At 40.0% G+C, this 72,089-nt stretch overlaps 1 protein-coding gene across 1 annotated transcript; it reads left to right on the forward strand.

Moving 5' to 3' along the window:
* The first annotated feature begins 19,270 nt into the window (after window positions 1-19,270).
* LOC133657529 (B-cadherin-like) lies at window positions 19,271-60,114 on the forward strand. Its single transcript, XM_062058971.1, has 18 exons — window positions 19,271-19,677; window positions 23,619-23,727; window positions 33,705-33,793; window positions 36,800-36,988; window positions 39,995-40,135; window positions 43,385-43,540; window positions 43,658-43,802; window positions 43,970-44,142; window positions 45,886-46,014; window positions 47,994-48,179; window positions 48,723-48,967; window positions 49,082-49,224; window positions 49,518-49,609; window positions 51,428-51,560; window positions 51,677-51,898; window positions 52,013-52,143; window positions 57,302-57,445; window positions 59,425-60,114. Exons 1-18 carry the CDS (start codon window positions 19,627-19,629, stop codon window positions 59,638-59,640), a joined length of 2,694 nt encoding a protein of 897 aa, XP_061914955.1. The 5' UTR covers window positions 19,271-19,626; the 3' UTR covers window positions 59,641-60,114.
* Window positions 60,115-72,089: the final 11,975 nt, after the last annotated feature.

Here is a 72,089-nt window from a genome sequence, read left to right on the forward strand (position 1 = left end):
ATAATATTGAATCAAAATCAATGTTATTATGAGTTATTGACCTATCAAAGGTTCCGATTACTTCACATCAAATATTCCACTTTGAAAAATATTTTTGGTGGAAGATTTTGCATATTTTGTGTGTTTGCCATAAAAAAACAAAGTTTTGTTTGACAAAAAAGGGCAGAAAACAAACAAACAATAAAAACAACATAAAAAAAACTAAAACATTTTGAAATGAGGAATAGATGTGAAGTAGATGTAGACTCCAGAGATGTAAGCGTTAAATATAAAATGTATGTATGCCCTGGCACACCATTATCATCATTTCATGACCCAAGCAAAACACTTTTTACACTTTTATACTGAAATAAATACACCTACAACTTATTCAATAAAAACATAGAAAAAACTACCAGCAGCGGTAAAGTTTAGATCCATGAAGGAAAGAAGAAAGTGAATGAATGTTTATAACTGATACATTTACATATGTATACACATTTGTTTTCTTTTGTATTATCTTTTTTAATGAATTAAGTAACGATTATGACAACCTTTTTCCAAAACACAATATAGAATGTGAGATGTAACAGGATAATGCATACATTTGTCATTTGTTTTCAAAACGCTTACAAAAAAGTGGGACCCCAAAAATTTACTGTGGGACCCCATTTTTATGACTTGATGGGGTCCCTGGGACCCCATTTTGAAATTCCTAGCGCCAACACTGCTGTCAACAGAGGAGAAAAAATGCTTTATTTAAATAAATGTATTATTTATAAAGCAAGTTCGAGTATCATTGGCAAATGTTCACCTAGTCCCGGCCTTGGCGTGCTGCCCGCCTTGGCACGCATATATGTGTCCTCTTTTTGGGATTTTAGAATATGGTCAGCCTACACATATTTATTTATCTTTAATCTCTTTACATATTTTAACTTATTTTCAATGTATTAATAATTATATGTATTCTTATTTCAGTAACTATTGTCATTAACTTAACCTTTTTTTGATGTTTGTTTTTTCTACAAATTTTTTTTTAACCTTCAGTAATGGGGGTTTTAAATCAAATATCACACTATGAGTGGCTGAAACACTTTCTCTTGTTACTTGTTTTCTTTAACTTGTGTATTGATTTTGTTTTTTTTGCAATGGCTATTTCTTACCTTTTCATACTGTTTGCCTTACATTTTGAGGAAAAACATCTCATGTGTTTTCTCCATTAATGACGCACTTTTTGTAGAGTTGGAGCTTGTTGTACATTCCAGCGAGATAAGTACAAGGACGCAGAGTTTGTTTGGGGTGGGAAGAAGAAGAACAGAGAAATTCCAAGAAGGATAAGAAAGTGTGTTGGGACGAGTTGTATTTTAGCTGACACAAGGAGAAGACCATTTAACTGTTCTTCCTGTTTTGACACTTTCACTTATAGTGTTTCATAAAGTAATAATAATCTAATTAATCAAGTTTGTACAATGTCCATGGAAGAAGAATTCTGGGTATCAAACTGTCTAATCTAAACATAATTATTTAACTTCCATTGTTCATAATGTTTGTGCTTTTAGGGGTTTCCCGATTCGATTATGATATCGGATAATGGCTCGATATCATAAAAAAACAACTAGTATGGGATTACATGGGCTGGGATGTAAAATGTGTGGTATAATCTCCGACACAAGCAGTCCTGCAGTGTGTTTACGTGTGCAAAGCTGAACAGCCAGTTAACATCTAAATGTCCTCCAATAAACGCACAAGGTTGGTCTTTTATTGTATTTTAGTCCAGTCATTTACTAAAGGTAAACATGGTAGTCTGTATGCTAACAACAACAGCTAAACACACATTAGCACACCAGCTAGACATTCGTAAGAAGTGTCCTTCATTGAACAATATTGCAGTCTAAAACAGCCCATTGGTCAATATGAACAAATATCATATACCGTATTTTACGGACCATAGAGCGCCCCGGATTATAAGGCGCACTGCCGATGAGCGGGTTTAGTCAGGTCTATTTTCATATAAAAGGAGCACCGGATTATAGGGCGCATTAAAGGGGTCATATTATGATTTTTTTTTTCTAAATCGAAAACTTTTCCTTGTGGTCTTCATAACATGTAATGGTGGTTCTTTGGTCAAAATATTGCATAGATTATGTTTTACAGATCATCTTCAAGCCGCTTTCTGACAGTCGCTTTAGGATGCGCCGTTTTGTGGGCGGTTTTATTTACGCGGCTCACCTTCGGCAGCGTCTTTTCTCTGTCATCTTTCTTTCTCTTACCGGTGTAGCGTGCAAGGACGGGAATAAATGTCAAAAGATGGAGCTAACTGTTTTAATGACATTCAGACTTTACTTAAAATTAATAACGGAGCAGCATCTCCTCATCCGTCGCTCACTCGTGCAACAACAACACCGGAAATGTGTCCTGTGAAAAACCGTCCGACCATAACTCTCTAATAACTAAAGTTCCTTGGGTGAATAATGTAAACTCACTACACCGGTATGTTTTAGCGCTTTCATGGCAAGTTTACTGACAGATATAAGTAAGAACTTGACACTACTTTATATGAGAATTGGCAACAGCGGAGGATGAATGTCCCATAACAAGAAGATAGAGAAAAAGAAGAAGCTTATCGACTACAGCGTCGCCACGGACTACAAAGGCGGACGCGCGCAAATGTTCAGGTCTTATGCAGATCCCAAATACAGATCAGCAGGTACCACAAGGTAAGAAAAGTAGCTTTTGCATAATATTGCTAAACAAAATGCCAGATAATATGTCTTACCTTATACACACACCATAATAATATTCGTATGTTGACAATCCATCAAGGGGTCCGGCTTCATAGCTTACCAAAGTCGTACTAAAACATTTTGATAAATTGTTGAGCACCATGTGTAATGTTTTATATTTTCAATGGAACATATACAATTTTGGTGTTGTTTACTTGAGTCATATTGCAGTCTACAAGTATCTCTTATGTAACCTGACTCTCGCCGGATCTTTGTAGTTTGCTGAGCTCCACACAAGGATCTGGGAGTTCTCAATAGGAGATGTGTTTCAGAAGGCGAGGCCTTGTAAAAAAAATAATTGTATGTGATTGGATAAACCACTTGTCCGTTATCTTGAATGACGTGCTACTTCAACCACTCACCTCGAAATCAACCCGTGACGCTGATGAGAGCGATGCTGGGAAATCCAAACCCGGTCAGAAGAAGAGCCAAAACATCCTTGCCACCAATAAATGCCTTCAAAACCGTTCTCTGTTCATCTTTTAAATGATTAATATTCGATAGATTCGACAAAACAGTTGCAATAGCAGAATCAATGTCAGCACACGACGCAGCGAGGGCTGCGTGCCGCCATTGTTGTTTGAATCAAACAGTCGCTTCGGCGCTACGTCACATCTATGAAATTGTTGTGTTCATTCAAGTTAATCTTAAATACTGTTCTTATACTTGAATGCCTATTGGTAATGTGTTCTACTGTCTTACTCAGGCTATTTACGTTGTGCTTTTTGATACCTTGAAGCCACCGTAGTTGGGCTGGGCCTTTTGAGGAAGTTACTGAAATAAAGGAGAGTGCTGTTGTGAAGTTGAGCGAGGCTGTTGTGTCTGTTATTTGAACATAACATTTGGCGAACGAGGATGGCTGACACACCTATATTCTCCCTGCCACCTCCGGACCCGTTTCTACCCCTCCCGGGCGATCCTGTCATTCCCTGGAATCAGTGGAAATCGTCTTTTGAGACGTATCTTTTGGCCACAGGTTTGGACAATGCCACTAGCGCGAGGAAGCGCGCCATTCTCCTACACCTGCTTGGAGCGGAGGGGAACAGAATTTTCAATTCTCTCAGCGGTACGCTGGACACTTATGATGCAGTCATAACAGCTTTGAGCGGACATTTTGTAAAATCACAGAATATCCTACTCCGCCGGTTGGAGTTCAGACGAAGATGTCAGCGCCCGGGTGAGTCTGCCAGGCAGTATGTAGCAGATTTAAGAGCCCTATCACAGAACTGTAATTTCGGCAACCTCACTGATGAACTCATTCGAGACCAGCTCATTGAGAAAACGTCTAATCCCAGAGTGCAGGAGGAGTTGTTACTCAAGGATGCAACTTTGACACTTGATGACGCACTAATAATCGCAATACAAGTGGAATCGGCTACTGAATGTGCGGCCAAAATTGCGGAAAATAAGCCTCATAGGCCTACCCCTGTTATTGAACAGTCAGTGCAACAGCTATCAACCTCAGACCCTGATGCTGCTATACAGGTAGCGCGTCCCCAGCCAACACGTCAACAGAGACGGTGTGGGAATTGTGGCTCCAACCGCCATGCAACAAGGGCCCAGGACTGCCCTGCTAGGGGCCAAACTTGTCGCCGTTGTCAGAAGCCTAACCACTTTGCCAGGTGGTGCCGGTCCGCTCCGGCCGATTACCCTGATGCACAGTCACATGACCCGGCGGTGCCTGTGCGCACTGTAGGCCCCCACTCAGCGACTTTCTCGAGGTGCCCTGTTTACCTGGATGACTGCTGTGTCCCTCTCCTCCTCGACACTGGGGCCAAAGTGTCACTACTGAATGTCGACACCTGCAACCTGCTCTTCCCGAACAGACAGCTACAGCCCCCGTCCACTGCCCTCTGTGGCTACGGCCGCAGCAAAATCGATGTCGTCGGCCTTCTCTACCTCCCGGTTCGCTACACCTCTACAGCTGTGGACCGTTTCCCGTTCCACATCACGCGCCGCGGCGAGAACATCATGGGCCTCGACCTCTTCACTAGCCTGGGTTTTACCCTGCAGGACAACAGCGGTATGCGGATTCTACACGTAGCGTCTCCGAGGCAACACGACCAGCCGGAGCTGTTTAACGGCCTGGGCTGCCTCAGCTCATTTACACACAAGCCACTCCTGGACCACAGCGTGCCTCCCGTGGTCCAGCCCCTTCGCCGTGTTCCCCTGGCTTTGCGGGACGGCGTTACGCAGGAGCTTCAACGCCTCCAGGCTGGTGGAATCATAGAGCCCATCGACGCTTCCCCATGGGTGTCCAACATTGTCATCGCCAAGAAGAAGTCGGGCGGACTGAGAGTCTGCGTCGACCTCCGCCAAGTGAACAAGGCAGTGGTGCCTGACAAATATCCTCTTCCTACGACGGAGGAACTCACTACACACTTCCACGGCTCCCGAGTTTTCAGTAAATTGGACTTGCGCCAGGGCTATTTACAAGTCCCTTTACATAAGGAGAGTAGGGACTTGACAGCGTTTATCACCCACACTGGCCTGTACCGCTACACGAGGATGCCTTTTGGGCTCAATTCAGCGCCGAGTTGTTTCCAGAAAATCATGTCCACAATCCTCGCTAGCTGCACTGGGACTGTGGCGTATCTGGATGATATTGTGGTGCATGGGCCAGATGCTGCCACACACGATGCCCGCCTGGAACAGGTTTTCACCGCACTCAAGCGCCACCATGCCACGCTGATCACAGAGAAGTGTGTTTTCGCTGCACCCGCCATAGACTTTGTTGGGTTCCGTGTCTCCGCCGACGGCATCTCGCCTCTCCAGTCGAACGTGGATGCCATCATCGACGTCCCCACTCCTGCGACGGCCTCCCAGGTGGCATCATTTTTGGGGATGACAGCCTACTACATGCGGTTCCTGCCTCAGTACTCCTCCATTACGGCCCCGCTCAGGATGCTGCTCAGGCAGGAGACACCATGGTCTTGGACTCCCAAGTGCCAGGTTGGTTTCGACGAGTTGAAGCGGCTCCTCACCACGTCTCCGATCCTGGCGCACTTCCAACTGGACAGCCCCACATTCGTGACCTGTGATGCTTCCGCAGTGGCTCTAGGTGCCGTTCTGTCACAGATCCATGATGGCGTAGAGAGACCGGTAGCGTTTGCCTCTCGGGCGCTCAGCCCCACTGAGCAGAAATATTCAGTGGGCGAACGGGAAGCACTCGCCTGTATATGGGCATGTGAGCGTTGGCATCTCTACTTATAGGTCCTTTACTTTACGGACGGACCACCAGGCCCTGACGACCCTGATGTCTACCTCTGGTGTGGGGCACAGGCCCCTCCGTCTTCACAGATGGTCAGACCGTCTGCAGCAGTATGACTTTCAGCTACAATTCACCCCTGGCAGGAATAACGTGGTGGCAGACTACCTGTCCCGTCCTGCCACCACCCAGGGCCCCGCTGTCTCCCCGGAGGACGAAGAAGACGTGGTCCACTCACCATTGAAGGACACTGTCTCCCTTCGTGATTTGGAGACGGCCTCAGCAGCCGAGCCTGTCTTCACCATGCTGCGTGACTACATCAGACACGGTTGGCCTTCCCGTGTCCCACCTGAGCTAGAGCCGTATTCCCGTGTGAAGAACGAACTGTCATGCTGGGGTGAGGCCTGCATCGCCCGGGGACACTGCGCTGTTATCCCAGTAGCCCTCAGAGGGTGTGTCTTACAGATGGCACACCAGGGTCACCTTGGCATAGTCAAAGCCAAGCAAAGGTGCCGTGACACAGTGTGGTGGCCCGCCATCGATCGAGACCTGGAGGGACTCATCCGCTCCTGTGCAGCGTGCCTCACCAGTGGGAAGACTGGGCCACCCGCTTCGCCTCCACTCCAGCCCCTGGACTGGCCAACTAAACCGTGGGACCATCTCCAGCTTGATATCTGTGGTGAGCTGCATAATGTGCCACACCACCAGAGGTTTCTTGTGGTGGTCTACGACCTGCATTCCAAGTGGCCTGAGGTGGCTCCCATGGGAACGGTCACCTCTGCTGCCGTCGTCGCCTTCCTGGACCGCCTGTTTTCCCGTTGGGGTTTACCCCGAGCCATCACCACGGACAACGGTCCTCAGTTCCTGTCCTCGGAGTTCACCGCCTACCTTGCCAGCAAGGGTGTTACTCACATCAGAACCTCCGTCTACCACCCCCAGGCAAACGGGGGGGTGGAAAGGTACAACCAATCACTGAAGAATGGACTGCGTGCTCACATGTCCGAGGGATACTCGCTGGAGGCTGCACTGAATCAGACCCTCCTCCACTACAGGGCGACTGTCCACTCTACAACAGGGGTCTCTCCTGCCAGCCTCATGGTGGGTCGAGAGTTTGTGCTTCCCCTGTCGAGACTCCGCCCACCGATGGCCGCGAGCCCGCGACCATGCTCAGCAGCAGTCAAGTCTCGCGTCAAGGGACAACAAACTTCCATGAAGCAAAGGTTCGATCAGAAGCACAGGGCTAAATGGCCAGCTGTCAGAGTGTCGGACTGGGTCAGAGCGCGCCGGCCCCACCGCGCCAACAAACTGTCAACATTCTGGTCTGCTCCATACCAGGTCAGCCGCCAGCTGGGCCCAGCTTCATTTCAGTTAACCGATGGATCCCGTTGGCACGCTAGCTGCCTGCGCAAGGTACCTGCCCCTCCTCACCAGCCTCACGTCACAGGGGTGGCACCGAACATTCCCGCATTGGGGCCACGCCCTCCGGTGCCCGATCCAGTGGCAGCACCCCTCGCCCAGGCTGTGCCGGTCGCGCAGTGCCCTGCTCCAGCACCGGCCCCACTGCCGGTCCCCCTTGCTCCTGAGCCTCGGCCTGTTAGGGCCCGTGCACGCCCTGAGCGTTTTCAGGACTTTGTGGCCACCTTCCATACTTGAAGTTTTAAGAGAGGAGGGGAAATGTTGTGTTCATTCAAGTTAATCTTAAATACTGTTCTTATACTTGAATGCCTATTGGTAATGTGTTCTACTGTCTTACTCAGGCTATTTACGTTGTGCTTTTTGATACCTTGAAGCCACCGTAGTTGGGCTGGGCCTTTTGAGGAAGTTACTGAAATAAAGGAGAGTGCTGTTGTGAAGTTGAGCGAGGCTGTTGTGTCTGTTATTTGAACATAACAGAAATCCATCACGGCGATCCTGATTGGTTCATTATTTTTTGCTATCTTGAAGGAGTTTGCAATGCCTTAGGGCCCAGACCCTTGTGTGGAGTTCAGCGAACTACAAGGATCTGGCGAGAGTCAGGTTATCTCTTATGTGTGTCTCTCACCAAATTGCAGTCTACACGTATCTCTTATGTGTGACGGCCTTCTACTGGTCACACTTATGTTTACACCATGTACCAAATAAAATAGCTTTGAGGTCGGTAAGCACAACCAAAATTACTGTATTCTGTACATTAGACGCACCGGGTTATAAGGCGCACTGTCGAGTTTTGAGAAAATGAAAGGATTTTAAGCATGCCTTATAGTCCAAAATATTAAGAACTGCATAATATTTACACACACAAAGTCTCCAAGGCATAAGCGTATTAGAAGGTATCTGTCACGACGGGGTTTTCGCAGCTTGCTGCGGGGTTCGTTCTCCCGGGATGCAGACGGACCACTCCGGACAAGGCGTGCAGGTAGGAACATGATTTATTCCTCAAAATAGCAAAGTAGTACAAAAAAAACGGAACACAAGGCGAAGGCACAACGTGCTGATCGTACTTGGAGCTAATGCTACTTCTTAGCATGGACTAGGGACACGCCATACTCCGGTAACTGTGGCATGAAACAAACAACGACTGGCCGACTGACCGGCAAAGGCAGGATTAAAGGCCTACTGAAATGAATTTTTTTAATTTAAACGGGGATAGCAGATCCATTCTATGTGTCATACTTGATCATTTCGCTATATTGCCATATTTTTGCTGAAAGGATTTAGTATAGAACAACGACGATAAAGATCGCAACTTTTCGTCTCTGATAAAAAAAAGCCTTGCCCCTACCGGAAGTAGCGTGACGACACCGGAGGAAGGACTGCTCATATTTTCCTATTGTTTACACCAGCAGCGAGAGAGATTCGGACAGAGAAAGTGACGATTACCCCATTAATTTGAGCGAGGATGAAAGATTCGTGGATGAGGAACGTTAGAGTGAAGGACTAGAATGCAGTGCAAGACATATCTTTTTTCGCTCTGACCGTAACTTAGGTACAAGCTGGCTCATTGGATTCCACACTCTCTCCTTTTTCTATTGTGGATCATGGATTTGTATTTTAAACCACCTCGGATACTATATCCTCTTGAAAATGAGAGTCGAGAACGCGAAATGGACATTCACAGTGACTTTTATCCCCACGACAATACATAGACGAAGCTCTTTAGCTACTGAGCTAATGTGATAGCATCGGGCTCAAATGCAGATAGAAACAAAATAAATAAACCACTGACTGGAAGGATAGACAGAAGATCAACAATACTATTAAACCGTGGACATGTAAATATACGGTTAATAATTTCCAGCTTGGCGAAGCTTAAAAATGCTGTTGCTAACGACGCCATTGAAGCTAACTTAGCTACGGAGCTAACGTGATAGCATCGGGCTCAAATGCAGATAGAAACAAAATACATAAACCTCTGACTGGAAGGATAGACAGGAAATCAACAATACTATTAAACCATGAACATGTAAATTCACGGTTAATGCTTTCCAGCTTGGCGAAGCTTAAAAATGCTGTTGCTAACGACACCATTGAAGCTAACTTAGCAACGGGACCTCACAGAGCTATGATAAAAAACATTAGTGCTCCACCTATGCCAGCCAGCTCTCATCTGCTCATCAACACCCGTGCTCACCTGCGTTCCAGCGATCGACGGAAGGACGAAGGACTTCACCACGATCATCCGTGCGGTCGGTGGCTAGCGTCGGCTAGCGCGTCTGCTATCCGAGTCAAAGTCTTCCTGGTTGTGTTGCTGTAGTCCGCCGCTAATACACCGATCTCACCTACAACTTTCTTCTTTGCAGTCTTCATTATTCATTAAACAAATTGCAAAAGATTCACCAACATAGATGTCCAGAATACTGTGGAATTATGAGATGAAAACAGAGCTATTTTGTATTGTATTCAATGGGGTACCGATACTTGCGTTTCACTGGTTACGTCACGCGCATACGTCATCATCCAAAGACGTTTTCAACCGGAAGTTTAGCGGGAAATTTAAAATTGCACTTTATAAGTTAACCTGGCCGTATTGGCATGTGTTGCAATGTTAAGATTTCATCATTGATGTATAAACTATCAGACTGCGTGGTTGGTAGTAGTGGGTTTAAGTAGGCCTTTAAATAATGCCTCTGATTAGTGCTCGGGAAGCAGGTGAGCGGGCGAACACTAATCAGACAGGTGGAAATAATAAGTAACCATGGTAACTAAAACAAACAAGGGTGCACAAAAACAGGAACTCATGGAGTCCAAAACTAACAGAATATAACAAAACATGATCCGGACCACGGATCATGACAGTATCCAGTAAGAAACGTAGCCACATCCTTCAACTTACTGAGCCACAAACCTAACTTCATGAATTATTGTGTGCACTAGGTGTTGCTAAAAAAAAACAATTACCACTACACTTTGAGTGATTTCATTTTTATTAACATTCCACACTCTACAATGATACAAGTACAGTGGAACCTCAATTTACGAACCCCTCTATTTGCAAACTTTCCGATTTGCTAACTTTTTGATAGAGCCAAATATGCCCCCGTGTGCGAACCATGTCTCTGCGCAGGAACGCTTCATTCATTTAGTCATTCATGTTGTGTCCCGCCTGCAGGCACAAAGCAAGGCGCGGCAATTTTGGGGAAGCCGAGCCCCCCATGCCACTTGCTGCGCAGTAGACTACTCGTCACCACGCAGCTCTTCAGCATGCCTGCCTTTTCTGTGTTTTTTTTCTTTGTTTTGTCCGTTATGTTAACTCAATATGAGTCCTAAAAAGACAATAGTCCAGGGTGGAAAGAAGGAGGGAATCGCTGTGGAGTAGGGTTGTACAGTATACCGGTATTAGTATAGTACCGCGATACTAATGAATCATATTCGGTACTATACCGCTTCTAAAAAGTACCGGTCCCCGACCCCCTTTTTTTTATACGGGCATGACGTCACATTGTCGTCACGTCATGACATTGCTGGTTTTACGAGCAGAGGAGCATGTTCGGTAGCGCACAATCACGGAGTACTTACAAGCAGACACAGTGTGTAGACAGAAAATTGATAATGGACGCATTTTGGCTTAAAAACTAACGATAAAGGTGAAGCTATAACACTGAAATGCCCTCAGGAAGAAATGCTTTAAGACATGGCTAGCTAGCTAGCGGCTAACGTCCAGCCGCAGTCTGGAGTGTTTTAACTACTTCTAAATCACTAATCCTCGCTTCCATGGCGACAAATAAAGTAAGTTCCTTACAAGTATCATCCCTGCAGGACGAGGAATTCATATAATACATGCTTCACTACACACCGTAGCTCACCGGCGTCAAAATGTAAACAAATGCCATTGGTGGATCTACACGTGACATCTACTGTAATGATACCAAGTACAATAACGTATCTAGTTGATACTACTATGATTATGTCTATATTTAATCTATATATAATCTTTTTTCGTTTTTTCAAATTTTATATTATGTTTATAAACTCAGGAAATATGTCCCTGGACACATGAGGACTTATACATTATGACCATTGTATGATCCTGTAACTACTTGGTATCAGATCGATACCAAATTTTGTGGTATCATCCAAAACTAATGTAAAGTATCCAAACAACAGAAGAATAAGAGGTTATTACATTTTAACAGAAGTGTAGATAGAACACGTTAAAAGGGAAAATAACCAGACGACCTCAGGTGCTTACTACTCTGACTTCATTGGATAAATGTGGAAAAAAGGAGGCAGTACACAAGTGGAACAAAGGTAAATAACATCAACTATTTACTTTATTACATGTTGTAAAAGTCGTCAGTGACACTCCATTTGTGTAGTTATTAGCCTCAACCCGAGTGAACAGAAGGCTAATGCTAACAAGCTAACGCTAAAGCCGATGTGTTTGTGTTGTCGGCGTGAGATAAACACTGACATTTATTATTTATATATCGTTATTTACAGCTGAAATGGACCAAAAGAAATCGCCTGACTCTCATGAATTTATCATTAAATGAGAGGACGACTTTCTGACTGTTGAACATTGAAGACAAAAGCCTGACTTTTTATGAACAATTTGGTACACTTTATTTTCTAAATCATATCGTTTTGTATATTATTGCTTTGTAATTCGATTACTTACTTTTTTAGCAAAAGAACTGTGACCTACAGTAATATTGTCTGTTTATCTACATGGTATCAGTATAGAAGTATAGTAAACCACTCCAACATACGTCATCAGTCTGATAAACTACTCTGAACCGTGAAATGCGGTGGAAACACAAACCACACCCTTCTACAGGAACCTATAAAACCAGGAACCAGAGGTTCCATGAACTATACGTTCCGAAAGCTATGGTGGAAAAGGGCCTATTGTTGGTTATACGGAAAACACACAAAGTCATTAAACATGAACATTCATTGATCTGGTACATTTTCAAAATCACGGACTGTACAAAAACAATAACCTGCTGTCATTGATATACAGCGAATTTACAATAAAAAATACAATCGTCCCATTTATGTCGACAACACGTTTATGTTGACCGACTCATTAAGTCCGTCAATTGTACTGCTTAATTTCTTCCTATATTGACTTTTTAAAAGAGCAGTGGTTGCATTTGTGTTACTGTGGGGTTCCAGTATGAAAAAAGCAAAAATAAAGAGTAAACTGGGAACTGAAAGCCAAATAGGGAACTCTGTCTGACGACTCAGACTCGTTGGGCACTATTAAGCAATTAGCAGATGTTATCTTCTGCTCTTCCACACGTCATTCATGCGCCCACAGAAGGACAAAGAGCTGTGCGTGTGTGCAGAAGAAAGACTTTACAGTTGCCGTCACTTAGCGAGTGGAAGATGTGGCATTAAGATCGAGGGAGAGAGGGAAGGAAAGAGGAGGAATGAAAGGAGGGGGGAGTGAAGAAGCAAAGTTAAGTGGCAAGACAGAAGTGTCAGATTTCAACCTTCAGCTGCTTTTGTTAAAGACTTATTCGCATCCAAGCAAGCAATAACAATTCCAATTGTTTGTCTAGTTATCGAATTCTCTGTTGTCTTAAGGCAGAGGTTCTTAACCTTGTTGGAGGTACGGAACCCCACCAGTTTCATATGCGCATTCACCTTCTTTAGTGAAAAATTAAATGTTTGTTTTTTTTTCAAATTCAAGACAGTTATATGTTTTTGGTAACACTTTAGTATGGGGAACATATTCTAAGTAACAAAGACTTAATTTAGAGTTTTTTGGACACTAGGGGAACATATTCTAAGTAACAAAGACTTAATGTAGAGTTATCTGGTTAGGGTTAGGGTTAGAGGGTTAGGGCCAGGGTTAGAGGGTTAGGGTTATAATAAGGCCATGCCGAATAAGGCATTAATAAGTACTTAATAATGACTAGTTAAGAGCCAATATGTTACTAATTTGCATGTTAATAAGCAACTAATTAATGGTGAATATGACCCCATACTAAAGTGTTACCATGTTTTTTTGCTGGTGCACAAAATGAACCGTGCATGAACATCACCTTGTTCAAAGAACAAAACCAACACAGTGCATAAACTCACAACAAATTACACACCTGCAAATCAGTGTGACTTCTGCTGTTGCCGTATCCGTAATACCGTTTTTATTTACACAATGAGTCGGGTGTGTCTTGACCTCTGCCGAACCCCTGAGCCCGACTCACCGAACCCCTAGGGTTCGATCGAACCCAGGTTAAGAACCACTGTCTTAAGGTAAGTGCGCTGCATCGGATTTAGGGCTGTCAATGTTAACGCGATAACGACGTCACGAAAATATTCTTAAACGGCACCGTTTCCTGTGTGACCCTCAGCCCATACTGTAGCCATGAAAAGCAGCGTTGTTCCAGCTGATGTAGAGTCACATGTGGGAACTAATATCGAGCAGAAATGTATGTTACTAAAATAAATCCCGGGAACTTGTGGAGGCACTGATTATTAATCTAATTGTTAAACTAGTCATTACGTTTGTCAATGACTAGTCGGGGGTCGGCAACTCGTAGCTCCCTGGAGTGTTTTCAAAAATGTGTGAAAATGGAAAAAGATGGAGGAAAAATATATATTTTTGTTTTAATTTAGTTTCTGTAGGAGGACAAACATGACACAAACCTTCCTTAATTCCGCTGTCTGTATTAAACATGCTTCGCTGATGAGAGTATTTAGCGAGGGACGTTTTGTCCTACTAATTTCGGCGGTCCTTGAACTCACTGTAGTTTGTTTACATGTACAACTTTCTCCGACACTGCCACAGAAAGATGTGTTTTATGCCAAATGCACAACGGTGAGCTTTGTTGATGTTATGGACTTGTTGGAGTGCTAATCAGGCTTTGGTTAGTGCATGACTGCAAGCTAATCGATGCTAACATGCTATTTAGGCTATCTTTATGCCTCGTTTGTAAGTATATTTGAGCTCATTTAATTTCATTTACTTATGTCGTCTGTGTATTTTAATGTATATTTGCATGTCTCATGACACATTATCTGTATGCAATATTGACTGCATACTTGCCAACCCTCCCGCATTTTCCGGGAGACTCACGAATTTCAGTGCCTCTCCCGAAAATCTCCCGGGTAAACCATTCTCCCGAAAATCTCCCGATTTCCACCCGGACAACTATATTGGGGGCGTGCCTTAAAGGCACTGCCTTTAGCGTCGTCTCTCACCTGAAAAGGAGACTATTATATATGTCTCCGTTATCCATAGATTTATCTATAACCCATAAAGTAGGCAGGCACGGAGCTATTTCTCAGCGTGTGTTTATTCCAGCCGGCATACACTGACACACAACATCCGGATTCCCATCATGCATTGCTTCAAAACTACGGCAGGTTGTAATATTCAAAATTTCCAGCCGGACAAACAATATTGGGGGCGTACCTTAAAGGCACTGCCTTTAGCGTCCTCTCACCTGAAAAGGAGACTATTATATATGTCTCCGTTATCCATAGGTTTATCTATAACCCATAACACGGTGGCCGAATGGATATAGTCACTCATGAACGGTCAGAGAAGCACAAGTCGGTGGCAACGCAGTATTATGGGCCACCTTGCAAGCAACATCCCGTTCTCATTTGCGGATGTTTTCAACAAATCTGTGAAGGATATGTTCCCAGATTCAGAGATCGCTCGCCAGTACTCAAATGGAAGAACAAAGGCTACTCAAATAATGAAAGGTAAGTGTTTTTTTTTTTTAAAGTAAGCAGCAAGTACAGTACAGTTAGTAGAACAACTGTGTTTTCATTACTGTGTACTGTACTATATATATATATATATATATATATATATATATATATATATATATATATATATATATATATATATATATATATATATATATATATGTACAGTATATATAAGAAATACTTTAATTTCAGTGAATTCTAGCTATAAATATACTACCCCCCCCCCCCTTAACAAGGTTGTCAACATAAGCGAGTTGTACTGTAATAGTGGATTAGTTTGTGATTTTGCAGATTACGAGGTGTGTCAGTCCTGCACTGCACAGACAGACAGTACATAATGTTGATGATATGAGTCAGCTGACGTTCAGGCATGCAGAAAAAAGAAAACAAGGTATGTCTTAGAGGAAGGCTCTTATCTCAATAATGAATTATTCATAGATGTTTTACCATGAAGCATAGCATCAGGAGAATGACAGGTAAATTGCTAAGAATTGTGATTAATATTCGAAAAAAAATAAAACAAAGTACCAATGATTGTCTCACACACACACGAAATTATTCTTTGCATTTGACCCATCACCCTTGATCACCCCCTGGGAGGTGAGGGGAGCAGTGAGCAGCAGCGATGGCCGCGCCCGGGAGTCATTTTTGGTGATTTAACCTCCAATTCCAACCCTTGATGCTGAGTGTCAAGCAGGGAGGTAATGGGTCCTATTTTTATAGTCTTTGGTATGACATTTGCATGTCAATTTTAACATAACTTTGCATGTAAATGTTTTAATTAAAATAAATTGATGAATAAAGTCCAATATTTTGTGTAATGGTGCGGAGATAGTCTCATTTATGAACAGTGAAAGTAAGTAATTAAGTAAATCTCATGTATAAAAAAATTACCCATAGCCCATACGAACCAAGGCTCATTTGTGCTTCAAGGAAAAAAGAGTCGGAAGAAGCAGAGTTTATTTAATCCCCCCCCCCCCCCCCTTTTCCATATATTAGCAATAATTGATATAGTTTATTCACTTCCTGTGTTTGAATGTTATAATTTTCTAATAGAGAGAGAAAATAATAGAAAGAACAGACACTGTAGCTGCCTTATGCAGTGATGAAGGAGGACATTTTTTTTAACATATTACATACATTTTAAAACATATTACATAAATACATTAATAAATAACAAAAAGTTAAACAACTATTGGATAGAGATATAAAAAAATAAAGTGTGTTGAAAATTGTTTATTAATTTCACAATCAAAAAACTTAAATTTTGTTCTCTCTTGAAAATATGCAAATAAATAAACACGAGATGAGAAAGCATTCAGCACTAGATTATTTGTAATGTTGCTTTGTTCATCCTTATTTGAAAATATGTTTTCGTGACTAAAACCTCCGAGCAGGCACAAGACATTAAAACAACGTTGAGAACTTGTCCAATTAGGTCCTGACTTTGAGCAACGTCACGTTGAAACGACATGCCTTTTGACGACATTTAATCAATGTTGTGTTCTGACGTTGATTTTAACATTGAATGTGGTCATTTCCCAACCAATATTCAACAACACAACTACAACGTTGAAACAACATGCTTTTTGACTACGTTAATTCAATGTCCGGTTGTGACGTTGATTTGCCCTTTGAAATTTGTTCATCTCCCAACCAACAACGTGGATCCAACGTTAGACATCAACGTTGTCTCAATTTACAAATACAACTATTTTGCAACGTTGTTTCAAAGTCATTTTAAAGGACATGTATGTATAATCAATGTTGTATCAATGTTTTGATCCTACTGAAATTTATTGATTCAAAATCATTAAAACTATGGCAATTATTGACCGTCCTTTTAGAATTTTTGCTACTGTGACAAATATATTACATTGGGCATTCTTTAATGATTTTTAAGGCTAAAAGCCTGTTAGCGATATTTCCTTAGTTTGTTATAAAGCACATGAATTCAATCCATCTACTACCGCTTGTCCCTATCGGGGTCACGGGGGGTGCTGGAGCCTATCTCAGTAGGCAGGGTACACCCTGGACAAGTGGCCACCTCATCACAGGGCCAACACAGATAGACAGACAACATTCACACTCACATTCACACACTCGGGCCAATTTAGTGTTGCCAATCAACCTATCCCCAGGTGCATGTCTTTGGAGGTGGGAGGAAGCCGTAGTACCCGGAGGGAACCCACACAGTCACACGGAGAACATGCAAACTTCACACAGAAAGATCCCGAGCCCAGGATTGAACCCAGGACCTACGCACTGTGGGGCACACGTACTAATCCCTATGCCACCGAATGTTTGCTATTGTGACAAATATATTACATTGGGCATTCTTTAGTGATTTTTAAGGCTAAAAGCCTGGTAGCGATATATGCTTAGTTTGTTATAAAGTACATGAATTCATTGAAATAAATATGATAAGAACAGCGCAGCACGGTGCAACAGGGGTTAGTGCATGTGCCTCACAATACGAAGGTCCTGAGTAGTCCTGAGTTCAATCCCGGGCTCGGGATCTTTCTGTGTGAAGTTTGCATGTTCTCCCCGTGACTGTGTGGGTTCCCTCCGGGTACTCCGGCTCCCTCCCACCTCCAAAAACATGCACCTGGGGATAGGTTGATTGGTGGCACTAAATTGGCCCTAGTGTGTGAATGTGAGGGTGAATGTTGTCTGTCTATCTGTGTTGGCCCTGTGATGAGGTGGCGACTTTTCCAGGGTGTATACCCTGCCTTCCGCCCGAATGCAGCTGAGATAGGCTCCAGGACCCCCCGCGACCCCAAAAGGGACAAGCGGTAGAAAATGGATGGATGGATGTATGATAAGAACAGTTGAATTGTAATAAGCGACTCCCGAGCATTAAAATTGTTAAAATGAGATTCCATCGCAAAAAAAATGTGCATTTGTAAATGAGCTAGCTAAGCAACAGGTGGCCATTTTGGGGAAGCAATATCCTGAGATAGTCCCATGACTGTCCCTGTGTCACATGACAACCACTAATAAAACATATTTTAGCTTACATTTTAAAACTGTTAAATTGTGAGTGTTTTGCGTGTGTGTTTGCGTGTGTGTGTGTTGTATACATGCCAACCCTCCCGAATTTTCCGGGAAACTCCCGAATTTCAGTGCCTCTCCCGAAAATCTCCCGGGACAACCATTCTCCCGAATTTTTCCCGATTTCCAGCCGGACCTGAGTGAGGACAGCCTGTCGTCACGTCCGCTTTTCCTCCTTATAAGAAGCGTGCCGGCCCAGTCACGTTATAACATCTACGCCTTTTGGAGCTCAGTGCGCAACTGCACACACAACAAGAAGGATACTATTATATATGTCTCCGTTATCCATAGGTTTATCTATAACCCATAAAGTAGGCAGACACGGAGCTATTGCTCAGCGTGTGTTTATTCCAGCCGGCACGTTAATACACTGACACACAACATCCGGATTCCCATCATGCATTGCTTCAAAACTACGGCAAGTAGTAATGTCCAAAAACATAACAGAGACAAAGCAGAAGAACGAAGAAGAGACAGTCATGGCGACGACGAGTAAGAAGAAGAAGTACGCTTGCAAGTTCCAAAATAATCGGAAACAAGAATTTCAGTTCATCCAGGACACCTCGAAGGGGAAGGTTGTATGCTAGGGAGAGATGGAAGATTCCAGACTCTAGCGCATTTGATGAAGGCACTTTTGTGCGTGCCACACAGCAATGCATCATCAGAGAGGGTGTTCAGCATGGTTAGAAAGATAGTGACAAAGAAAAGAACGAGGATGGACAATTCAACCCTAAACTCACTCCTTTCCTGCAAATTACATTTCACAGATGCTGCCCATACCTATGCTCCTTCAAAGGCTGTGCTACTGGCTGCAAAGCATTGCACTCTCAAATACAACAAAGAGTAGAGGAGTGCTATGTGTGTGTATATGTGTAAATAAATAAACACTGAAATTCAAGTATTTCTTTTATATATATATATATACCCCGCCAATTCGGAGGTCTCAAGGTTGGCAAGTATGCTTGAGACTTACTTATGACTTGCAAAACAATGACTTGGTCCCATCTCTGGTGTTTGCGTGTTTGTGTGTGAGAGAGAGAGAGAGGGATGGGTGGAGAGTAAAGTTGCATCATTTAGCACCCAAGCATTCAAACACATGTTAAGATGTGAGTCAGTAAACTGGTCGTGGTTCGTCTTCATTGTGACTAAAGGTGCCACAGAAACTGTTGGTATCTGCCTGGTCACGTGGGTCCAACCTCAATCTCCTTATTTGGAAGGCGGAAGACCCGCACCTGTGAGCTGACGTCACAGAGCTAAAACTACCTGCGGTTGTCTCTTTGAACGGTCGGAGTCGTACAGAGAAGGTCTTTGAAGAAGCAGGAGGAGAAGAAAAAGCAAGAGGGGAAAAAAGCAAGAGAAGAAGAAGCTATTTGAACGCGAACACACTTGCTGTGGAATTTATTTTCATTTGGTCGTCGCTTCCAGGAGGACATTTTGGGGACAAGCAGACAGATGGGGGCCGCCAGGTTTGCGGTGTTGAGAACTTTGTTCATGCTGCTTCTGGTAAGTTCTTACATTTCCGCGTGTTGACTTGTAGCTTATATGCGATATTAATATCAGTATCTTACTATTTTATTTGTCATTTTACCCTCAATTCAGACGCCTCCTCTTGGGTCAAATAGCATGAACACGGAAGTAGTTTTGGAAACGTTTTTTTTTTTTTTTTACCTCACAACCAGGACTTAATTTAACGTTGGTGGTTTGAAATAAATTAAACCACAAAATATCTAAATATTATGACCATACAAAACTACCTTTTCGTTTACGGATTAGCAGGTATGTCTTCCTGTCACGGAGCTTAATGGCCTCGCCCTCTATGATGGCGTCGACAGGTGAACTTGCTCAAACGCGTGAATAAACTCGAGCTTTCCATGGAGGCACTAACATCATTTAAGCATGACCGTTGATTGTTCTTTCTGGAGACATAACGTAGTGTAAATTAAAAGTGATAATCATGCACTATGTGGGCTACATCAGTGGTGTCCAAAGTGTTGTCCCGGGGGCCATTTCGGCACACAGCCCGATTTTTAGAGGCCCTTCTGTTCTAATTAAAATGTAAAAAAAGAACTATTACAAACTACTTTTGCCAACTATAACACAAATATGAGTTGTAAACAGTGTTTTCCATAACACATTTGAATGCATAAGCATATTTTGACCTACATTGAATTGGTTTTCACATCCATTTATGTAAAAATAAGCGGTAGGAAATGGATGGATGGATAAACAAAAGGTAAAAAAAATGTGGCCCCAGTTAATCAAAATTTTTGCTGTATGGGCCCTCGGTGGAATAAAGTTTGGACACTCCTGTGCTATAGGGTCTAAAATGTGTCTCAAGTGCAGCCTGGGGGCCATTTGCAGTCATTTTTAGTTTTTTTACCGCTTATCCCTTTCGGGGTCGCGGGGGTTGCTGGAGCAAATCTCAGCTGCATTTTGGCGGTAGGCAGGGTACACCCTGGACGAGTCGACACCTCATCGCAGGGCCAACACAGACAGACAACATTCACACTCACGTTCACACACTAGGGCCAATTTAGTGTTGCCAATCAACCTATCCCCAGGTGCATGTCTTTGGAGGTGGGAGGAAGCAGGAGTACCCGGAGGGAACCCACGCAGTCACGGGGAGAACATGCAAACTCCACACAGGAAGAGCTCGAGCGCAGGATCGAACCCAGGTCCTTCGTATTGTGAGGCAGACGCACTAACCCCTGTGCCCAGAGGACGTGACATTTTAGGAAAAAAAATAAAAAACACGGCTTACATAAGACTGGAAAGAGAAAGTATTTGGGCCACACACAAAAAACCCGAAAAAGTAATGGCCCAAATCAGCTAAATTGGCACCTACAAACCAAAACAGCAGACTATTTATAAACAATGGCAATAAAACTATTCTGATTCTGATTCTATTTGTGTGTTAGTCTAAATTATTTGCTGAGTTTCCTGTATCCTGTCACGATGAACAGTGTTCTGGATTTGGCGTCAAAGGGGTCACCATGTTGGCACGTCCTCATAATATTCTCACTCTCCGGGGGGCGCCATTGAGTAGGTTTGGGCCAACTCTGTTTCAGACCATCTCCTAAATGATTGATCAAAACGCATTCACGTGACTCCCTGGCACCATGTTTGCTTTCAACTTTGAGCTGGCCACAGTTGGAGCTGCACTGCACTTCCTCATTTGACGTCTTTTAAAAAAATTTAAACGTTTTTCAGCCGTAAACATGCCTATCCATACAAAGTTGTTAAAATTCCGTGGGTGTTTGTTTTGAAAGGCACAGCACATCGCTCTATCGTCACACTGACGTGCAATGCGCCACTTTCCGGTGGGCAAAACAAACAGTCAGTACATGACCATGCGCTAAATGAGTCCGATCTCTCAAATAGTTTGGCTCTAAACAAGCCTCCTCCAACATGGAAACACCAATTGTGTTCGGTTTTTGAAAAGTCAGACTAACACACCTGTATTATGCGATTGAAAACCAGGGGCCGTACTTATCAAGCTTCTTAGAGTGCCATTTTACACTTAAGTCCTGAGAATTTGTGAACTTTAGTCCTATTCTCAAACTTAAGAATAAAAGCTTTATCAACGTTCTTAAGTCTAAGAATCACTCCTACTCTCCACGATATTTAAGAGACCTTCAGAGGTGTCTTAAGTGGTTAGGAGTTGCCAGCAGGGGATGGCACTGAGGCGAGAGAGACGTGCGCGAACGTTCAGGGAACGGAACAATGTTTTTTTTTGTTTTTGATGACGAGCAGCTGATCAAACTGTATCATTTAGACAGAGCGGATATTTTTGTCACAGATTTAATACTTTTCGATTCCTTGTTGATTTCTGCATGTGTCTGCAGTGGGCTAGTATATATAGAGCCACCCACACCAGTTTCAAATTAGTTGCCTAATTAATGAATTGGAAAGAAAATGTTATGACAGTAGCGTATGTGTGTGGCCGTGAGGTGAGTGACGTCAGTGAGTGTGTGGGCGATAGAAGAGAGGGAGCGGTAGCGTGAGTGCCGGCGGGGACTAGTTTGTTTTGTATTATTTTGTAGTTTATTGTCAAAATATACACTCCCATCGTCCACTTAAATATTTCCAAGATATTTCTTTATTCTTAGACAACGGATTCCCTTCCGTGATTGGTCATTTCTATGGACACAGAAATGACGTCACCTAAAATTCCGTTTACGGCACATAGTAATGTCGTAATTCAGCTCTGAGTGTGACACTTAAGATTCAGTCCTACACTTCGCTGAAAGTGTGAGTAAGACGCTTGATAACTAACTTTTAAGTGCAGCTTTCAGCGAAGAATTTATTTACTCTTAAGTCAACTCTTAGCAGACTTCTTAGGAGTAATTCTAAGAAGCTTGATAAGTACGGCCCCAGATCTCTCGAGGGGGTGTGTGCCGCCGGACAGGACGCTTTGTATTGTGCATGTGCCAGTCGCAACGTGCGGGAAAACATAGCAAAAATTGTAATGAAGAGGAGGCTGACAGAACATTTTGAAGTGCATCGATGGTGGAAAAAAGAAACAGATTTATTTAAAAACGTAGCTAAGGAAATGTAAAATGCAGGCTTAATTTGGACTTCTGAACAAAATACGAAAGAGATTAAAGATCATGGAGCACAAAGGCAAATAAAGCGTACACAAACCTTCTTCTGGATATCAGTCGGGGCACGATCAGTCTTTTCTTTCGGATTTAAAACTCCTTCCATCAATCCATGGAGCTATTTGAATGAACGTTTAAACATTTAAAAGTTGTTTCCATGTTTTTCGTCCGAAAATTCCTTTGAAAAATCTATTTCGCCTGTGTTTCTTTTCATCAGACCCGATACATTCTTTGTAGTAGCATCATGATCGTAGCGCAATCCAATATTTTTTCTTGATGCTGTATATTTAACATTAGTATAACCATTAGAGACGTAATATTTATAATCTGTGCCAATATTACAGCGGACATCAGTTAAAACAAGTTGTAAGGATTCGCAAATCCTAGTATGACATCATAGGGCAATTGGAAAAGTAATTCAGTTATCTGCGCTAAAATGAAATGAGCGCCTACCGGTGTACGGGAGGCACATGGCGTATGACCAATAGTCACATTTGAGAGTATGCATGGACACTTGGACTTCACATGTCGGTGTGAAAATACAAAAAAAAATACTTTTTGAGAAATCCATCCATCCATTCTCTACCGCTTGTCAAACTATAAATTAGTTTGATTTCTCAAAGTTATTTTTTTTGTACATGGAAACAGTGATTGTGAATAGTTTAAATGACTGAAGATTAACACGATCATTTTTTTTAGTGTGCGTGCGTGCGCATATCTGTGTATGTATGTACTGTGTGTGTGTGTGTGTGTGTGTGTGTGTATATATGTATGTATGTATGTATGTATGTGTGTGTGTGTTTATATTTATGTATATGTTTGAAAATGTGTTTTTTTTTCTAGGCTTTGGTTTGGTCTGAGGAGCAGTCATGTGTACCAGGATATCAGTCAGACATGAAGGTCTTCAAAGTAAGCAGACAACAACTAAATCGTGGTGCTTTGTTGGGCAAAGGTAAGAACAATCAACATTTCATTGTTCTTCTACTTGTGTAGTTTCAGCCATGTTTTTCTTAGCTAATGTAATATCGGCATCAACTTTGGAGGGAAAGTTGTATGATCGTCGACAACTGTTGCATTCGCCTGAGTTTGAATAAATACCGTCTGCAAACTAGTGCTATTCATTAGTGCCTCATGGAGCAAGTGCAGCAAGTCTCAGCTTGCTGCACCTTCTGTAATGTTTCTACCTGCAGTGCTCAATAATGTCCCCAAGCCTGTTTTGCAAATGCTCTCTTTTCAGAGCATGTCAACAACTGAAAAATAGGAGCGCTGCTTTATCTGTTTTGTTTAAGTCTGGATAATATCTTAAAACAAAGACCGTTCTAACAAGGACAATACGGCATGTTTTTATTTTCTAAATGGTTGTTGTGATGCAACAGTCCACGCGTAAAGTATTGTGGAACAAGTTTAAGTCCAACCTGTTTGGCGACTTCATTTTTTTTTCTCACATGACTGCTTTCTATCTGTGGCGCTGGGTTTTTGGGGTGAAGGGATTATCAGTGTCTAATTTTTTAATCGTCACTAGTGGTATAATAACTTGGTCTGTCCTGATTCAACTTTATCACTTCCAATACGATACAGTTTTTGGAATCTGGCGTATTTGTTGACATTGATCCGATCCGATAGCAGCAGGAATCATACATACCATTTGGTAGTGTGGAATGTTAAAAAAGGTTTGACCAAGGGAAATTAAACGTACGATGGTCGGTATGAAAAACACTAATCTATTTATTTTCAACTCTTTGAAATGGGCTTTTGCTGTCTTTAAGTTGAAGTGGCATGATAGTTTTTTCGGCGACACATAGTGGCCACATAAAGTTTAGCTCATGGTGCAGGAAGTTGAATGATGCGGACACGTTTGTTACTGGATACTTTCTACAAAACCCAAAACCAGTGAAGTTGGCACCTTGTGTAATTCATAAATAAAAACAATACAATGATTTGCAAATGCTTTTCAACTTATATTCAATTGAATACACTGCAAAGACAAGATATTTAATATTCAAACTGAGAAACTTAAGTTTTTTTTGTAAATAATCATTAACTTAGAATTTAATGGCAGCAACACATTGCAAAAAAGTTGGCACAGTGGCATTTTTACCACTGTGTTACATGGCCCTTCCTTTTACAACACTCTGTAAATGTTTGGGAACTGAGAACAATTTTTGAAGCTCTTCAGGTGGAATTTTTTTCCATTCTTGCTTGATGTACAGCTTAAGTTGTTCAACAGTCAGGGGTCTTTGTTGTCGTATTTTACGCTTCATAATGCGCCACACATTTTCAATGGGAGACATGTCTGGACTACAAGCAGGCCAGTCCAGTACCCGCACTCTTTTACTATGAAGCCACGCTGTTGTAACACATTGCTTGGCTTTGTCTTGCTGACATAAGCAGGGGCGTCCATGATAAAGTTGCTTGGAAGGCAACATATGTTGCTCCAAAACCTGTATGTACCTTTCAGCATTAATGGTGCCTTCACATATGTGTAAATTACCCATGCCTTGGGCACTAATACACCCCCATACCATCACAGATGCTGGCTTTTGAACTTGGCACCTATAACAATCCGGATGGTTCTTTTCCTCTTTGATCCGGAGGACACAACGTCCACAGTTTCCAAAAACAATTTGAAATGTAGACTCGTCAGACCACAGAACACTTTTCCACTTTGCATCAGTCCATCTTAGATGAGCTTGGGCCCATCAAAGCCGGCGACGTTTCTGGGTGTTGTTGATAAATGGCTTTCGCTTTGCATAGTAGAGTTTTAACTTGCACTTAACAGATGTGGCAACCAACTGTAGTTACTGACAGTGGTTTTCTGAAGTGTTCCTGAGCCCATGTGGTGATATCCTTTACACACTGTCGGTTTTTGATGTAGTACCGCCTGAGGGATCGAAGGTCACGGGCATTGGATGTCGACCTTGCTTACATGCAGTGATTTCTCCAGATTCTCTGAACCTTTTGATGATATTACGGACCGTATATGGTGAAATTCCTAAATTCCTTGCAACAGCTTTCAGAAATTTTGTTCTTAAACTGTTTGACAATTTGCTCACATTTTTGTTCACTAAGTGGTGACCCTTGCCCCATCCTTGTTTGTGAATGGCTGAGCATTTCATGGAAGCTGCTTTTATACCCAATCGTGGAACCCACCTGTTCCCAATTAGCCTGTTCACCCGTAGAATGTTCCAAATAAGTGTTTGATGAGCATTCCTCAACTTTCTCAGTCTTTCTTGCCACTTGTTCCAGCTTTTTTGAAACATGTTGCAGGCATCAAATTCCAAATGAGCTAATATTTGCAAAAAATGACATTTTCCAGTTTGAACGTTAAGTATCTTGTCTTTGCAGTGTATTCAATTGAATATAGGTTGAAAAGGATTTACAAATCATTGTATTCTGTTTTTATTTACGATTTACACAACGTGCCAACTTCACTGGTTTTGGATTTTGTAATACACTTTTGCCTCGGAGACTTTGTACACTGAACAGAAATATAAATGCAACACTTTTGTTTTTGCTCCCAATTTTCACGAGTTGAACTCAAAGATCGAAAACTTTTACGATATACACAAAATACTTAATCCTCTCAAATATTATTCACAAATCTGTATAAATCTGTGTTAGTGAGCATTTCTTATTTGCCAAGATAATCCCTCCTACCTCACAGGTGTGGCATATCAAGATGCTGATTAAACAGCCTGATTATTTCACAGGTGTGACTTAGGCTGCCCACAATAAAAGGCCACTTTATTCTCTGAAACACCCTTGGAGACTGCTTATGGTAGAGAAATGAACATTCAAGTCACAGGCTACAGCTCTGGTGGACATTCCTACAGTCAGCATGCCAACTGCAAGCACCCTCAAAACCTGTGACATCTGTGGTATTGTGCTGTGTGATTAAACTGCACATTTCAGAGTGCCCTTTTATTGTTTGCAGCCTAAGGCACACCTGTGCAATAATCATGGTGTTTAATCAGCATCTTGATATGCCACACCTGTGGGGTGAGATGTATTTACCTTGGCACAGAAGAAGTGCTCACTAACACAGATTTAGACAGATTTGTGAACAATATTTGAGAGGAATAGGTATTTTGTGTATATAGTAAAAGTTTTAGATCTTTGAGTGAACTCATGGAAAATCAGAGCAAAAACCAAAGTGTTGCGTTTTATATTTTTGTTCAGTATGTGTGTAAGTAATATGCAACTATAATTATTTGGTATTAGTTTAGCAACTGATTATTTGCTACTTGTTGACAATGTTGCTGTTTTAGACTGCAATATTATTGCTACTAGATCCTAGTAGCATATAGCCTTCTATGTTTACCTTTTTGAAAATTAATAAAAATTAAATTAAATGACTAAAATACAAGAAAAGACTAACCTTTTGTTTATTGGAAGACATTTAGATGTTAACTTGGTGTGTGTGTGAGATAAATAAATACAAATTTCCATTCATACTGTAACGACCCGTTGGTGGTAATGCACACCGTCCGTGCCTCAAAGCATATTGGGAGAGAATAAGGAAGTGTGTATCCGGGGAAGCATGTAGACAAAAGTGTTTGCACGTGTTTGAATTGTGTCGTTTGTTAACATAAGATTGGCAATAAAAGGTAAACATGATTGTGTGTGACTACTTCTGGGGGCTACAATACATTATCTTACTTTAATTTTGGTCCACTTAAACTATTTTTTTTAGGTGTGGTGGCAATTAAATTTAGTTACATTAAGGGGAAACCCTTTGTAGTATTAGGCCATGTCTTCTACACTACGTCCTTTAACCCCTTAAACAAATATTTTTTTAGCCTAAGCCCCGTTTCAGCCACACTAAACCAGCGTTTAAGGTCCCCCTCCTCGGACAAATTTTTACACGGCTAAGTGCGCCGTGTATTTCTTGAATCTCCAGCACTTAGCTTTGTATGGACTCATTGATCGTTTACAAACTGAGTTCGGAGAGGAAGTGAAGTCAGAAAGGCCGCGCCCACACAGGAAGTGATGTCGTAACTCGGAGCTAACCACTGGAAATATGAAAGCGAGTCGTCCAGACATGCCCGTGTTTCTCATTCCATCTGTACAGACGCTTGTGGAAATCACACATGAATACCTTAGGAGAAAGCGATTGCCGCTATTTCGGATAAAACACTTTTCAGACGGCAAGAGAACTTTCCAATGTCCAGGTCAGCTGTGATTCTACTTAGCAAAAAACTTTGTCAATTTGTCGAAGGAGAGTCAACGAGAATGCGGGCTCCCGTGGATGTGATAAAAAAGGTAGCATGTGCTTTGTATTACCTGGCCGTTGAGGGAAGACTAACTACGGAAAACGGCGAATGCTTTTGGACTGGCAAAGCAGACTGTATCAGTTATTGTCCGCCATGTATATCGCAGACTCAACGTCGAGGTCCAGAGTATATAAAGTCACCAAAAACGAATGGACAATGAAGGTGAAGGCAAAAGAGGGATGAGTGTCCTGACCAGATATCTACATCCTGAGATTGATTGTTGTAAAATGTTCTTTATCACATTGTTTACGTGTCTAATAATTGATGATGGCTCAGGTGTGATTGACTACAATAGGGCCCCACAGCACACTAGATTCCAGTTAATTGAAATACCACAACACTGGATATTGTTCAGATAAGTTACATTTAAGAACTTGCACACAAAGCAACACTGGATGTGACTATGGCGTGTGCATTTTCCGCGCATACGTTTTAGGTCGCGTTGCGCCGGCGGACGAAGGGGGGAAGGGGTCTTAAACGGAGGCATTGTTGTGTGTGTGTACACGGATAAGGTTAGGTGAGATTTACCCTGGATAACCTTATCCGGCTTAGTGTAAACTGGGCCTTAGTGGTATTGGTAACGTTATCGTTTGAGAATTTTTTCAAAAGCAGATTTCTAGTTATGAAAATAGGTGTGTAGTTATGTGAAAATCAATAACAAATGAACATTGGTGTGAGTGAGGGTTCAAAAGGACAAGAACTGACACTTAACTTGCATTATTTACATTTTGCACAGATAGAGAAAAGACATTGAGAAATCTTTTATTGTTGCCCTCTCCTCGTGTCTCTGCCAAAGTCACAAGTAAATGTGCAAGCAATAGCTGTTTTCACAATCACAATTTGACGCGAGTCAGCCCATGTAAGGAATCTCCACTTAAACGATTACACTGCAGAACAAGGGAATTAAATACTTTTTTTTTTTTTTTTTTTTGACATAACGACCCCAAAGGGGACAAGCAATAGAAAATGGACGGACGGATGGATGGATGTTCAAATAATAGTTTTTTTAACGTAATGTGAGACTTTGATGTCCCTACAATAAATTCCCAGAATGTCACAATGAATGAAAGAACATTTCACTAACTGATTTACAACTCTGCTCTGTCACTCACACACGTAATTGGGTGAAATCATAGTTTATCTGTTTAGCACTTTCACATATTTGTTATGGCTTTGTCCACTGTGAGTAGGGAGGTCCAATGTATTGTCTCAATGTATTGCATTAATAATCGGCCAAATTTCAAGTACTAGCGATAAACCAGTGGAGACCTTTTCTCTTCTTGAGCAGATGAAAAATTTTGACTGGAGCAAAGCCTGTTATGGTTTTCACACCAAGTGCAACATTGATACAAATGGAATGATGTGATAATTGTTTGTAAGGCACACTAACACACACTATGACTATTGGAGTGTTGATAGTGATATGACTCGGAAAAACAGTAGCCACGTGTAAATGGACACATTTTTTTAATATGATCATCATTCGGATTGGAATGTTACTGTGTACATCAGACCTGGGCATTGTACGGCCCGCGGGCCGCATCCGGCCCTTTGCGCATCCCTGTCCGGCCCGCGTGAGGCCAATCATAAATTACAAAATAAATTTTAAAAAGTATCTATGTCGAGTGTGCAATACAACGGTGCTGCTTTTGTTTTGAAAAGCGTTATTTGTATTACTTCCGTGTGGACGTATGCGCGTGTGCGATTGTGAGTGAATTGAACGGCGCAATTACAAATTACAAAATAAAGTTTAAAAAACATCTATGTCGTGCGCGCAATACAACTGTGCTGCTTTTATTTTGAAATGTGTTATTTATGCCGTATGTCCGGGGGGAACCTGTGAGTGAAGGTGCATAGAGACAAGTGATGAGACGCTAAAAAAAGAAAAGTTGATGAGGAATGGCGTGTTTCCAACAAGACATGGACTGCCAAGTATTTCTTTACATAAATTAATGGTAAAGCCGTGTGCTTAATGTGTGGTACACGGGTTGCTGTGTTTAAATATCATTTTAATCGCCACTACACGAAGAAACACGAGGGAAAATACCGGAATGTGTCTGATGAAGCGCGCGCAAGGGAGGCTGATGCGTTGATGGTAAAACTGCAAACTCAACAAGGACTTTTTGCCATATTTCACACCCCCAGAGATGCAGCCGTCAGGACAAGTTTCGTCATTTCTCACAAAAGCGCCAGAAAAAGTAAGGCGTTTTCTGACGGAGAGTTTATTAAGGAGTGCTTATTGGACTCTGTTGCGCTGATATGCCTGGAGACTTGGACTGTTTTTCGCTAACTTTGGATGAGAGCTCTGATGCAGTCAATTAAAGAGACAACCACAGGCAATGACTTGTTCACAGAAGTAAATGCGTGTTGGGACAAGCTGGCAGGTGTGACAATCCAATCCACTTTATTTATATAGCACATTTAAACAACAAAATGTTTCCAAAGTGCTGCACAACAATATTACAAACAATATTCAAATATTATCCTTAGCTCCACCAATGACTGAATAAAAAGAAAAAACAATTACATATAAAACCAATATAAAAAACAATATAAAATAAATATGATTAAAAACAATTTTTAACAACAGATGGTTGTCCAAATCTGATGGGGAAAAATGTTGGATAATGCAGGATAAAGTGACCATCAAAAGCAATCTGCTTTTGTATAAAGTTAAGTTAGGTTAAATTAAATTATTATTATTATTATTATTAATTATTATTATCATTATCATCATTATTATTTATCTTACGGTATATCAAAAATAATATTGAGCAAAATTTAATTGAAATATTGTCGTGTGGCCCTCCAGCAGTGCTCGGGTTGCTTATGCGGCCCCCGGTGAAAATTAATTGCCCACCCCTGGTGTACATGGACCATGAAAAAATGTATCTGGTTATGATGTGCATTTTCATGCGTCACACCTTAAATCGGAATGCTTTACTTCAACATGCGCAAAACCTAACTTTAAACAGAAAGGTATTATTTGTGTTATGGCGCCATCTTTTGCACGGGTTTGCTCACTGCAGGTGCTGAAGTAGTAGTAGACTCCCAAACATGGCTTTGTGCATTTCTGCTTGTCGGACATTATCATGGTATTTATTTATAATGTTTTCCTTCTGTTCACTACTTTTGTCTTACCTCTCTTTTTATAAAAGTAGCTGTTCTGTGCTTATAGCGTTGTGATAATGTACGTGTTGTGACGCATCACGTTTCAACATTCTGTGTAGGTGTTTGAGAATCACTTGGAATAGCTGTAAATTGTGAATAAAACAGCTCGTCAAGACGACACCTTTTATTGTTACATCGACACATGACACTCCATACCATACTTTTGTTTTTGCTAGTTTCGTTTTAAAGCAACAAACTCAACAGCATATAACGCTATGTCTGTACATGTTGAATGGGGGGAGACGGCAACAAGACAATCGCTTCATTCCAACACTATTAAATTTAGTCCCCACTCCACCACCAGTATAGCTGACTTCATAGATACGCGCAGTAAGGATAATTCTAACCTGAATTTCGGAAGATATGTTTTAATGTGCTTCAATCTGAATGACTTTCGGCATAAGCCACCCGTCTGGATCGTAATAAAATTTTGACCCGAACGTGTGTGATCGGGTCAGAATATTCCGAATGGCGTGTTTACATGAAGCATTTTTATTCTGGTTAGGCTTTTAATCCGATTGAATGTGCACATAGCTGATGTCAAAGTGAAAAGGGATCAAAGAGCCCAGAGAAGATGTGAGGTGTTGTGATCAATTAAAAGTGTAAAAGACAGACATTGTGGTGAAATGTTTGCACTGCCAAAGGGAGCTGACATTTCACAAGAACACTACATCAATGATGCAGCACATTAACATCAAACAAACAAAGTACCGTATTTTTCGGATTATAAATCAGTTTTTTTCATAGTTTGGCCGGGGGTGCGACTTATACTCTGGAGCGATTTATGTGTGAAATTATACCGATAGAAGATGAAGCGGCGCATTGTCTACCTTTGGAGTTGGCAGAGTTGTTTAGAAGCGACACCGAGGAAGAACATTTCATCGGATTTAGCGATTAGGAGTGAGATTGTTTGGTAAACGTATAGCATGTTCTATATGTTATAGTTCTTTGAATGACTCCTACCATAATATGTTACGTTAACATACCAGGCATGTTCTCCGTTCGTTATTTATGCGTCATATAACGTACACTTATTCAGCCTGTTCTTCACTATTCTTTATTTATTTTAAATTGCCTTTCAAATGTCTATTCTTGGTGTTGGATTTTATCAAATAAATTTCCCCCCAAAAAATGCGACTTATACTCTAGTGCAACTTATGTTTTTTTCCTTCTTTATTATGCATTTTCGGCCGGTGCGATTTATACTCCGGAGCGACTTATAATCCGAAAAAAACGGTAAGTTTATTTTAGCAGCTAGGGCCATCTTATGTTTGACTTGCATAACAAATGTTTTATTTCAAACACATTTTAGCATTTGCAGTTTGTATGTTAATACTAACAAGTTGTTTGTCCAAATATCAAACAGCGCTTCTCCAATAAATACCTTTTTTCAAATGTGTGTGTCGAATACATTGTCACTCATACTTTATCAATCTATTTCTTATCTATTATCTGGCTCATGTTCAGTGTTTTTTAAATTTTTAAAAAAACTTTTTAACATTTTTATTTAAGTAGTATTATAGTGATTATACTACTGGTAGAAGTGCAATGTTATCTGCATTTACAGGTAAAACTCATAAAATTAGAATATTGTTTGAAAGTTTATTTTTGTAAGCAATTCAATGTTAAATGTGAAACTAATGTGATTTTAAAAAAACTCATTACATGCAAAGTGAGACAGGTCAAGTCTTCTTTTCAAATCAAGGTTTTCACAAGGTGTAAGCCATTATCATTAAAATTATATCAAAAGAAGCCTTGAAATAGCTTAAGTTGCTTGTTTTAAGCCTATGTTTATTAGTTTCACCTTGTAAATCTAATTTCTGGAATAAACAAACTTTTGCACCATATTGAAATGTTTTTAGTTTCACCGGTTTAAAAAGAAAGTTTAAACGACATCAGAAAAATCCTTTATTTCAACTAGTGTCCCTAAAAGTCGCATCGAGATTAGAAAGTGTTTTATTTAATTACTCGATTAATCGAAATTATATTAATGGCTAGATTTCTCAAGTACAAAAATAATCGATAGCTGCAGCTCTACATCGTATTCATTGACATAGGGCTCAACTGATGTCATTGTATGTGAATTTTGCCATTTTATTCTCAGAGCATTGAACTATCTCAACTGGACTGTTCAAATTGTTGAGATCAGTGTTTGGAATGGCCCCCTAGTGGCTGCTTAGGTCGCCTAAGAGGAGAACTGCCTTTGGTTTTGATGTTCACGCTAGGGTGGTTTTGATGTTCATGTCGGGGCAATCACAAACCCGTTCTGTGGGTTTTGAAAGGGCGAAGGCAACCAAATACATAAAGTAACATTTAATTATTTTATTTTTTTTGGTAGTATGAATAGTCAAATACATGATCTGCGATTAGTTTTTGTATTTGTATTTAAGCATTACAACAATTGCTTGTTACAAGCTTAACCATGTCAGTTGGCTGAATGAACAATTATTAATTTTTTACTCATGACTTTTTCCCCATTTTTCAGTGGACTTCACAGACTGTTCGGACCGCCAAAGGTTTCCTTTCCGGAGTGATGACACACGTTTTACGGTGCAGACCAATGGCGTCGTGAAGGTGAGTATTTGTTAACTGCCTGAGTCCACATTTGTTAGGTCATTATGTAAATGAGTAGGGGTGTGACTATACAAAATATTGGACTCACAAGAACTAAACGAGATTCTAACATGAATTTTAGGCAGGAGTACCAAGTAGGGTGGTAGAGTTGGGACAATTCCAAGGGCCCCTGACTGGAAGATGTTGAGTCTGGAGGGCTCTGGTATCGTGCGTACGTGCGCGGGGTCTAACGATTGATCGATCGATCGATTTATATTCGTAAGATATAAATATATTGGCCGCTGTTCCAGTAGTTGGCCTTCCGGAAGGTGTGTGTGTGTATAAATAGAAATCTAATATCATTCCTCGTCCTGCAGTTTGTCGCCATGGAGGCGAGGATTCGTGAATACGTGTTGTGCCGGTTGTTAGCAAAAGACTGGCAATAAAAGTTAAAGAGCGTCAGACTTTGTGTGACTTCTTCTAGATTCTACAATACATTATATTAAGTTTTTCACATAAAAAACCCTCTTTAAGGTGTGGCGGCTTTTATTTTACATTTTATAGATCGCTGTACCTTAAGGGGAAACCATGCCCTGGTATACATGTATGTACCAGTATATGTGAGAACTGTAGGTGCCGGATAAATTATAAAATGAATAAATGTCCGTAATTGGCAAGCAGGCATCCTTTTTTTAATTGTCGTGCCTTCTAAAAACTACAGAATATCCTTACACTTTACACTTGGAGCTGTAAGACTTATGCCGTATCGTGACTACAATTTACCTCTTCGTATCTATGGCTGACAGACATGTTGTCGCACTCACAATGTGAATAGTATAATTTTCCTTGTGTGAATGTGAGTGTGAATGTTGTCTGTCTATCTGTACTGGCCCTGCGATGAGGTGGCGACTTGTCCAGGGTGTACCCCGCCTACTGCCCGAATGCAGCTGAGATGGGCTCCAGCACCCCCCGTGACCCTGTACGGGATAAGCGGTAGAAAATGGATGGTCAGTAATCTACTTGCTAATTTCCTCCTCTTAGCTCAGTGGTTCTTAACCTGGGTTTGATCGAACCCTAGGGGTTCGGTGAGTCAGCCTCAGGGACTCGACGGAGCCTCCGCCGCGGAGGTCAAGACACACCCGACTCATCGTGTAAATAAAAACTTCTCCCTATCGGCTTTATGGATACGGCAACAGCAGAAGTCAGACTAATTTGCAGGGGCCGTACTTATCAAGCTTCTTAGAATTACTCCTAAGAAGTCTGGTAAGAGTTGACTTAAGAGTAAATAAATTCTTCGCTGAAAGCTGCACTTAAAAGTTAGTTTTCAAGCGTCTTACTCACACTTTCAGCGAAGTGTAGGACTGAATCTTAAGTGTCACACTCGGAGCTGAATTACGACATTACTATGTGCCGTAAACGAAATTTTAGGTGACGTCATTTCTGTGTCCATAGAAATGACCAATCACGGAAGGGAATCCCTTGTCTAAGAATAAAGAAACATCTTGGAAATATTTAAGTGGACAATTGGAGTGTATATTTTGACAAACTACAAAATAATACAAAACAAACAAACAATATTGGCAATGAATCAAAAATAAATGTTTCCTTTTTGTTGCACCTTTCCTGCTTCCTGCTCCCAGACCGTAACAAAGATGCAGGGGAGACACTTCTCCAGGATGTATGCTCGGGGCAACACCCTTCACTTTACCCGGCAGTGGGTCTCCACAGCGGACGACTTTAGAGTGAATGATGAGTCCGGCGATTAGTTGCAAATCTTGCTTTATTGATTGCTTGCACACAGCCAATCCAACACAAAACAAACTAGTCCCGGCTCGCACTCACAATACCGCTCCCTCTCTTCTCTCGCCCACACACTCACTGACGTCACTCACCTCACATGCTGTAACCTAGCGTATGTGTGTGCCACACACATACGCTACTCTCATAACATTTTCTTTCCAATTCATTAATTAGGCAACTAATTTGAAACTGGTGTGGGTGGCTCTATATATACTAGTCCACTGCAGCCACATACAGAAATCAACAAGGAATCGAAAATTATTAAATCTGACAAAAATAATACCTGCTCTGTCTAAACGATACCATTTGATCAGCTGCTCGTCATCAAACAAAGATGAACGTTCGCGCACGTCTCTCGCCTCAGTGCCATCCCCTGCTGGCAACTCCTAACCACTTAAGACACCTCTGAAGGTCTCTTAAATATCGTGGAGAGTAGGAGTGATTCTTAGACTTAAGAACGTTGATAAAAAGCTTTTATTCTTAAGTTTGAGAGTAGGACTAAATTTCGCAAATTTTCAGGACTTAAGTGTAAAATGGCACTCTAAGAAGCTTGATAAGTACGGCCCCAGGTGTGTAATTTGTTGTGAGTTCATGCTCTGTGTTGGTTTTGTTCTTTGAACAAGGTGATGTTCATGCACGGTTCATTTTGTGCACCAGTAAAAAAACATAAGTTTGTCTTGAATTTGAAAAAAAAAACAACATTTTATTTTTCACTAAAGAAGGGTTCGGTGAATGCGCATATGAAACTGGTGGGGTTCGGTATCTCCAACAAGGTTAAGAACCACTGTCTTAGCTATTTGCTGTATCCTTCAACAAAAGTCTCACAGGAACCGCGTTTTAACAAAGTATTTATTCCTTTCTTGTTTCACTACCTCACTTGAAGCTATCTTAGCGTGGCGACTAGCATAGGTTGTCATTCCCTCCTCCTTCCATATGTGTACTTTAACGTTCATTAATAATCTATATTAGATTTTTTGTCCATCAATTCAGAATCATTTACGTTCCAATCGTGATGCATCAGAGAATCAATCATAATTCCCACCTCTCGTCACACCCCTAATGACATAAGCATGTATGGTATATAACTGTTGATTTCAGTAAGTATTGTGAGTTTTTCTAGTAATATTTTTTGGTGCATATCAACTCATCAAGAGATGTTTTATTTTGTTTTTAACGAAAAAGTAAAACTTAAACTTTTAATGCTGACTTTTGCTGATGTTTGTTTAGGTAAATAGACCGGTTTCTCTTCATCAAGAACAACATGAATTTTTGATCCACGTTTGGGACTCTGAAGGGCGCAAGGTGACAATTCCTGTCAGGGTACTGTATCAGAACCAGCAAGTCGCTGAGCTTCAACCAGGGGACCACACGCTACAACCCCATGTCGGAGAGGTGGAGTCTGCCAGTGATCGTCAGGTAGGATCAGGATTTATTATTTGTGTACTTTATATATTTACTTGGCATCATTGCCATCTTTCCCTCTGAAGTTCATAGTACACGCATGGTAAATGCAAACGCACGCTATCAATGTGAAATTGGTGGCTGAGAGCGTAGTGCAGCGTGCTTGGGCCAACTTAACCTAAAGTCTGGCTTGTCCGGCAATGTGAGCACTCTGGGTCATGTTTGGTACACAATTAGAAAAGGTACATGCATGCGTGAAATGTAGCTGAGTCACAGAATAAGCAGTCCAATTAATTGGAGTGATGGGTAAATACGCCTCATTGAGGCGTATTACCACATTCACTTAGGGCTGAGTGATATGGCAAAAAAATTATCACAATTAATTTTTTCATATCTGTTTAAAAATGTTTTTTTAAATTAATGGCGTATTGTCCCCTGCAGGATTATACTGAGTACTGTTGCATCCTTACTGCAGTATTTTGTAACAGACATTTCAGCCATGATTGATCAAGGTAATAATTTATACTAATAGTTGACAACTGCCATTTTGTTCATAACTATGATTGTGTTTACGAGAGGTGCAACGGTGCATGTAACCCACGCAAAGGTCCGTACCTGGTTTTAGAGTTCAATCTTGCTTCTTTTTTGGTAAATTTTGTGGGATTAAAAGTAATAACTTTTTTTTCCTCTGAAAGTTCTTTTATTTTGCTTGTCATCGCAAACCTCATTCTGCAGTAAACAAAGTATCAGTGACGAACTGAATACTACAATAGCTTTTATTTTAAGTTATTTATTAAACAACACTTTCAAATTGTAAATTATTTGTATTCTTGAAATACTTTACATCAGTGCTTCTCACCAGTGCTTTGGCAAACGGCAGGCAGTGACCCAGATTGTGGAGTTTTCAAATACTGTAGCTTATATTTAATGAAAGTACATTAAGGAGCACTGTGAATTTGAGGTACTGTTAAATAATGTGTAGCAACACATAATACATGTTCAATGATTATTTCATGAACAAAGTGTTTTTATCCATGGAGTCAAAAATTATTTGAAACTCAAATACTGTAGCTTATATTTAATGAAAGTACATTAAGGAGCACTTTGAATTTGAGGTACTGTTAAATAATGTGTAGCAACACATAATACATGTTCAATGATTATTTCATGAACAAAATGTTTTTATCCACGGAGTCAAAAATTATTTGAACGAAAAGTGTCTGCAGAGTTTTGTAGTACATGTTATATCAGAGGAGTTGAATCAGAGCAAATGCAATAACAAAAAGTTTGATTCACAAATTCTTGAATACCATTTTTTTCCTGATTAAATTAGTAGGTTTGTTCATTTTCCTAGCCAGGACCAATACAGTAGTTTAGTCACAAAGACATTATATTCTGTAAGTGCCTGCGAGTCCGCATTGAAGGCAGGATTACTGCAAGCACCACAAGGTGAGCTGCAGCTAGTCAGTGAGATGAAAGTGTGTCACTAAAGTTGCTGCGCCTTCTAAATGTTGTCTCAACTTCTATGCTAGTGTTGGCCATATTTCTGTATTTTATTCGTCTCGGCTGCACTTATAGCTGTGTAAGGGGGAAGACGCACAACGCTGATTGAAGCCTGACTTTCGCGACAGTGGACGGGAACAGTCAGTCACGCACACACACACACACACACACACACACACACACACACACACACACACACACACACACACACACACACACGTACACACACACGTACACAAACACACACAGGATTATGGTCAATAAAGGCAGATTGTTCCATGCAGGATTATACCAAGCATCAATGCATGCCAACTGTTTATTACTAACATACATTTTTTCCATGTTTGATCAAAGTAATACATGCTATCAAATTTAAATTAATCAATATCATCGATCACGATCATATATTCGCCAAGTCCTATGTTCACCTAATTGTATTGTTGCTGTGTCGACGCGATGTTGATGTGTCACCTAATGCTGACATCTGATGGACTTAAAAAAATAAATGAATAAATAAAAAAGACGTAAAAAGTTTGTGCTGAATGAAAGAGAAGTGTATACACTGTACAAAGTGTGACTGACCATGACTACTACATTATGTCGAATGAATGAATGAAATAATAAATATGGTGTTCGAACTGAAATCAAATAAGTGAAAATGTGTAAGTTATGTAAAACTCACTGATGACAAGTGCTTGTGGACTTGTCAATTGAGGAACAGACATATTTGCTTCCTGAAATACGCTTGGAGGCTTCATCACTGCATGACATAAGTAGACTCCAAACGGCATGCTCACTCATTTGCGAATATATACGCCATGTAATAGTCATTCAATTGCTCATCTTGCAAGTTATAAATGATAGCTGCCACCTTGCATGAGCAAGACTTACATTGTTGATCCACTTCACAAGGTATAAATGATAGCTGCCACCTGGCATAAACAAGACTCACAATAATGTTGACCTACTTCACAGCTTTTTAACAGGATCATCCTCTGGAATCACATATCTATTGACGTTTAAATAACCTGATGCATGAAGTTAGCTGTAGTTGTCCTTGTATACAACTTAATTTGCAAAATAATCCAGATCAGTCTGTCCATTTACATGTATTTTAGATGTACTGTATACTTGGCCATTCTGTCACACTGGTTTTAAATATTTATTCATCTCAGTGGCAATGAAATGGCTATCTAGCAATAAATGGTGCCCTCTTGTGGCTAAATTCTAAACGACTAACATACCTTTCCCTTTACTGTTTCTGAGAGTATATACAGTATAAATTGTTTAAAAAAATATTCCTAAAGATTGCATAACACAGAAAGCTTTGGCTTAAGTGTTCGAACTGAACCACTTGTTAATGTTGTTGTTGTTATTATTATTAATAATACTTCAATAGACATGCTCCAATATATACTACTATATACTTTTGATTCCATGTTTTTTTCTTAGTAAGGAAATACTGCAATCTTTATCAATGATCGTAAGTGTTGACCATGTTGCTTCTTTTCTTGATAGAAAGCAGATGATCCCGAGGTACCTGTTTTGCATTTTCCAAAAGCAGTGGCCGGCTTGAAGAGGAGAAAGAGAGACTGGGTTATTCCTCCCATTAGTGTCTCTGAGAATAACAGAGGGCAATTCCCCGCCCATGTAGTTCAAGTAAGTTCTGTTTAAAAGGGGTCATATCAGATTTGTATTTTTTTTTTAATAAAGGCGTCATTTCGGTCTATACAAAACGCAATGATGGTTCTTTAGCCAACATTTTGCTGTAAAGACTTTTTTTCAAGCCAATTCTTGGCTGCCTTAAAACTTTTTTTTTTTAGAGGCGGATGTGTTTGATGCAAATGAAGCCCTCCTTACCACGCCCCCTCACGCTGACGAGCTTTTCGTCCCAACCCGGCAGCCTTGTTTACTGCAAAAGTTGTTTTTTGTTTTGTTTTGCTAAGACTGTATGGAATATGGACACCGGTCATCGACACCACCTATCTAATTTTTACTTGACATTTACCACAACACCTCATCCCAGATAATATAGCAAGACCAGCGGCTCACCGTGGTTTGTTTTCAGCTGAAATAGGTGACGACGCCGGTCGCCCAAGTTTAAACTTCTACAGAGTCATTATCTCTCCAATGCTAAATCTTGGACATATGAATGTATATATTGACCATTTAATGCTTTTCTATTCTATATCATGTTGATATTTTTACTGCACTGCTGCTTCAAACACTTGGGTAATTTCACCACACCTAGTGTGTGTTTGGCTATCAGTGGTACTTTAACTTTTAAACAGTAGAGGCCCAAGTTTGCTAATAGTTTGGTACGGGCTACATCATTGCTCACAAATAACAAATAATATTACTTATTGGTCCATTGCCTAACACAGTAGGCACTGATCCAATTAGAAGTAGTTTTTAGGATGATTATTTTGCTGGAGGACGGTGACAGTATTGTCTTACATTAGAATGCTTAGCTAGCTATACAGCAAATCAAGCTAACATTGCTAACGTATCATTCACACTTTTCTACCCCACTGCGGTTTCATTCTCTCCTGTATTAACATAGATCATGAGTCTGCAACCTGCAGCTTTGGAGCCACATGCGGCTCGTTCATGCCTCCGCCATGGCTCCCTTTGTCTTTGAAACAAAATGTCAATAAATAATGCCTATTTAATTGTATTTTATTTAGTTAATTTTATTGTAACAGTTATTTTGGAGAGTTCAGTGATCTTATAAAAAACGTATTTTAATATTTTGTTAATTGGATTGTACGTCACACTCCCTATGCGTTCATCTTTTGCTCCCAAGCAATTGTATTGGTAAGCTAATAATGGACAGATCAAACAAGAGAAACACTTACGATGAATATAGAATATTTAATGCTTAATGGACAAATTAATTTACTTTCACTCTTTATGAGGTTTGTTCACCTGTGTACTTAATGTGTGAGGAGACAATAGCAAACAACAAAAAATCAAATGTTAAAAGACATTTCCAAAACAAGCACACATCATTTGCAGTAAAATACCCAGCTGGAGATAACTGAAAAATACTTGGAGTCGTTTTCTGTCTCGTGTTTGATTTCATAAATGGTATAGCATGAGTGTAATGAAACTCAATAGTGTTATCATTTTGGGGATCAAACAAAGTTTGCAGCTCTAGGGTTTTATTTGGTGGGAAATGTGTTTAAATGGCTCTTTTTATGCTAAAGGTTGTCGACCACTGCCATAGATGGAAGTCACTGAACCGGCCATTAAAAGTTGTTTTTTTTCCCGGAAAATCCAACGTTTTGTAAAGGTCTACGGTTGAAGTAAGACTAGTCTTTGCACACACTCGGAGCAACTTCGTCACAGTTGAAGGCACATTGCAACGAATAATACAAGTTAAAGTAAGGCACTTTTTGACTTCATAAGGCTAAAAGTGTATGTACTGAGCTGTGCTGGTTAATTGATTGATTGATTGAGAAGTTTATTGACATCTTAAATAATTGAATACATGTAATGGTTTTAAAAAGGCAAATGCATGGCACAAAAAGCCTAAAGGTTTGTTTCCATTGTGGTCCATAAAGCAGACAAGCAGAGCATTTTCCTTCATTGGGTTTCATTGGGGAGATGTTGTGGTACAGCTGGATTTACATAAATTGACTGACCCGCGCAAAGATGGTTGGGTAAATTTTTACCATATAAGGATAATCCGTTGACGTCACACTTGGACAAAATTCCAAAACGAACATTGGAGGAAGAAAGAAGGAAGGCAAGATTGTTTTATAAATATCTCTTCATTGTCTCCACGGTTTGATTTCAAATTTTCGGGACTTATGCAGAGCCCAAATACACATAAGCAGGTACCAATAGGTAAGAAAAGTAGATTTTGCATAATAAGGCCCATTTTAATAAATATTTCATTGTCCATATCTATTTACACTGTTTGCAAATGCGTCACCTTGATTATTTCAATTTGAGATCCTCTGTATCTTAAAATTCTTAACATTTTCAAACATTCCACATCTTTTTGTCTAATAAATATTATACACATGTTTTTTAAATTGTATTTTCATGGCTTTTTAAAAAATGTTATTCATACTTTATTTTATCAATACATACTTATGTGCTGTGCTGCTATTACTAATATTATCCTGTATACAGTAATGGTGTGAGGGCTGCATGTTTAATTGATTTTAAATCGTAGTCCAAATAATTATGAAGATTTATGGGGGAAAAAATCGTTAAATCGATGTTCCTCCCTACCATGTCTTGCGCCTCCAAGCGGGGCTCCTCCCTGCGCGGCACTCTCCAGTCTGCATAGACATGATTACATGCATGCGAATGCGCGCACAGACACTTCAGTGTGACCTTAATGGCCAAAATGAGCTCACAAATGCAGATTTGGATTTGGTTTCGCTCATAAACAAATGTATTATAATAATAATTTAAATCTTTATGGATGTATGGCAGCATACAATGCAACTCCACTTTTACAACACACCTCATACATCTGCTTTGCCAGAGAAGAGGCATCAGAAGGGTTTTGTGTTGTCATTTTTGCGACTTTGTCGCTATATTTATCGAAGAGAGGTGTATATTAAAAAGTTAAAGCCTCGTGTAGTCAGTGTTTAAATGCAAAGCGGTCACAAAAGGCAGAGTATCTGCCGCATGAGCGGAGATCTGCTTTCACAAGCCCAGATAGCGTGTGTGCAAAGCGTGCTGAATGCTTTACTTGTTTCAATAACTTAGCCGGTTTCTAAGTCTTCATCAATCCTTTGTGTTGTTGAATGTTGATTTCATTTTATCAGACCACATGAGTCTCTGTGTCTTTCATTTTTCTTTAGGTTCAGATAATGTTCTTAGGATTTTAATTGTGTAACTAAAAAGGTTGAAGACATCACAAAACATTGCTCCTGTCTATTACAGATTCGGTCAAACGAAGACAAACTGAAGACTATTTATTACAGCATCACTGGTCCAGGAGCTGATCAGCCTCCTGTTGGACTTTTTACCATGGACAGAGCCACGGGTAATCTTTATGTCACACAACCACTGGACAGAGAGAAGCAGGACAAGTACTTGGTAAGATTCTCTTGCAGTATTATCTGCGCTAGAATCTTTAATACTGAAAGAGCTCTGGCAGGATTTTTGTAAGAAGTGTGAGCAGAGCAAAAGTTAACTTGATTTTCATCTTTGCAGTTTCAAGCCCACGCTGTAGCAGAGGGTTCTGGAAATGCTGAAGAGCCGATGGAAATCGTAGTATACGTCATTGATCAGAATGACAACAAACCTGTGTTTGAAAAAGACACCTTCCTTGGAGAAGTGGCTGAGGCATCACCAAGAGGTACTGTCAGTGGTTTTAATTTAGGATTAAAACTAGTTGTTTTTTTACAATGTCATTTTTTCATATATGCAAGTATTGTTGCCACATTCGCTAAACATGCTGACTAGTGTGTAATATCTGAATTCTGACCGACACGATCGCCACCTTCTTTATATTTCTATTTCCAGACTTTGAAGTGATTACCGTGGTTGCCACAGATGCGGACGACCCAAACACTGACAACGCTGATATCCGTTACCGTATCGTCAGTCAAACCCCAGAGCTACCCATCAAGAATCTTTTTGCAATCAATCCAGTGACTGGAGCCATCAGAATCAATGCGGGTGGTTTAGACAGAGAGGTAAGTACTTTCTCATTCTTCATTACCTATGTCAACCTGTCCAAAGTCTCCAGATTCTTTTTTTTATTGGCCCACGGCTTAGTCTTAAAATGTAATCAAACATGGTTTCATTACGAAGAAATGTAAATATGAAAAGGTTGCACGAGATGTTATGAGAAAAAGCTGGTATTATAACAAAGCAGAATATAAGCGTTTATCTTTTTTTTTTAAGTACAATGACTTGTCATGAACTTCTTCTGATTTATTTTTCAAAGTAGTAGTCTACAGATAGAGAAAACGATAGATATCAAATTGGCACCCCTCATCCCTCCATTTTGGATCTTCTATTTCCATCTGGCCCTAAATGGAACATTTTAGACACCCCTTTTCTTTGTTTTTGTCCTTTTAACACCCAAACCAATTTGTACTGTGATATTATACAGAATCACAATTCTGAAATTATATTCTACTTCCAAGACTTCAAAGATTCTTTGTCAATTCCTCCATACATGCAAGACTTAAGGAAGTTTCAAGACAGCATTTCTCTCTTGCCTATACGGTTTTACCAAGCCCGGGAAGAGACTGGCCGCTTCATCCAGTTAGTTATTTATAGGGGCCCTATGATGAGTTTATTCTTCATTTAAAACACTTCATTGTGGTCTTTTTGGTTGTACATTTAGCTCCAATCAAATTTATAATCTACTTTTGTGTTTGTCTGCAAGCAGTTTGTTTGTGAAGGTGATCCCTTTAGATTGCAATTGAAACCCTCCTCCCAGTCCTGTCCAAAATTATCACAATTTAGCTTTTGAAAATACACACTGTTAAATATGTCTTAAAAACCAACATCACCACAATTTTTTTTTCTCCCAACATGGTCAACATTTTTATAAACAGTATATAGATTCACTCGGCCACGGCAATAGAATGCAGATGTTGTGCTTCCGGGTTTGCATTCCCTCAAACAAATTATTATAATAATAATTGAAATCATAATCAGTGTGGCAGCGTACACCGTAACTCCGCTTTTACGACACACCTCATATACACCTGCTTTGCAAGAGAAAAGGCAGCAGAAGGCTTCCGTGGTGTCAATTTTGCGACTGTGTTTCTATATTTATCGAAGAGAGGTTTATATCAAAAGTAAAAGAATAGTGTATTTGCATCGTGTATTTATGCAGTAATCAAATGCAAAGCTGTCAAAGCGGAGTTTAACACGGTGTATCCATGATTGTAACAACATTTATCGAAAATCATCATGGGTCACCTTTAATTGCACATATGTAGCTTTTGGCTAATGTCTAATCTTCAAAGTAAACAAGTACAAACACACACACACCATGTTCAAAGCCATGTGCTTAAAATGTACAGCGCTGTTTTATTATTTTCATCATAATAAGACTCCTCATTGTCTTGTTCTGCTTTAAAGGAACTTCCAATGTTTTTTTGAATTTCTTCATGGAATGTTCCTGAAATAGAAAGGCTATTAAGTCAAAAACACTCCACAGCACACTTGATAAGACAGGTCAAATGAGTAGGTGGATCCAGGGCAATAGTTCTAACATGTCCTGGCTCGTTGGGCAATAATGGGGAGGGAGGAGCAAATGTCAGGTGTCATGACAACGGTGCAGCATGAGTTCCCGATTACAAAAGCACGGTTTGTTTGGTGAAGCTTTTTAAAGTAAAATAAAATTTATTTGTGCAGCTCTTCTTGGCAACTGTCTGTTTTGTGACTCATATATATATATATATTTTTTTTTTGTACAGAAATATCCCAAGTACACACTGATGGTAGAGGTAGCTGACCTTGTGGGAGAAGGCTTGAGTGATCAGGCGAAGGTCATTCTCACTGTGACGGACAGCAATGACAACGCTCCAGCATTTACCCAGAACCCTGTAAGTACTTTTTGTTACCAAATTTGATTAGTATTTGTCATTTACCTACCAGACTGTTTCTTCTTACGTCTTCTTTAAGTATAGTTTCAGTCTGCATTTCAAACAATGTCTCTTGTTGATTTATTTGGATTGTTTTTTCAGGATGGAATGTCTTCAATTTTAAACAATAAGTGGTTGCACAATATTGAATCTATATAGCATTTTCTCAAATTTACACAGGTTCAAAATTATACCTACAGAGATAAAATATACAGTCGTGACCAAAAGCGCTTTATTGCAGTGAAACTTGCCAAGGGGCATGTAACCGAATATTAACATTGCTGTATGTAAACTTTTGACCCAGCAGATTTGGTCACATTTTCAGTAGACCCATAATAAATTCATAAAAGAACCAAACTTCATGAATGTTTTTTGTGACCAACAAGCATGTGCTCCAATCACTCTATCACAAAAAAATAAGAGTTGTAGAAATTATTGGAAACTCAAGACAGCCATGACATTATGTTCTTTACAAGTGTATGTAAACCTTTGATCGCGACTGTACATGTAGTATATTAGGGGTTTTGAGTCATGGATTGGATAATTTTTCGATTCAGCAAAAAAAGAGAAAAGACAAGACAAATGACTTTGTCCATTTTCTTTTTTTTCAAACCCTTTTGTCCATTAAAAACTAACAATATTCAACTCAAAATGTCCAACAAGGGCATTTAAATTAAATGAAAACAACCAATTTAAGGCATACTACCTTTTTCAACCATGAATAAAAAGTGCAATTTAAGGCGTATAGTCTTCCTTTTAAACATGGAGAATACATCAAAAGCTAGCCTATGTCCATATCATTGAAAACGAAGAAAATAATACCTGAACTTTTTTTTTTTTAAACATTTTCATAAAGATAGGGATGTGCCCATTGTCTGGGGAAGACCTCTTTGCAGTCACTGTCTCCTGCTGTAAACAAAAAACAAAAACACCGTCTGTCGGTACCGTGGTGCCAGTCACAGCGAGATAGCCTCTTGCCATCATGTCAATAGATAAATAAACTTTTATTCATCCCGCAATGGGGAAATAATATGGTTGCAGTGCGGGTTTTTACATACATACATACAGTACAATAGAAGTAAAATGTAATGAAAAATGAAACATTTGTAACAAATAATACTTATTGTGCATTATGGTGTGTTCCTATACCAATATTTTGGTACCGGTACCAAAATGTATTTTGATACTTTTCAAAATAAAGGGGACAACAAGAAATATTCATATTTGATTCATTTGAATACAAAATCTTCTGTTACATTAAACATATGTTTTCTATTGCAAATTTATAATTTTCACTGCCTTATTGATGCAGCAGTTTGGTTTTTCAACTAACCAACCAAACTATAGAGTGCTTTCACAGAGGGTAGGGGGCAGCTGGTTATCCTTAGAGCGACTTTAATGACCCTCTGAAGTTTTCCTCAATTGCTACTACCTCTGTGCTCCTGTCCTGTCCTCTTTCCTTCATGTCTTTATACTTTTTTATTAGTACAGATGTCGAATGGGTTTTAAATAGTATTAATTATGGTCTTAAAGTCTTTTAAAGTCTTAAATTTGACTTTTTAAAACCTGCAGGAACCCTTTTACTAATTCCAATAATAACTAGGAGTATGACACTGCATCTGGTCAGGATGAAACTTGCTAAGTACACCAAATATTGGTTGCATGTGTAATTTGGAATCTATGTAGGATATGAAAAATGCAAATATGTGCACCCAGTTCTTGTTTTTAAAACATCATTCATATAAATGTCTGACTGAAACTGTATTTCAAACTAAATTTGGGTTATTGTGTGTAGAATTTTAAGGATAAAAATGTATTTACTCCCTTTTTGGAATAAGGCTGTAATATAACAAAATGTGGAAAAAGTGAAGCGCTGTGAATATTTTTTGGATACACTATTTGCCACAATACCGTTACACATTTCCTTTGTTTGTTCACAGTATGAGGCATCCGTGGCAGAAAATAAAGTGGATGCTGTCATCATTAAGATGATGGTAACCGATGGCGATGAGCCGCACTCTCCAGCCTGGAATGCAAAGTTCAAGATTGTTCATGGTGATCCTGAGAATTTTTTCTCCGTAAAAACCGGAATCAACAAGAATGAGGGAATCATCACAACTGTCAAGGTACAATCAATGGCTTTACTGTTAAATAAATGGTGTCTTAGAAATTACAATTATTAGTGTTATGGCGTGCCTTCGTTGGGAGTGTGGCCGTGCCAGCAACTTGAAGGTTCCAGGTTCAATTCCCCCTTCTGCCATCCTAGTCACTGCTGTTGTCTTTGGGCAAGACACTTTAGCCACCTGCTCCCAGTGCCACACACAATGGTTTATATGTAGCTTAAAATTGGAGATAATGGGTTTCACTATGTATACCTCTTTGAGTCTCTAGAGAAGCACTATATAAATATAATTCCATCCATCCATTTTCTACCGCTTGTCCCTTTTGAGGTTGCGGGGGATGCTGGATATATAATTCACTTCACTAAATATAATTCACACTAAAAGGGTATAAATAAAATGATCAAGCATTGAAAAGAATTGTACAGAACATGTAGGTTTTTTAAATTCTAAATGTTTATGAAATTTGAGCCACTTAGATCTGAAAGTCGAGTTGTGATGCAATCTTACACAAATTAATTGTAACATTTTCTCCTTCCATGGAAACAGGGTCTGGACTTTGAGAAGAGTAGCAAGCACACATTGTTGGTTGCGGTGGAGAATGAGGTTCCTTTCGCTACTGCGTTGCCGACCTCTACTGCAACCGTGGTTGTAAACGTGCTAGATGTCAACGAGGCCCCCGTCTTCGACCCAGTGATGAAACTTGTGTCTAAACGTGAAGACCTTCCTGTGGATACTGATATTGTACAGTACACTGCTTCGGACCCTGACTTAGCACGCAAACAAACAGTCATGTAAGAATACCATGACTGCCTCTAGTGCTTTAAAAGAGCATTAATATATTCTAGTGAGTTTTTCATGCATGACTGTCGATTTATAAATTTTGTCTGCGTCTGTGACATTTCTAGGTATAAAATTATTAGTGACCCAGCAGGCTGGTTGAATGTGGCCAAAGAAACTGGACTGATCACAGTAAAAAGTCCCCTGGACAGGGAGGCCCTTTTTGTGAAGGACGACAAATACACAGCACTCATTGGCGCATATGATAGCGGTAAGGACACACTTTGTTCCATAGGTTTATAAATGCACACGTGCAGCAACGTTACCCCTATTTTTCATGTGTCTTAGCAAACGCACAAACTATTATTATTTCTTGAACCACATGTAAGCAACATCAGTCGTGAACACTAGAATCACAACTGTCCTAAATATGACATGACAAGTTGTAGATATTTTAGATAATTCTAATACAGTAGTCATTTTTATTACATTACTTTTTATACAATTCATTTTTATTTGGAGCTTTCCAGAAATTAATTGAACTTTGTAATATCTGTTCACCAGATGAAGTCCCAGCCACTGGAACCGGTACACTGATGATCCTCCTTGAAGACGTTAATGACAACGCACCCACCATTGAGCAACGTTCCTTCAAGGTGAGTGTTGCGTATGTTTTTATACGCTGTGCATTATCAACAATTGAAGGGACCCTTTTTTAGAATTAATGGTCATGTTTGCTGAGTCAAGAGATGAATACACCACCTAACCATCACTAGGTTTGACGAACGGGTGGCTTAGCTCCAGGAGGTTCCTATGATGTAAGCGTGCAAAGTTTTAAGAATGTTTCCACTTGCAAGATCTTTTCGCTCACTACTTTTTGGCACTGTATTAGAATTACACAACAAACACTGATAACATCTAAATGGTTGGTAGTGGAAGTGTAAGAAAGCTTTATTTGTCTTAGTAAACATGAGGTGGCCCAAAGACATAAGAGCAGTGTTGTTGCATGGAAAAGCTAGCAGGCAATTTGCATACAGGGAAACGTTGCACAGAGGATAGCAGTGTAAACGAACTTGCACAGCACTACAGAATTTACCTGAAAACAAGGAGGTTCTAGTGGAAAATAAACTTTCTTCCCTGGAAAACAGGGCTGGATGTCCACCCAAAGTTATGTTGTCTGAGCACAACCTCCTTGATTCAAAATTGTTGCATTTGCAAGATTGTTTTTGCTTAGAACTTGCTGTTACTGTATTTGAATTACACAGCAAATACTGAAGAAATCGAAATGGTTTATAAGCAATATTGTTAGTTGGTTAGGGATGGGTGATATGGACTATCAAAATTTATGGTGTAAATGATAAAAGTGAAGATAAAAAAACATCCGTAGAACTCCACCTTATTGACTTTCAGTCTGTCTGTGCATCCAGTCTTCAGAGCCCCCAAAACACTATTTTAAAATAACACTAAGGCTATTAAACTACATTAATTAAGTTGAAGAAGCACACTTGTACTGTAAAGCTGTAGTTGTGTTTTGCTTACCATACGGTATGGAAGTTATTTTTCTGTCAGCAATATTATAGACATTGTTATGAGTTTTATATTCCAAATCAATCAGATAGTGTTATGATGCGCCTTCAGTGTGAACTCTCTTGTACCGGTTGCATAATGGCGAATAATAAGAAATGTGGTATCCGAAATAGACGGATACAAAATAGATGGTTGACAAATTAGCAGAAACGGGTGAAAATAATGTTTTAGGAACTCATGCCAATCAATGTTCTACCACTGATCGGCAACACGCTCTTCAGAGCAGACATCGAGGCAAATAGATGGATAGTACTTTATATGTCCCCAAAACTGCGGTAAACATTGTTTCATAATCTCTTACACGGTTCAGAAAATGTTGACTTTGATTGCACAGAATCCTTGGAATTTCCACAAATACGCCAGTACTTAGACGACTAGAATTGAAGCATGTTTACTTCCGTAAACACCGCAGTACGTTCAACGTCATGGTGCCATTTCTGTATAGTTTGCTTTCACATCGGAGTCTGGACACATTTTTTTGTAATGTAAACAACTACATAAAAAGATCAGATTTGACTAAGAAAAAATCTGAAGTGGACACTAAATGTAGCCTTAATGCTGCTGCGGTCTGGCTTGACCTTACTAAGGTAACAGTGAAAACGTGGACTGGACTTTCAGTATAGTAATTCGGGCGTTACTGATGGAACGGATTGGATTGGATAAAAAGCGCTAACAAAGGGTCTTCAAATGATTTATAATCGTAGGTTATATTATTTATTTAAACCCATATTCTTGCATATTTATATAGAATTTTCTGCAACTTTTTGTAAAGGAAAAAAAATCACACCAAATAATTTAGGGGGGGCTTAAGAATATTTTAGGGGGGCTTTAGCTCCTCTAAAATAGGCTTAACGACGCCAATGCCATAATTTGTTGATGTTTCCCAGGTGTGCAAGAAAGAACCGGTTCCTCAGTTGCTGTCTGTAACGGACAAAGATGGACCTGGTTTTGCTGCGCCTTACACAGTCTCCCTAGAGGGCCTGTCCAAAACCAACTGGACGGCCAGAATGAACGACTCCAGTAAGTAAATTTTTTGTTTTGTTTTTTGCATTTCAATCACAGGAAAATAAATCTTTACCTAAGCATGGTACACGAGAGATGGGTTTGAAGGAGTAAGGACCTTTTTCTTGTTTCAGAAACAGGCATCATCTTAAATTTGGCCACAGAGTTGGCAAGAGGAGAGTACACTGTGGTTCTGCGGGTGGCAGACAACCAGGGTATGGAGCAAGACAGCACAGTTCAAGCCGAAGTGTGTGACTGCACTGGGGAAAAAGTGAGCTGCAAGGAGGGCCGTGTTGCAGGCGGCTCGGACTTGCCAGTTATCCTGGGAATACTGGGAGGAGTCCTCCTGCTTCTCCGTGAGTATGATTTTTTCTCATTAGCCAAATGTTTGTCACTTGACTCGCTGCTCGTACTTGTAAATTGCAACAGTGTGCCTGAATCAACCATGTTGTTTATATTTGTGTGCTCAGTGCTGCTGCTGCTGCTGCTGCTGTTTGCAAGGCGCAGAAGAGGAGAGCAGAAGGAGCCTCTGTTGCAGGAAGACGATGTCCGAGACAATATATATTACTACGATGAAGAGGGAGGTGGAGAGGATGATCAGGTAAATTATTAACGTTTGCTAGGCCAAGGGCCCCCAAATGGATTATACTTGTGTAGCGCTTTTCTACCTTTAAGGTACTCAAAGCGCTTTGACACTATTTGCACATTCACCCATTCACACACACCTTTTCACACACTGATGGCGGGAGCTGCCATGCAAGTCCCTAACCACGACCCATCAGGAGCAAAGGTGAAGTGTCTTGCTCAAGAACACAACAGATGTGACTAGGATGGCGGAAGCTGGTGATCGAACCAGGAACCCTCAAGTTGCTGGCACGGCCACTCTACCAACCGAGCCACCGAAGTAAAGTTGGCGCAGGGACCCCCTAATTATATAAAATTGGGTTTTAAATAAAACTGTTGAAGGTACCTTGTTATTTATCCAGGTGAATACAGGTGGTACTCATTAAGGAGTTTTGTTCCTAGACTATGATAAAAGCTGAGTTTTATAGTGTATGTCAAGATCTTATCCTAAAGTATACATGAATCAACTCTTAAGTCACTCAGTCTACACAAAGGACATTTACGGTACTCAAGTTATATGAAACAAATATAAAATGAGAACAACTCCTTTTGTTAGTTATTTTTCTTAGACAATTATTTTTCTCCAACTTTGTCTTTCACCGCCACTTCACACTTAAATTTGTCACATGCGCCAAAGCCAACAATACAAACTTCACAATAAAACATCCTGCCGAAGACACAGATACAATAATGAATATAAGAGAGCCCTCAATTACTTACTTTTATTCTTGTGGTCGATTTGCAGTCGTGTCTACCTATTTAAACCCTTTGTTTGTTTTTGTTTGGCGCTCCTACCTTCTTAAATATTGCCCCAGGTTAGTCAGGGAGAATAACCTTCCCTTCTCTTTCCAAATCTTGTAACGGCACATAATCGGTGACAACGCTACCTTTCATGAACATTAATCTTTTTTATTTTTAATGATGATAACAATAGTCAAGAATGTGGAACAAATTCGCAGCGAATATTGGTGGCGGTTTTATCCCTTGTGAGCTTTTTATGATCGTGTTTACTTCCAAATCTCACTGCTGCATGGGCAACAATGAAATCTGTAAAGTTAATAAAAAGTGGTCTTACTACAATCTCCTCAGTGTAGTTGTAGGACTGTCTGACTCATAGCACGCAGTACGCGTCCATGCACTAAATTAGATGTAACCCCGTTTCCATATGAGTTGGGAAATTGTGTTAGATGTAAATATAAACGGAATACAATGATTTGCAAATCCTTTTCAACCCATATTCAATTGAATGCACTACAAAGACAAGATATTTGATGTTCAAACTCATAAACTATCTTTTTTTTTTGCAAATAATAATTAACTTAGAATTTCATGGCTGCAACACATGCCAAAGTAGTTGGGAAAGGGCATGTTCACCACTGTGTTACATGGCCTTTCCTTTTAACAACACTCAGTAAATGTTTGGGAACTGAGGAGACACATTTTTTAAGCTTCTCAGGTGGAATTCTTTCCCATTCTTGCTTGATGTACAGCTTAAGTTGTTCAACAGTCCGGGGGTCTCCGTTGTGCTATTTTAGGCTTCATAATGCGCTACACATTTTCAATGGGAGACAGGTCTGGACTACAGGCAGGCCAGTCTAGTACCCGCACTCTTTTACTATGAAGCCACGTTGATGTAACACGTGGCTTGGCATTGTCTTGCTGATATAAGCACGGGCGTCCATGGTAACGTTGCTTGGATGGCAACATATGTTGCTCCAAAAGCTTTCAGCATTAATGGTGCCTTCACAGATGTGTAAGTTACCCATGCCTTGGCCACTAATACACCCCCATACCATCACAGATGCTGGCTTTTCAACTTTGCGCCTGTAACAATCCGGATGGTTCTTTTCTTCTTTGGTCCGGAGGACACGACGTCCACAGTTTCCAAAAACAATTTGAAATGTGGACTCGTCAGACCACAGAACACGTCCATTTTGTATCAGTCCATCTTAGATGAGCTCAGGCCCAGCGAAGCCGACGGCGTTTCTGGGTGTTGTTGATAAACGGTTTTCGCCTTGCATAGGAGAGTTTTAACTTGCACTTACAGATGTAGCGACCAACTGTAGTTACTGACAGTGGGTTTCTGAAGTGTTCCTGAGCCCATGTGGTGATATCCTTTACACACTGATGTCGCTTGTTGATGCAGTACAGCCTGAGGGATCGAAGGTCACGGGCTTAGCTGCTTACGTGCAGTGATTTCTCCAGATTCTCTGAACCCTTTGATGATATTACGGACCGTAGATGGTGAAATCCCTAAATTCCTTCCAATAGCTGGTTGAGAAAGGTTTTTCTTAAACTGTTCAACAATTTGCTCACGCATTTGTTGACAATGTGGTGACCCTCGCCCCATCCTTGTTTGTGAATGACTGAGCATTTCATGGAATCTACTTTTATACCCAATCATGGCACCCACCTGTTCCCAATTTGCCTGTTCACCTGTGGGATGTTCCAAATAAGTGTTTGATGAGCATTCCTCAACTTTATCAGTATTTATTGCCACCTTTCCCCAACTTCTTTGTCACGTGTTGCTGGCATCAAATTCTAAAGTTAATGATTATTTGCAAAAAAAAAAAATGTTTATCAGTTTGAACATCAAATATGTTGTCTTTGTAGCATATTCAACTGAATATGGGTTGAAAATGATTTGCAAATCATTGTATTCCGTTTATATTTACATCTAACACAATTTCCCAACTCATATGGAAACAGGGTTTGTATTTATAATCTGTGTCAATATTAAAGCGGACATCACTAAAAACAAGTTGTAAGGGTCTGCAATGCCTAGTCATAGGTCAGGGGTGTCAAACTCATTTTAGCTCAGGGGTCGCATGGAGGAAAATCTGTGCACACGTGTGCCAAACTATTAAAATCATGGCATTAAAACTAAAAAATAAAGACAACTTCAGATTGTTTTCTTTGTCTTACTTTGGCCAAAATTAGAACAAACACATTCTGAAAATATTACAATAAAAAAATAGAAAAAAATACCGGCAGCGGTAAAGTTTAGATCCATGAAGGAAAGAAGAGAGTGAATGAATGTTTATAACAGAATACATTTACATATGCATAAACATTTGTTTTTTGTATTATTTTTTTTATGAATTAACGTTTATGACAACCTTTTTCCAAAACACAATATAGATTGTGACATAACAGGATAATGCAATCTATTATTTGTTTTCAAAATGGTTAGAAAAAAGTGGCCTTTTTATGACTTGATGGGGTCCTTGGGAAAAATCCTAGCGCCAACACTCAGAGTATTGGTGAGTGCTAAACAGCAGCAGGCGGCTGTGGCCTGCGGGCCGGTTCTAATACTAATCAAATATCATATAGCCATAGATAATTCTATCGGCCCGCGGGCCTTGACTTTGACACCCCTGTCATAAGTCAACCGCAAAATAAATTAATTTGTCCGCGCTAAATTTAAATAAGTGTACGGGAGCCACATGGCGTATGACCAATAGTCTCATTAGAGTGTGCATGGACTTCACACGTACAGTCGTAGTCAAAAATGTACATACACTTGTAAAGAACATAATGTCATGGCTGTCTTGAGTTTCCAATACTTTCTACAACTCTTATTTTTTTGTGATATAGTGATTGGAGCACATACTTGTTGGTCATAAAAAACATTCATGAAGTTTGGTTCTTTTATGAATTTATTATGGGTCTACTGAAAATGTGACCAAATCTGCTGGGTCAAAAGTATACATACAGCAATGTTAATATTTGGTTACATGTGCCTTGGCAAGTTTCACTGCAATAAGGCACTTTTGACATCACATGGACAAAGATAAGACCTTCTGGAGGAAGGTTCTGTGGTCAGATGAAACATAAATTGAGCTGTTTGGCCACAATACCCAGCAATATGTTTGGAGGAGAAAATGTGAGGTCTTTAATCCCAGGAACATCATCCCTACCGTCAAGCATGGTGGTGGTAGTATTATGCTCTGGGCCTGTTTTGCTGCCAATGGAACTGGTGCTTTACAGAGATTAAATTGGTCAATGAAAAAGGCGGATTACTTCCAAATTCTTCAGGACAACCTAAAATCATCAGCCCGGAGGTTGGGTCTTGGGCGCAGTTGGGTGTTCCAACAGGACGATGACCCCAAGCACAGGTCATAAGTGGTAAAGGAATGGCTATATCAGGTTAAAATTAAGGTTTTAGAATGGCCTTCCCAAAGTCCTGACTTAAATGTGTGGACAATGCTGAAGAAACAAGTCCAAGTTAGAAAACCAAATTTAGCTGAACTGCACCAATTTTGTCAAGAGGAGTGGTCAAAAATTCAACCAGAAACTTGTGGATGGCTACCAAAAGCGCCTTATTGCAGTGAAACTTGCCAAAGGACATGTAACCAAATATTAACATTGCTGTATGTATACTTTTGACCCAGCAGGATTGGTCAGTAGACCCATAATAAATTCATAAAAGAATCAAACTTCATGAATGTATTTTGTGACCTACAAGTACACTCCAATCACTCTGTCACAAAAAAATAAGAGTTGTAGAAATTATTGGAAACTCAAGACAGCCATGACATTATGTTCTTTACAAGTGTACAACTTTTGACCATGACTGTAGGTGTGAAAATACAAAAAAAATAACTACCGGTATTTGGGAAATCAGACTAATTTAGTGCATGGAAACATAGTGACTGATCAATGGAAAGCATTGTCAGCCTCACGTACACACAGGCAACTGTTTCCTTCCCACTAGTTCTGAAGCAAATCTCTTCTAAACGACCCATTTATCGGTTCACTACAGTGTGTTGGATCAATGTTAATGTATATTTAAAGACATGAGAATTTGGGAATTGGCAGCGTCATCGGTCTGAGTTTATCAACGTACGGTTATCAACCACAGTTTTAATATAATTATATAAACATATATAATAATATTGTTCCCAACAGTTTGAATGCAAATGTTCAATCACTGTTGCTTTCTATCCTACCTATGTGTACTTTTCCAGCATTATGTTGGATAATATAGAATATTTTACTTGGAATAAGATCTCTTTTTTGGAGCCCGTGCTAGTCAACTAGCTTGACACACATGAGTATTATCAGGTTCTCAATAGTTTCTCAGTTAATGGTGGAGGAGCGTGACAGAAAATAATTAATCTTTTGTCTTCCAGGACTATGATCTCGGTGTTCTTCACCAAGGTCTGGACAACCGTCCTGAGGTGTTCAGGAACGACGTGATGCCAAACTTTATGCCGGCGCCGCAGTACCGACCTCGTCCCGCCAACCCGGAGGATATCGGCAATTTCATTGACGATGTGAGTCAAATCTGTAGTGTGCGCACACATGGGACCCTATTCTCCATTTTAAAGAGGCAGACTTTGCCACCATGCCTTTAATTAGCTGTGTGAAAAGCATGAACAAGTTTAAATTTGATCAATCCAGGCAGTGCTTGTCCTGTGAACGTGTGTCGTCACGGTGATGAAGTGTGGGTGTATATGCACACGCAACAGCTTGTATCCTGGCTGGATGTGAATTATAACCCATAGATACGTTTTGTTTCATTTATTATTATAACCACACTAAAGTTGTGTATGATAAGGGTTCTGTTTAGTACAAATGTTTGTGGTACCGTCAGAGATGCTCAATAGCTGTTTGTGTCTGTGTTTTTGGGACGGGAAGCGTGATAGTTTAACTGTCAAAAGAATCAATGGAAACAATTGATAGACGCTACACTATATTAGGCCTAAACGATATATCGATTTTATTGATAAATAGGAGTTTTTTGTTGCAGACAATTAAGAAAAAGAAAAAAAATGTTTCTCCTTTTGCATTAATGTTTACGGGGAAGAGATCTTTGATTCTTACGCTACGTCACGGATCACGTGTCTGGCTTGCTCATTAACTCTCAAAATGGCTTGTGAATCTCTGTGAGATTGATGCTATTTTAATCATATTTATTTACTTTGGAATCCTTTTGGTGTCATATATCAGATATATTTTATAATATCTTCAATATAGAGGCAGCTTGTTTTTCCACTCTACTGGTACTTTAATACAGCGTAGCATTTTGGTCCTTTCATCTCAATCAATGTTTCCAAGTGTCTCTCAATTGAAGCGATCAGAATAGAGTTCATCGTTTTTTTGAATAGCTGTTATTTTATCAGGTGTGATGTACACCAGTGGTCCCCAACCTTTTTGTACTTGCTACTTGCTACTTACTACCCCCCCCCCCCTTTTTTTGTTATAAAGAAATACAATCATGTGTGCTTATGGACTGTATCCGTGCAGACTGTATTGATTTATATTGATATATAATATATATATTGTGTTTTTTATGTTGGTTTAATACAAAAAAATAATAATAATAATTTTTTATTTATTTATTTATTTTAAATTTCTTGTGCGGCCGCGGCCTGGTACCAATCGGTCCACGGACCCGTTGATTGGGGACCACTGATGTACACTCCATCCAATCATTGAGTGCAATATAGTATTTCTCCTTCCAGGGGTGCTCCACTTATTTTGGTGGTGATTGAGCTAAGGAACATTTGAGCCAAAACTGTATTGCAATTAGGGATGTTCTGATACTGCTTTTACACTTTAGATACAATATCGACATTTTAGTCTTGATCAAGTGAAATTAGTCAAACAAAGAACAAACACCAACCTATTTATTATTAGCTGTCTGGAATGGACTTATATCTTTTAAGTTGATGTGAAGTGATTATTTTTTTGGGGACACCAAGTGGCCAATTATTATTTTAAGTTAAGTTCATGATACAGTAAGTTGAATGATGCGGACACGTTTGTTACTAGATACTTTCCAATACACATTTATACACACACAAACACACTTACATGTTGTGGTTAATAGTATTCTACCTTTATTTGTCCTTAATTATACTTTCTGAATAAATTGTGATAATGTTTATTGCCGTTAATTTTCAATCTATTAAGATAAAAAAATATCAAAATCAAATTACAGGATGTTATTTACGTAGTTTGCTCGTTTTCCTTGACTGGTGTGCACCAGTCAAGGAAAACGAGCAACATCATGTGGTTTATTTTTATTTTTGTATCTACAAAGATACAAAGAATTGCTATTGCGACATCTAGTTGACACATTTAGAACAGCAGTTTCTTTCATTCAGAAATTTCGGCTCATTTTTATATTTAACTAACTCATCCCGCGGGCCGGATAAAACCTGTTCAGGCCCGCAGGCCTTAAGTTTGACATCCCTGGTGTAGAGGCTGTGTGACCCATGTCCGCTAAGGATTGTTTGCTCTCCTGCAGAACTTGAAAGCAGCCGACAATGACCCGACAGCGCCCCCCTATGACTCCCTGCTGGTGTTTGACTACGAGGGAGGCGGCTCTGATGCAGGAAGCATATCCACGCTGAACTCGTCCAGCAGCGGCGACCAGGACTATGACTGTCTCAGCGACTGGGGACCTCGCTTCAAAAAATTAGCGGACATGTACGGAGGAGGCGAGGACGACGACATGCTGTAAACGTACAAAGAAGGTCTAGAGTGAACGTTTTGTGCCTGAATGTGAGATTTGCGGTGGTGCAAAATTCAAAGAACTGCTGAACTTAAGAAGTGGAAAAATCAACCATTAGAATTCGTCAATGAAAGTTATGCTTGGTGCAGTTTGTGCGACTAACCGGACTGCAAATGAGTATTTTTATGTCACATCTTTTTAGGCGCAACACACTTTTTTACAGCACAAACTCTCATCAAAATAAATAGTTTCACTATTCTGTACAAGTTTGTTTAAAACTTAGCCTTGACAATGACAGATGTACATATATTAATTTAGTTTCCTAAGCACCGTGCTTCTCAGTCACATTCTTCTTTTTCCTCCTAACAGTACTGTCAAGCAAGATGAAATCTGTCTTTTCGTTTTGTAATGTCATACGACTTATTCTGCAGGTACACTTTTTTTTGTTAAATGTGGATTTTCATAAAGGTCTCTTAAAACATTTGTCTTTGGCCTTTCACTGTCACCTTTTATGTTGATGGAATGTTACCATGATTTAATATGATCACTATTATAGGAGCACTTACTAGTGATGGGGCCAACGACACATTATGCAACACAAGGAGTGATACGGTGTCCCCTAATATCCCCGTGTGTTGCTTTTAATAAAGAAACATGTGCCGATACAATTACTGTAAAGCACTAAACAGTTTTCAGCTCACAGATGACGGCTAGTACTGAAAGAAGTCGGTCTGGCGTGCTGTGTTAGGACATCGGGTTTTGGCGCCATCATTGACTTTTAATGGATGTAAAAAGAAAAAGTTTTATTCTAAGGTGGGAAATAACTGTGATCTTAGTGCCAAAAAAGGTCAGTTTTATTACTATTTGGCTCATTGATCAGTTACACGTCTTACTCTTCTACACAGCTATTCTCATAATAAAAACGTTTATTTGCCTGCCAACTTAATCCCCTTTTTAATCCAGCAGATGGCACCATTACGAAACAGCAACACTGTACCAGTGGAGTGTGCCCCACACACACTCTTGAGGTTGGACCCAGAAGAAGCACAGCCATTAAAATAACACTACTAGATTTATAGCATAGCAAATTAATCAGATGACATTTGTATTGTTTTATTTAAATAAAATACTAATTTGTAATTCATACCCAGGATACACTGAACTAAAATATAAACACTTTTGTTTTTGCTCCCATTTTTAATGAGTTAAATGCAAATATCAAACGTTTTACTATATACACAAAATACTTATTCCTCTCAAATATTGTTCATAAATCTGTGTTAGTGAGCATTTCTTCTTTGCCAAGATAATTTATCCCACCTCAAAGGTGTGGCATATCAAGAAGCTGATTAAACAGCCTGATTATTGCACAGGTGTGCCTTAGGCTGCCAACAATAAAAGGGCACTCTGAAATGTGCAGTTTAACCACACAGCACAATGCCACAGATGTCACAGGTTTTGAGGGTGCTTGCAGTTGACATGCTGACTGTAGGAATGTCCACCAGAGCTGTTGCTCGTGATTTACATGTTCATTTCTCCCAACCGTGGCGCGGTTGGGAGTGTGGCTGTGCCAGCAACCTGAGGGTTCCTGGTTCAATCCCCAGCTTCTACCAACCAACAAGATGTCTCCAAAGGCGTTTCAAATAATTTGGCAGTACATCCAACCGGCTTCACAACCGCAGACCACGTGTAACCACACCAGGTCAGGACCTCCACATCCAGCAGGTGCACCTCCATGATCGTTTGAGTCCAGCCACCTGGACAGCTGCTGCAACAATTGGTTTGCATAACAAAATCATTTCTGCACAAAATGTGAGAAACAGTCTCAGGGAAGCTCATCTGCATGCTTGCTGTCTTCGAGGTCTCGACCTGACTGCAGTTCGTCGTCGTAACCGACTTGAGTGGGCAAATGCTCACATTCGATGGCGTCTGGCATGTTTGAGAGGTGTTCTCTTCACTGATTTTCCCTGTTCGGGGCAGATGGCAGACACCGTGTGTGGGAGAGCGGTTTGCTGATGTCAATGTTTTGAATTGCGTGGCCCATGGTGGGGTTATGGTATGGGCAGGTGTATGTTATGGAAAAGGAACGTGAGTGCATTTTATTGATGGCATTTTCAATACACAGAGATAATGTGACTAGATCTTGAAGCCCATTGTTGTCATTTATCCGAGACCATCACCTCATGTTGCAAGGATCTGTACACAATTCTTGGAACCTGAATACATCCCAGTTCTTGCATGGCCAGCATACCCACCGGACATGTCACCCATTGAGCATGTTTGGGATGCTGTGGATCGGTGTATACGACAGTGTGTTCCATGATTTGATGACTCAATCATGCTTTCTTGTTTTTAAAAGGTCTTTATAGAATTGTGCATTCAAACATCAGGGAGGTGATGTTGACTGATTACAATTTTAAAGGTTTATGTGTGTTCATTCAATCGGAATAATTTCTAATAGCGTATCTTATCATTTAGTGGACACTGTGTTGTGTTAGTGAATATTAAGATTTTATGATTGTCGTAGCTAATTCTGTAAAGATGATCATGAACATTAGAAATGTATGGTTTCTCTCCTTTCCTTGACTGTCAAAGTGTTCTGGTTCTGCTAGTATACGACATCATTGATCATCTGCCAGTTTTCAATAAGAGAACATGGATGACAAAAATACATTTTGAAGAATATGCACAGAACAAGTACGACAGCTTTCAAGAATGATCTGAGAGATCAAAGTTGGGACAATGTATACCATGAAAACGTTATCGATGAAGCATATGGTAATTTTTTCAACAATTTCATGATACTTTATGACAAAAACTGTTCATTGAAACAAGTTAGTAAGAAGCAAAAGAAAAACAATCAACCACGGATGACAAAAGGACTGAAAAACGCTTGCAACAAGAATATTATATAGAATATTGACAACACAAAGAACTACAGAAGCAGAAAACAAGAACAAAATGTATAAAAACAAGCTAACTGGCATAGTACGAACACATAGGAAAGAATATTACAGTCAATTATTAGACAGGAACAAAAACAATATGAGAAAAACATGGGGCCTCCTAAATAGCATTATTAAAAATGGTGCTAAGAAGGATTATCCTAAATACTTCTCTAACGGAAACGTTAAAGATGACAATAAGAATGAAGTACTGTAGCTGAAAGCTTCAAAGTGTACTTTGTGAACGTTGGACCAAATCTGGAGAAAAAGATTCCAAGTCCAAGTCAATGTCCCTCGAGGGTGTGACAAAAGAGGAATTATCAATATTGTGGAAAAAATGTAAATCCTAGACCTCAACTGATTCTAATGGAATTTATATGAAAACGATAAAAAGAGATTTCAGAGCCTTTAACATAGTATATCAGCAACCTAAAAAAATAGATAAAGCCGTACCAATTCATAAGCTTGGAGACAAACACCAGTTTACAAACTACAGACCTGTTTCTCTACTTCCACAATTATCTAAAATTATTGAAAAACTGTCCAATATCAGATTGGACAAATTCCTAAATAAAAATGGAACATTCGTGGACAACCAATACGGATACAATCTCAACATCAATGGCATGAATGGAAATAATGGAAGAGATTACCAATACAATAGATGGTAAACCGTGCACAGCGGCAGTGTTTATGGACTTAAAGGCCTACTGAAATTAATTTTTTTTATTTAAACAGGGATAGCAGATCCATTCTATGTGTCATACTTGATCATTTCGCGATATTGCCATATTTTTGCTGAAAGGATTTAGTAGAGAACATCGACGATAAAGTTCGCAACTTTTGGTCGCTGATAAAAAAGCCTTGCCTGTACCGGAAGTAGCGTGACGTCGCAGGTTGAAAGGCTCCTCACATTTCCCTATTGTTTACAATGCAGCGAGAGCGATTCGGACCGAGAAAGCGACGATTTCCCCATTAATTTGAGCCAGGATGAAAGATTTGTGGATGAGGAACGTGAGAGTGAAGGATTAGAGTTCAGTGCAGGACGTATCTTTTTCGCTCTGACCGTAACTTAGGTACAAGGGCTCATTGGATTCCACACTCTTCTTTTTCTATTGTGGATTTTGTATTTTAAACCACCTCGGATACTATATCCTCTTGAAAATGAGAGTCGAGAAGGCGAAATGGACATTCACAGTGACTTTTATCTCCACGACAGTACATCGGCGAAACACTTTAGCTACGGAGCTAACGTGATAGCATCGGGCTTAACTGCAAATAGAAACAAAAGAAATAAGCCCCTGACTGGAAGGATAGACAGAAAATCAACAATACTATTAAACACTGGACCTGCAACTACACGGTTAATGCTTTCCAGCCTGGCGAAGCTTAACAATGCTGTTGCTAACGATGCCATTGAAGCTAACTTAGCTACGGGACTTCGACAGAGCTATGCTAAAAACATTAGCGCTCCACCTACGCCAGCCAGCCCTCATCTGCTCATCAACACCCGTGCTCACCTGCGTTCCAACGATTGACGGCGCGACGAAGGACTTCACCCGATCATGGATGCGGTCGGCGGCCCGGAGACGGAGGAAGTCAAGGTGAGGACAGCGGTGCAGCGGCGGGCGTTGTAGCTTTCGACGACACCCCGGCTGCCATCAGAGTCTGCAAGAAACATACACTACCGTTCAAATGTTTGGGGTCACCTTGAAATGTCCTTATTTTTGAAGGAAAAGCACTGTACTTTTCAATGAAGATAACTTTAAACTAGTCTTAACTTTAAAGAAATACACTCTCTACATTGCTAATGTGGTAAATGACTATTCTAGCTGCAAATGTCTGGTTTTTGGTGCAATATCTACATAGGTGTATAGAGGCCCATTTCCAGCAACTATCACTCCAGTGTTCTAATGTTACAATGTGTTTGCTCATTGGCTCAGAAGGCTAATTGATGATTAGAAAACCCTTGTGCAATCATGTTCACACATCTGAAAACAGTTTAGCTCGTTACAGAAGCTACAAAACTGACCTTCCTTTGAGCCGATTGAGTTTCTGGAGCATCACATTTGTGGGGTCAATTAAACGCTCAAAATGGCCAGAAAAAGAGAACTTTCATCTGAAACTCGACAGTCTATTCTTGTTCTTAGAAATGAAGGCTATTCCACAAAATTGTTTGGGTGACCCCAAACTTTTGAACGGTAGTGTATATTTCCCCAAAGTTACGTACGTGACATGCACATAGCGACACGTACGTACGGGCAAGCGATCAAATGTTTGGAAACCAAAGCTGTACTCACGGTAGCGCGTCTGCTATCCAACTAAGTCCTCCTGGTTGTGTTGCTGTAGCCGGCGCTAATACACCGATCCCACCTACAACTTTATTTACGCACATCCATCGATCCATTTTCTACCGCTTGTCCCTTTCGGAGTCGCGGGGGGTGCTGGAGCCTATCTCAGCTGCACACGGGCGGTAGGCGGGGTACACGTACAACACTTAAAACATTTAGTATATCAGGTTATGGAATGGATTAAGCAAGGAAATCTAACAAAGTACTAATATGATCCAGTTTAAGAAACTGTTCAGACTAAAAGTGTTCACAAAGAAGAAGAATTATGATAAGCATGGTTAACCTTTAAAAAAAAAAAAAAAGATAATGATGTATGTAATCTTTGTTTATATTTATTTATTTATTCACGGTTCTGTTACAAACAGAGAACAAAGAAATGGTATAAAACTGCTATGATATTAAAATGGGTAGGATTAAACAAAATTCGGGGCGGTATAGCTCGGTTGGTAGAGTGGCCGTGCCAGCAACTTGAGGGTTCCAGGTTCGATCCCCGCTTCCGCCATCCTAGTCACTGCCGGTGTCCTTGAGCAAGACACTTTACCCACCTGCTCCCACTGGTTTAAATGTAACTTAGATATTGGGTTTCACTATGTAAAGCGCTATACAAATATAATTCACTAAATAAGCTCTGCTTCTTCCTACTCCTTTTCGGATATGCTGTAATGAAACAACTGGAAATATGTGATGATTTACATTGTAATTGTATGCATGTTTGAAATAAACTGACGCTGAAAGGACAGCTGCCAACAACTGAAGAATCCATGCTGCTCATGTCTGCCTCTTCCTTTTCTCCTTTGGAATCCCACACACTAAGCGTCATCTGAACAACACTCATTGTTATCTAGCTACTGAAGTGAAATCTTTAACTCATATTATGTTTTGCATATGGTAAATGTTTATATTCGTCTGGGAGAAAGCAAATCACCAGGTTAACTAGTAGGTATTTCAGTTTGGGCACATAATAACATAGGGCCCTTTAGTACTGACATTTGTGCGTGGATTGGATTAGTTCTCGCGGAAGAAGAGGCAATAAAGTTGGACCTTGGTATGCAAAGGTGATGGCCCTAGCCATGAGAAGAGACTAAATGTTTAGCTTGATGTAAACATCTAAGATACTACCTGCATCCGTTGTCTTCCCAGACACTTACGCACAAACATCTCCTTTTATAGTCAGGATGCACGCTCCTGACCCAGCACGCACACACAGATAGGGGGTAGGAATATAAAACTGATGGTTTACCACATCTGCGGTCCCCTCCAAGGTTTCTCATTGTCATCCCATTGGGTTGAGTTTTTTTCTTGCCCTGATGTGGGATCTGAGCCGAGGATGTCGTTGTGGCTTGTGCAGCCCTTTGAGACACTCGTGATTTAGGGCTATAGGGGCTTTGCAGCTGACGTCATCAGCCACGTGACATTAGCTTGGCGGCCATCTTGCCGGTCACCAGTTCACTGCCGGTCAACGACTCACACACGCTTTCTTGTTTGATCTGCTGCTATTTGAGCTTGGAAATGCCGGAAACCTGCTGTGCTGTTGGATGTAGCAATAGACGAGGCGATAAACCAAATCTTAGCTTCGGATCGCGGCGATTTGTCGTGAACGATGGAAACTGATGGAACGAGATATTTTCCATATATCCATATTTAAGTGTTACTTCTTTCTAAACTCCTATAGTCATATAAATAATAGCTAGTATTCTTCCTCTTTTGAGTCTCATAGTAAGGTGTTGGCCTTCTAGATTGGAATGTGTCAGAGTAGAGATAACTCGGAGTAGTCTAAACAAAGCGAGTGAGGGCGAGGGACAGACGGAAGATCACGGGACCTCCGGGAGACTGAGCTAGACCGATCTGGACCGGGCTAGGGAACGCTTGGGTGCTGGATTGGTCTCATTATTGCCAAAGCTTTGACAATAAACAACGAAATACCAACTACTGCTTTTGGTGGTCAATTTAACATCAGCTTATTTGCCATTAAAAGAACTTGGGAGTGGACAGCAGACTTTGACTTCCTTGGGAGGAAGAGCTGTCGACGCAACAAAACCTACGATGTACACAAGGATATGCAATGAACACTTCATATCAGGTATGTAAACAAACTATTCACCCCTGATTTGTTTCACAAAATGTGAAATAATACAATATGGGATGATACAAATATGATTGTTGAAAATGCTGGGTGCATTTTTAGAAAGGCAGCAAGAGCAGCAAGGCAGGGAATGGGATGATTTCTTCAGTTCACCCCCCCCCCACCCCCCCCCCATTTTTTCATGATGCCTCATCTGATTGGCTTGAAAACTTTATCAATGTAAATGTTGAGCTTCATATTGGAATTGAACAATTAATTATCATGAGTGAATGCATTAGGAAATTTCAAAAAAAATTATGATGGACCTTGTGAAACAATTTTTTTCTAATGAAGCATTTTTGAACAAGAGGCTTTTTGTTACTTCATTTGGCACAAGGTAAAATCTACATTGGTAAAGTTTTCAAGCCATTGGCACAAGGTTAAAAATTTTATTGGTAAAGTTTTCAAGCCAATCAGATGAGGCAACATGAAAAAATAAGAAAAAAACGGTAGCAACTTAGACAGACAGGTATCTGAATGATTTCACTCTATTCAGTTTTTTAATATGTCAAGTTATGAAATGCCATTACAAAACAAATTGAACTGGGTACATCCCCATCAACAATGTGCTTAATTATTTATGGCAGTCATTATGAATAATGTGATTGTTTAATTGTTTCAGGTGCAAAAAGCGAAGACCCACTATCCCCAGACTATGTGCCAAGTATATTTGAGCATACCCAGTCACCTCACAAACGAAAACTCAAATGTTCAATGAAGATCTTTGAGAGAAGACAAAATGTCAAGCAGCGTAAGAGAGACCGCGAGAGGGCAGCCCTCGTCAATATTTCCCAGTCTGTCCCTTGTGAAAATGATCAACTACCCGCTGGTGAAGATGTGGTGCACGCTGAGATTCCAAAAGAAGGCAGCTTAATCCACTAGATGTTGAGGGCACCAGAGGATTAGCTGCTGTCCGTATCCATGTAGAGAGAGTTATTGGACTCGCAAGACAAAAGTTGGCGGAGGAACATTCAGCAGTTTTCTCGCAGCACTTTCCTCAGGAGTTGAAACTTCTGACTTTCGTTTCTGGGCTGGACAGGCAAAATCAATATTGCATCCTTCAGCATATTCTATGTGCGATGCTGATGGTTTCAGCCACTGACAAGGTAGTGATGTGCATGGAGTGGCTGTCTTCATACGTATTAATGTCTCCAGGGCGAACAGGGATGCTGCTGAATGTGAACATGTTTCACCCAATCCAGCCATGCAGGTACAGTGGCAGCACAGGATCTGACCATCTTTCGCTATTGCTACCCAAAGTCTGAGGGGAGGATCATTCATCCGTTGAGAGTGTTTTACCTGAAACAGATAATATGACATACCTTATATTATTATCAGTCCCTAATTTGGATATAATATACAAGGCTAGACCTCTTACTGTCCATTTATGCATATTTTACCTGGCATTTGGTACATTTTCTCATGAATCATTCATTAAATTAGCCTGGAAATTTAAACCTGGTTCATTTTGGGCAAGAAACCAAAATGAATTATCAAGCATGAATTCTAAAAATTATTTTTGTAGAAACTGTTTCATAAGCTCTATACTGAATAGTTGGAAATTATGTAATGTTTTATTGTAGGAATTAATTTCTCAGATTTCAATATGAAGCTCCTGGAAACAGTTTTTTACAAAGCAATTTTTGATAGATTTTTTTTAATAATATTGTTTGGTCACATCCTTAAACTGAATACGATACATTTTCAGGCTAATCTTTTATTACAAAAAGCCTCCTGTTCAAAAATGCTTAATTAAAAAACTGTTTCACAAAGTCTATAGTAGTTTTTTGAAATTATGTAATGCATAGAGAAAAATTGGAACATTTCAATATGAAGTTTGTGAAACAGTTTTTTAATTAAAAGAATTTTTGAACAGGACGCCTTTTGTAATAAAAAAAAAAAAGCTTAATGTGAGTTTTCATTAGAATCACTTAAATAAATGATAAATGGGTTGTACTTGTATAGCGCTTTTCTACCTTCAAGGTACTCAAAGCGCTTTGACAGTATTTCCACATTTACCCATTCACACAAACATTCACACACTGATGGCGGGAGCTGCCATGCAAGGCACTAACCAGCAGCCATCAGAGGCAAAGGGTGAAGTGTCTTGCCCAAGGACACAACGGACGTGACTAGGAAGGTAGAAGGTGGGAATTGAACCCCAGTAACCAGCAACACTCCGATTGCTGGCACAGCCACTCTACCAACTTCGCCACGCCGTCTCCCTCAGTAGTTTTTTCACAATCACACTGTTACTGCCACGCGGATTTGTAAACAGACAGTTGGCTCTTCTGTGTGTGCTTTTTCCTTACCTTGGCCATGAGAAGAAATCGATTCTTGTTTGGAATCTGCCATATCAGCCCATCATGCACAAAACCTGCTGTAAAATACTTGTAGGCATCCAGACTCTTGTATGCCTTAAGGTCCTTTCCAGTGTACGGAGATGGTGAATCGACGAGGTAATTATAAATGTCTGGATATGATCGATCAGGCAGGTCGGCTGTTGCAAAATCCTCATGTGATTTTAGCATGCTTCTCGGTAAAAGGTACGGATCCGTTGTGCCAACAAGGTTGAACTTCTCTCGGTAACGTTTCTTGGACTCTTCATCCAAATGCACAACTTCATTGGATAGCAAATGTGATAAAACCACGTGACTGCAAAGCCTCTATATAAGTAAACATTGATTGATTGATGTAATGGAAACACACATGAGGTGTAGTGTACCTGCTATAGGACGTGCATAAACACCGACTCAACACCGAGCCAAACCGGAGTCAATGAAGAGAACGTTGTGAGATACAAACATACTTGTTGCCTCTGTACATATCTGTCTACTAGACATACAAAATGTAACTGTAATGTCCCTAAATGTCCAGCAGAGGGAGACTACCGTCTGCCTGAATGACTTGAACACGTTGTATCTAATTTGACAGTTCTAGTCAATATAGCGGCACTATTACACTTTTTTAAAACATTTCTGACATGTTCTTAAACTGTTAAAGACAATTTAAGGCATTGCTTCTACGCTGCTTTGTGTAGGATGGCAACAGAGATTATTACGGAGGACAGCAAAATGTACGACTTGCTGTCAGACGAATACCGGAAGACCACCAACAGGAAGTAATTTAGCCAAAGTGACGTCATCCAACTGCTGTTTACCGATTATAGCATACAAGAAGTAATTTACGGAACTTGTGTGAGCCTATGGCTTTACATTTTGTTACATATATATATATATATATATATATATATATATATATATATATATATATATATATATATATATATATATATATATATAATTATTATTCTTTATTTTTTTGGCATTCTATTTTAGTTACTTTATTGAGTCTACAACCCCCTGGCGCTGTTTTGTACTGTTTCTGTACTTGTTTTGTTTATTATTATTTCTTGATTGTATGTAAATGTTGCAGATTATAAATAAAGGTTTATTAAATGTTTTGTTTTTTTAAAGTATACAAACACACACACACAAAAAATAAAAAGCATACAATAAATAAAATAAACTTTATCTCCAAATTAAAGTGTAACCCGGATAATAATCCATGTGTAATATAAAGTACATTAGATAAATGGTTATAAAAGTTAAAAAGATAATTAATTTTATTTCATTTATTGATTCATTAAAAATTGATAGTTTAGTAAAATATGGTTAAAAACATAGTTACAAGGTAAAAAAAAAAAAAAAGTTAAATACATATTTGTTTTTTTTACAACATGGTATTTGCGGAGAAGTATTTTTTCCGATTCTTTTCCGGTCCTTGAAGGGAACGTGAGACCTGGTGTGGGAGGAGACGAGACAAGCGTGATGCTCGAGATACAGCCATAGCTAAACTTATTCGTTTTAGAACTTTCAGCCAAGTTTTGTGCCATGGTTTGTCGACAAATGAATCAATGAACGAAATAAAATTAATTATCTTTTTAACTTTTATAACCGTTTATCTAATGTACTTTATATTACACGTGGATTATTATCCGGGTTACAAAAGCATTGTAGTCACTATATATGTATTTGCATTGTATAAACAATACAAAAGTATTATCAAGTAAATATGTAAAGAATATTAACAATTGATGCAAGGTGGTTTTTCAGACGTTTCGATATTGAAGTGTGTCGCAAAAGCCCTTTTTTTTTGCATTTACAGGGCACCTAAACACCGAATGAGCGGGGCGCTGATGCAGGACAAGGAGAGCAGACAGGTCATCTTGGTCTCGCTTACGGGCCGTCTCGCAGGTGCCTTCCTGGCAATGGAGGCCGACCCACAGGCTCGAAGCCACGCTCCAGCCTGAACAGTGTCAAGGGGGCCCTTGAATCCTCAATTCTGTGAATTCCTCTGAAAAAAACTCCCTTATTCGTGGTCGCTGCCATACGTAAGGACATTGCCTTTGAGCAATCACCCGCTGCCTTGGTCTTCTATCGACAATCACGGCAACAGCAGTGGCTGCAACTGTGATGTTATGTTCCAGGTAATATAAGAACTACACTACCCAGCATGCAACGGGAGTTATGAGCATGCGCGGTAGCCAGAGATGTGGTGGTGTATGTGGCCATGCCGGGAGCTAGAAGGTTGTGATGAGCACGCTTTATGAGTAAACGTTTAGAACTCAGCCAACACGCCTCGTCTGGATTATTTACAAAAAGACAGACAACACAGCAACTGTGATCACAGCTCCAAAACCATGGAATCACAAAGCGTCCATCTTCCTCAAAGTGGAGTCTTGCGGGACGAGATTTTACGAGAATTATGGCTCCTGACGCAAAACAATAAAAGTCGCAAATGTACTTTGTCGACATTTTTTAAATATCCCTTTTATTTTGTGAAAAACTGCAATGGAAACGCAGCTACTGAAGAAAATCCTGGAACTTTCTGATTGTGCTGGAAATGTTCGGCTCTCATGACATCCATGCAAAAAAAAAAGTTTATTTCCCCCCAAAATTCCCACATTTCCATGAATTCCACACACTCCAAGACTTTTTCCCCATTTGAAATGAATGGGCAAATATTCAAACATACATA

The sequence above is a fragment of the Entelurus aequoreus genome, linkage group LG09 (assembly GCF_033978785.1).
Source record: "Entelurus aequoreus isolate RoL-2023_Sb linkage group LG09, RoL_Eaeq_v1.1, whole genome shotgun sequence".
NCBI lineage: Eukaryota > Metazoa > Chordata > Actinopteri > Syngnathiformes > Syngnathidae > Entelurus > Entelurus aequoreus.

Excerpts from the sequence above, each read along its gene's own strand:
- LOC133657529 (XM_062058971.1), top strand. The coding sequence starts at position 19,627 with ATGGGGGCCGCCAGGTTTGCGGTGTTGAGAACTTTGTTCATGCTGCTT. Across the intron at positions 40,136-43,384 it reads TCCCCGCCCATGTAGTTCAA|ATTCGGTCAAACGAAGACAA; the intron begins GTAAGTTCTGTT and ends TGTCTATTACAG. Across the intron at positions 57,446-59,424 it reads TCGGCAATTTCATTGACGAT|AACTTGAAAGCAGCCGACAA; the intron begins GTGAGTCAAATC and ends GCTCTCCTGCAG.